Here is a 60,438-nt window from a genome sequence, read left to right as displayed (position 1 = left end):
AAGTCCAATTTTCCTCCCTTCCTTTTCTTTTTCCTTTTTCTTTTTCCTCTCCTCCTTCCCGAGCCGGCCCAGCCGAGTCGGCCCACCTCTCCCCGCCCGGCCGGCCCAGCCAAGCCGGCCTTCCGCTCCGGCCTCCCCGCGCACGCGCGCGCCTCCTCCCAGCCGGGCCGCCTCGGCCCATCTCGCCCGCTCGCGCATCCGCGCCCGCGCCGCCGCGAAGTCCGCCTCGCCTCCCTTGCGCCACTGACAGGCGGGCCCCACCTGTCAGCGACCAGGCTTGGCCCGCGCCCGCGCCGCGCCAGCCGACTCCGCCCCTCGCCGCACCGCCGCTGCAACCACCGCCGCAACCGCCGCCGTCGAGTTCGCCGCGTCGTCGACTCGGTCTCCACCGGCCGCTCCGCCCTAGCCGGCGCCACCACCTATAAAATCCTCGCGCCGCCGCCCCGCCGCCACTTTCCCCTCTCCGCCCGAAGCTCCCCTCCGTCGCTGTCAGCCGCCGATCTCCCCGTCGGCCGTTGGACGTCACCGCCCACCCGCATCACCACCGCCGCCTCGTCTTCGCCGACCTCCCGCCGGCCTTCGTCGCCACCGGTGGTCGCCGAGCTTCGTCGCCGCCCCTTCGTCCCTTCCGCCGCCGTGCCCCGTCGTCTCGACTCCATCGGCCGATCTCGCCCCCGAACGTCGCAAGCCGTCGCTCGTCCGCGTCTCCACCTCTGCCTCATCCTCGCCGACCTGCTACCGCTCCACGTCGCCACTGGTGAGCGCTCCGCTCCTCTCTCCCTCTTTCTTCCCTCTTCGCCGCCGCTGCCGACCTCCCCGTGCAATCGGTAAGTGCCGGTCGCCGTCCGCCGCGTCGCCCGCTTGTCGCCTTCTCGTCGTCGTCGTCACGCCGTTGTTGCCGTGCCGTTCGCCATCGCCGCCGTGCGCCACTGCTCCGGTTGCGCCGCCGCTCCGGTCGCGTCCGCCGCTCGGCCGCCAAGCTGCGTCGCTGCTTGGCCGACTCCACCTCACTCCTCCCTCGTGCTCCCGCCTAGCTCCTCTGGCCGCACCCGCTCGCGCCGCCGCTCCGCAGCGCCGTCGCGCCACCGTCGCCTGGCGCCGACCGATCTCGTCGCATCGGCCGTTGTCGCCGCGCCACCCCGGTGAGCCTGCCCTCCTCCCTTCCTCTGTTTCTTCGTGCGACCGCAAGTGCGCCCCGCCGCTCGCCGTCGGCCGACGTCCTCCGCTGCCACCCGATCCCGCGAGCCGTCGTTTGGTGTTGGGCGCTGCCGGCGCTCGCCGTTGCATCTCCGCCCTTCGCCACCATCGTCGCGCGGCCACCAAGCCTTCGCTGCCGGCGCCCGCCGTCGCCTCCACCTTCCGGCGCCATCGCCATCGCCCTTCCACCTGCCGTCTTCGTCGCCGCGCCGTCGCCGTGGTGGCCCCGCCGCCGCTAGAGCGCCGCCGAACCTGGCGCGTTGTCGCCGCCTCTTCCCCGTGCCGGCGTCCGTCGCCGTCTTTCCCTCCCGCCGCTCGTCGCCGCTCCGAGCCGCGCCACCCCATCGCTGTCTCCGCCTCCTCCGCGCCGACTCGTCATCGCCGTTCTCGTCACCACCTTCGCCATCGCCGCCTTCCCCGTCGCCTCGCGCCAGCGCTCGCCGACGCCGTCGTCGCCCTCCCGTCGCGCCGTCGTCGTCATCCTCCCCGAGCCGCCGCTGTTCTCCCTTCGGCGTCGCCGCTCCTAGCGCCGACGCCAGCTCTCGCGTGGCCACCCACTGGGTCGCCGCCGTCCGCCGCATACCCGCCGGTCCGCGCCGCCGTCCGCCGGTCGCCGCCCGCCGCGCCGTCACGCCGCGAGCCACGAGCCGCGCGCTCTGCTCCCTTCCTCTCTGTTCCTCTCTCGCTGACAAGCGGGACCCACTCGTCAGTCGCCACCCCGCCAGCCCCTTCCTCTCTCTCCTCCCCGGGCCCGCGTGTCAGCCGCCCATTTCCTCTCTCTCTCACCGACAGGTGGTCCCCACCTGTCAGCCGTCAGCCTCCTCTCTCCTTGTTGACGTCAGCAGCCCCATTAATTGCGCAATAATTGATTTAGGACTTTTCTGTTTAGCTAAAAAACCCAGAAAACTTCTAAAATTCATAAGTAATTCATCTAGTCTCCGTTTAGGTCCATTCAAGTTTCATTAAATCCAGAAAATTGCCAAGAATCCATTAAAAATAGTTTCTTTCCCTGTTTCAGTAGTTTTTTAGCCTGTTTTGTTTGTTTTGCCTTGTTTGTCGTAGGTTTTGACCTCGTCGCAGCGCCGTTCGTTCTCGAAGTCGTCGCCGAAGTTCCTCGTGGGTCTAAGCAAGGCAAGTGGCACCCTTCTTTGATCATATTGAACCTATCATTATAAAATCCCCCGCTTTTACATTCAAACATGCATTGTATTCAAAGGTATTTACTTTATTTATCTATTGGGCATTTACCAATATACCCGTTGATCCCCATTTATTATTATTGTCATCCCAGGGTTAATTTGACTAGATTTAGGGTTAGTCAATGCTTAGCCATGCTTAGTTCAACTAGCTCACCAATTATTATTTAATTATTGTTGCACTTTGGTACACCTTCAATGGTTGTTATCATTATTCATTTCCCGTTGAGGATTAATACAACTAAAATATTGCTTGTGGTGGGCTGTGGGTGCATGGTTTTGAGAGTCGTGCTCATGGCAATTAAGGACCGGTTCTCAGGAAACCCCGAAAGTCTTACACGTACTAACCACAAGCCAGAATGGGCAACGGTGAGACTCGTAATCTAGCTTGTCCCTATTCGACGTACCCAGGCAAGGGTAGGCGTGATGGAGTATGGACGGGCAATCGTGGTGTAACGAAAGCTTCTCCTGCTTCCGGATCTACCAAGGCACAAGAGGGGACTGCCCGACTTGGTGTAAAGGAGGGGGTGAAACCTGAAGTGTGGTGCGATTGTCTAGGGAGGGTTAGGTGAAAGGTCTTATCATGGTTTCCGTACTGAGGTATCGTGGTGATATGTTGGGGCATGGTAACATGCTTGGGAGCCATGTCTTGTGGGTAAAGTTATACACCTCTGCAGAGTAAAACTATTCGAATAGCCGTGCCCGCGGTTATTGGGCGAACTGACAGACTCACTGGGATTAGTTGAACCATTAATAACCTGATTAATCTTGGAATTGGTTTGACCCTGCGCAATGTGGTGTAACGTTGGCAGTGGTTTGGGCTTGTCGCAACGTGGTTTAACGTTGGGCAGAGGGTTGACACTGTCGCTACATGGTGTAACGTTCGACAGTGGTTTGGGCCTGTTGCAACGTGGTGTAACGTTGGACAGTGGATGATTATTTTAAATGTTTACTTTACTTTTATTTCAGTCTATTTTATTTACTGTTTTGCTAAATTACTGCAGCTTTTGTGCAATTTAACCTTAGCCTATCCTTGTTACCCTATTGCATTCATTATTCTCCCCCTCTTGGGTGTTACTTGTTGAGTACGGTGGTTTGTACTCAGCCTTGCTTACTTTTTCCCCCACCAGAGCAAGTGCCAGAGCCTGTGTCAGAAGAAGGTTGTTCCGAAGGTTGAAGTAAGGTTCAGTCCGCCGTCGAGAATGCCTGTGGTGTGGAGCCGTCTTCACCAGCTGAAGCTGAAGATTAGATGGTTTAGTTTGTTTTCCTTTTCCGCTGCATTTCGATAGATAATTGTTTTTATTTGTTTTTAAGTAGTGGAACTGTGTATTAATTTGTCATAGTGTGTACTCGGGCTGATGCCTGGACCGAGATTTAATACATGCTATTGTTCAGAAATTTGGTGTAAATTTCTGGGCGTGACACAGCAACAGCCTTGACCCATCTCTTGCTTACCACCACATCAATCCCTAATCACTTCAGTGTACAGGTCTGCGTACATAAAAAGAGAAAACCCATGACTAGGATAACTCATACAAACAACTCCACCCTCAACCACCAACTAAGAGCAACAAGGCGCAGCACAACGCAAAACACTAATACTGGCATTGTCGTAAGGTGGTACCAAGGACTTGAAAACGCCGAACCCATGTCATCGTTGCCAAGCTGTCGCCTCGCGACACCGCAACTCTGACTCCACAGCATGTCAAAGGTGCCTCCAAGACAAACAAAACCAATACCGATTTTCCATGAAGTGCTTTAGCCCAAGCTATCAAGCACCAACCCTATACAATAGACCAACACCCCTAGCAATAGACTAAAGAGCGTTATCGTTGCCTGGCTTCACCGCACACCCTAATAGTGAAGCACTCTAACTCCACCAAGCAGAACATCGAGGAAGTTGGTTGCCATTAAAATTTCATTAAATCCTAAAAATGACAAGAATCCATTAAAATAGTTTCTTTCTATGTTTCAATAGTTTTATAGCCTGTTTTGTTTGTTTGCCTTGTTCCTTTCTCTATTTCAGTAGATTTTTTGCCCGACGAAGCGCCAATCGTTCTCGAAGTCATCGCCGAAGTTCCTCGTGGTTTAGTGCAAGGCAAGTGGCACCCGTATTTGATCATGTTGACCCGATATTTATAAAATTTCCTGTTTTAAATTCAAAGATGTATTATTTTATGTGACTTTACTTTACTTTAATTTATCTATTGGACATTTACCTTTATATCCGTTGATTTCCACTTATTATTATTGTCATCTAAGGGTTAATTTGAATAGAAATAGGCTTAGGCAATGCTTAGTCATGCTTAGTTCAACTAGCTCACCTGTTATCATTTAATTACTGTTAGACTTGATAGACCTTTAATGGTTGTGATCATTATTAATTACCTGGTGTGGATTAAATACAACTAAAATATTGTTTATGGTGGGCTGTGGGTGCATGGTTTTGAGAGTCGTGTTCATCGCAATTAAGGACCAGGTTCTTAGGAAACCCTGGAAGTCTTACACGCACTAACCATAAGCTAGAGTAGGTAACGGTGAGACTTGTAGTCTAGCTTGTCCCTTTTTGACGTACCCAGGCAAGGATGGGCGTGATGAAGTATGAATGGGAATCGTGGTAGACAATGTCCTATGCTTCTTCCGGATTCACCTAGGCACAAGAGGGGGCTACCCAACTTGGTGTAAAGGAGGAGGCGAAAGCTGAAGTGTGGTGCGATTGTCTAGGGAGGGTTAGCTGAAAGGTCTTATCATGGTTTCCGTACGAAGATATCATGGTGATACGTTGGGGCATGGTAACATGCTGGGGAGCAATATCTTGTGGTTAAAGTTGTACACCTCTGATCAGAGTAAAACTATTCAAATAGCCGTGTTCGCGGTTATGAAGCGAACTAATAGATTCGTTGGGATTAGTTGAATCTTTAATAACCGAATTAATCTTGGAACTAGTTTGACCCTGCGAAATGTGGTGTAACGTTGGTAGCGGTTCAGGTCTATCGCGAATGCCTGTGGAGTGGAGCCGTGATCGCCAAGCTGAACATTAGTTGGAGTTTTAGTTTGTTTCTTTTTTCCACTGCATTTTGATAGATAATTGTTTTATTTGTTTTTAAGTCATGGAACTATGTATTAATTTGTCATAGTGTGTACTCCGGTTGATTCCTAGACCGAGACTAAGTACATGCTATTGTTCTAAAATTGGTGTAAATTCTGGGCGTGACACAGGACCATAGCCAGGGCCTGGGAATGAAGGTGGTAATGCACCGGCTGCTGAAAATCTATGGTAAATGGGTCAGCCGCAACAAGGATAGGGTGGATGGGATGCTCTGGTCCAGCAGCAGCATGAGGCAGAGGGTGGAGTAGAGGATGCTTGGGGTCAGGATAATCCAATGGGTCAGATAATGGAAGAACATATGGCTTCGGATGTTGATTTGGTGCATTGACCAACCTTTGTGCCCTTACCCGGTTTGAGTGACTTAATTGATAGAATCACTCTATCAAAGAACATTATGCTTAACTCCTTAATACAACAGTAATACCACCTTCTGTCAGGGAATCTGCACCTTTTTCTTTCCGCGGAATTTAAGTATTTGCCACTATTACAAATGACTACTCTTCGATTGCCACTTTTATAATTGCTCTTACGTATTTTCCACTAGAGAGAGATGATTCTCTAATTTTATACCACTTTTGTTGACGTGGCATGACACGTAAGCATGCCAATGTGAACTTTGCTCCTGTTCATCTTCCACCAGCCCCCTCTCCTCCTAGTACTCTTCCTTCTCACGCATTGACATCAACACGTTGGTGACGAGGACGACGAACCCAGTCGCGACACGTTTGGTGGCGCAACCGAGCACGTTGAACTGAATCTTCATGGCCCTAACCCTAGAAAGACGTAGCATTGTCCTGTCCAGAGCAAGTTCATCATGAAGAGCAGGTTCACTTTCATTGTCCTGTCCAGCATCGTAATATGTAACTGTGATGTCAACCACCTGTCGTTGCTTTGCTTCTCAAATATGGCATGTAAAACAAATATTGGATGTGCTAAATCGAGTTCTTGATGTTTTTATCTTTCAAGAGATTGATTTGTTGATCAATTGGAACGATGCAAGGTTCTGGACTTTATGTGCAGTAACATTCGGACAAAACACATCCACGGCGAAGAAAAAAGATTGTTATATTCAGTAATATTGGACAAGTGAAACAAGAAGAGGAGATAATGACTTACCTATGGCGTTGATGTGTGGAAAGGATTGGATTGGATACTTGATTAATTGCTGATGCTAGCAGTCCGGCAGATTGGGAGGAGAAGCTGGAGGAAGAAGATGACCCTAGGGGCATAATAGACTTTTCACATATTGTGTCATGCTGGCATACTTTATCTGTCATGCCATCTCAGCAAAAATGACATAAAATTAGAAAATTACCTCTCTCCGGTGGAAAATACGTAAGAGCAATTGTAAAAGTGGCAATTGAAGAGTAGCCACTTATAATAGTGGCAGATAGTTAAATTCCCCTTTCTTTGCTAGTCTTGCCAAAAGCTAGAAGTTTGGATGTTTCTGCTGTGAAGTCTGTTTTGGCCCCCTTGTTAGAGGCCCAATAGGATATGGAAATTCTGGATGTGCAGCCACTGGATATACAGCCCCCTACAAGCCCAATAGCAGCTGCACCTGCTCCTATTTTGTTGATGCCTAGGCCACCTGTCAAGAAGAGGGATGGGAAAAAGACTTTGTATAGTCCTTACAGAAGATAGAGCTCCAGGCTGATGTTGATCAAGGACAATTTGCAAGTTGAATGGGCATTGAAGCCAAGGGGAAAGGCAATCAAAAAGTTGAATGAGTTAGCAGGTATATCAAAACTTTTGGATTCTAGTTCTCTAAGAGAAATTGATTTTGCTGAAAGCACTTGTAGTAATACTGATTCTTCTCTGTCTGATTGCTCTATTTCACTTCTGCAAAGCTTGGGGGAAGAATGTGGGCTAGCTCCTGAGGAGGTGGCTGAGTCAAGTCTGGGAGGAGAAAGGAGGAAGAAGATACCTAGGACGCAAACAGATGAAGAATAATGATTAGTGCTTTTAAATATATTTTGGTTTGTAATGATGCAGTGATAGCTTGTTTTTGGTACAACTCTGTTATTTGGTGGTGTTGGAATTGTTGGATATGATTGCTTTGGAATGGTCAGGGCAATTTATTTGGTTATGCTTGTTTCTTTTGTTATCTTAGTTTCAAGCATGATTAATATGTTTAAATCCTAGAATGTGCTTTGTTGGAACATCAGAGGTATGACCTCTGAAGCCAAGCTGCTCTCTATAAGGGAAAACATTGAATCTAGTGCATGTCAAGTCATATGTATACAAGAGACCAAAAATGACCTGTTTCAGCTGGCTGACATCAAAAAATTTGCCCCTAAAAGTTTTGATGTGTTTGCTTACTCCCCTTCTGTTGGTGCCTCTGGTGGTATCTTAACTATTTGGGTGTCTAGAGTTTTTGATACTATGGTTCAAGAGGTTCCGCCTTTTGCCTTAACAGTCTAGTTTAGTTCTAAACAATCAGCTCAGACTTGGTATATTTCCTATATTTATGGGCCTTGTGCCGGACCAGCTAGGCTGACTTTGTGGCCTAGATGAAAAACTTGCAAATTGCTTCTATTCAGTTATGGCTGTTTTTGGGACTTTAATTTTTATAGGTCAGTGCAAGATAGAAATAAAACTGGGGCTGATATGAATGACATTTTATCTTCAATGATATTATTAGTTCTCTAGGACTATTAGAAATACCTTTGAAAGGTAAAAATATTCACTTGGACTAACATGCAATACTCACCTCTCTTAGAAAGGCTTGATTTGGTTTTCCCTAACACAACTGTAGTCCCTCTTACTCGTAACATTTCAGATCGCATGCCTTGTGTGGTGAAAATTGACAGTAAAATACCCAGATCACCTGTCTTCAGGTTTGAGAATTTCTAGGTTCAAGTTGAGGGATTTTTTGACATGGTAACTTAAATTTGGGCTTTGGATCCGGGCTTTGATGATCCGGCTTTATGCATCACCTACAAGCTTAAATTGCTTAGGAAGAAACTAGCACAATGGAGCAAGACTTTCTCAAAACTTTCTACTCTTGTTACAAGCAGTAATAGAGTTATTGATTTCTTGGATCTGATAGAGGAAATACGACATCTTACGGTTCAGGAATGGAATTTTAGGGAAGTTATCAAAGCTCATCTCCTAAAGCTTTTGGAGTATAGAAAACTCTATTGGAAGAAAAGATGCACAAAGAGATGGATGATGTTAGGAGAGGAGAATACTAAATTCTTTCAATCGATTGCAACTGAGTGATTCAAAATTAATTCTATCTCTCACATCCAAGATGGTGATGGCCAAGTTGTTTCCTTACATGAGCAGAAGGCTTCTCTCTTTTATCACAGCTTCAAGAATAGAATGGGAATCTCATCTTTTCCAACAATGGTTTTTGATCTGCATGAACTTTTCACAGCTTAGCACAATTTGGATAGCTTGGTAGATCAGTTATCCACCCAAGAGATTGATAGCCTGATTAAAATAATCCTAGCAGACAAGGCACCTCGGCCAGATGGATTTAATAGGTTTTTCTTGAAGAAATGTTGGCTAACCATTGCACAAGACTACTATAGATTAGTAGCTCATTTCCATGCTAAATGCACTGAGTTGCAAAGCCTGAACAACTCTTTTATCACTTTGGTGCCAAAGAAGACATCCCTAGAAACTATAAATGACTTCAAACCCATCTCACTAATGGGGTGCAGCTTAAAGATCTTAATCTTAACTAAGTTAATGGCTGATCGACTACAAGGGGTAATTCTGAATTTAATCAGTGAAAATCAGTATGGCTTTCTCAAGGGCAGACCAATATAGGATTGTTTAGCTTGGTCTTTTGAGTATATTCACCAATGTCAACAGTCAAAGAGAGAAATCATCATATTAAAGCTTGACTTTAAGAAAGCTTTTGATACAATTGAACATTCTGCTATATTATCAGTAATGCATCACAGGGAAATGGCTAAATAAGGTTTAGGCAATTTTCTCTTCAACCAACACAGCAGTTTTGTTAAATGGTGTCCCGGGGAAATCATTCAGCTGCAAAAGGGGTGTTAGACAGGGAGACCCTCTTTCCCCATTATTGTTTGTGCTAGGGGCTGAGCTGCTGTAGAGAGTTGTCAATAAAGCTTCACATATGGGCCTCATATCTAAACCAATTAATGAGCAAGACAGTGTAGGGTTCACAATTGTTCAATATGTTGACGATACTTTGGTTTTGTTAAAGGCTTCTCAAAAGGAGATCTTTTGCTTCAAAGCAGTGCTCAACTCTTTCACGCAAGCTATTGGGCTCAAAGTTAATTTTAGCAAATCCAACATGTACCATCTCAACCTTACCACTAAGAAAGTTGAGCTTATGGATGGAATTTTGGGCTGTACTATTGGCACACTGCCTTTCACATATCTGGGGTTGCCCATGGGAACTACAAGGCCTAGAGTAGTGGATTTTGCTCCTTTAGTGGATAGGGTGGAGAGAAGACTGGCTGCCAGTTCACTATTCCTTCCACAAGGTGGTCGCTTGAGTTTGATCAATTCAGTCATGTCTGCAATCCCAACATATTACATGTGCACTTTGTAGTTACCAAAGGCAGTTATCAAGGCAATTGATGTGGCAAGAAGGAACTGTCTCTGCGAAGGTAATAATCCAAATTCCTCGAGAAAGTCATTAGCCTCCTAGGATAAAGTATGCACACCAAAGGACAAAGGTGGACTGGGAATTGTTAACCTCAAGGTACGAAACACAACTCTTCTTCTCAAGCATTTAGTTAAAATTTACAATGGTGAAAGTTTGCCGTAGGTTAGGCTAATTTGGAGCTCTTACTTTCTAAACAAAGTGCCTCACATGGTAACAAATAAGGGTTCTTTTTGGCTAAAGCACATCTTACCCCACTCTGATTTGTGTTCAGGCTATTGCAAAATGCTTTGTTAAGTCTGGCAAGACAATACTTTTTTGGAATGATTTATATAAGGAAGATTCAGTTCATGCTCTATGTGGTAGAAATTTAGAGGATTGTTTCATGCTCCCTCTTTCAAGTCAAGGCTATGAGGAGTTTGTATGGCTCCAAAATTTAAAGGATACATTGGTACGGAATGATATGCAAGGTGATACATGGTGTTTTATTTGGAATTCAAACTTATACACCTCTAAAAGACTCTATAAGCTCAACTATATGTCTTTAAGCCCTCCAAGGCCTTTTGTTTGGATATGAAGACAAAATGTGTTATGAGAGCGTTGACGTCCAAAGTGGACTTGATGACGTGTCACACACGAAGGCCTAAGAGTCTTTCTTAGATCGCTCTAATGCAGGACTTAAATTCTTAGAATGCGCGGGCGTGTTAGTCAGTTTGATCCTGCATCTGACAAGATAAAAAATAAAACAAGCCGATCGACTATCAAGCTGATAGGTAATGAAAAATCTAGCCAATCGGATGTTGATGTAGTAGCGTTTAGCCAATAGGCTGAACGATCGGCCGTTGAAAGCGTGGATCGGCTAGAAACTCAATAGAAATATACTTGAATAATTAATAAACAATGAATCATGTGTTACGATTGGCCAAAATCAACAAGCATGTAATTCTCCTGAGCCGATGCAACATAAATAACTGCCGATCTAAATAAATTAAGCTGGTTGGTGTAAAAATAACGTAGTAAGACAATCAGCTATTATATTGGTATAAATATGATGAACATGTAGATAGGCAAAGATCATCGGCTATAATCAACTAACAACAAACCAAGATCTATAAAATATCTAGCCTAGCTTACTAGGAATAAAAATAGAAGATCGGACCAAACCGAGACAATTCAAGATTACGCCTAGCAATGTCAGGAAAGATACTAAACAGATCTATATTGCTATCAATCCGATAAGCCACTGATAACTTATTGGCTAGTACTCCGATAAAACAATGAGCAAGATACATTGATCTAATATAAACCATCTGATAAACACAATCTAATAGATTGGACCAAACCGATACAAAGTTAGATTGAATATGTCAAACAACAAATATCAAACCAACATAGATCACCCAAAGTGGTCGACCAGATCAACTCAAGATACGAAAGTAATCTAAGCTGAAACTGATACGATAACTAGCAACCGTACAAGTAGATCAGAAGATCGGACCGAACCGAGATACGGTTACCGTGGCCGGCGAAATATAGGACTTACCCCTCCGCCGGAGATCGAGACGATGTAGCCCCGCGTCAGGTGCCAAGTTCTGTCGGTGATGAAACTTCGGTGGAGAGGGTGGCGACGCGCCGAGAGTAATTGATCTATGTTATGTAGAACTAGATAATTTACAATAACCCCGGGTGTACATATTTATACCAATGGGTAAATACGAGTCCATATCGAACACGACACATGTTTTCTAATAGATAAAAGGAAATAACACAAATACTATTTGGACTTTATCTCTAATTCCTAATGAATACTACACTGTTTTCTAGTAGATAATAAGTCCCGATCGGACTCTAACTCTCTTAGAGATAAAGGAAAAATTCTAAACTAACTCTAATTAATAGATAAAATTACGCTGTCATGCCTTGGTCTTCATGGATTTTTGTTGAATTCGAACTCTTTCGGATAAAATTTCCATCGATGATTGCGTCTTTCCTTATCCAAATCCAATAAGGAATTTTATCAAATTTTGGTGTTAACAGAGAGTAAAAGTGTTTACACGGTTATTGTTTTCAGATAGACCTAATAATTGAGACATGCTGGACATAAGGAATTATTCAAATGAAAATGATGATCTTACATGCCCTTTATGTACTGGCAATCACATGGAAACTAGGATGCATCTTTTTTCACATGCTCATTTAGTAAGCAGTGTTGGCAACACCTTGGCATAACATGGAACCAAAAACTGGAATTCTTTCAGATGATTTCTTTGGCAAAATGGAGGTTTGGAAGAACTGGATGGAAAGGATTCTTGGAAATATTCTGTTTAGCGGCTTGTAGTATCTGGAAGCAGCAAAACAGACTGATTTTTTATGGCATCAACCCCTCCGTTCAGTCTTCGAAGTAATTGTTCACCAAAGAGCTTCTTCTACATATGTGTAGAATGAAGGATCCCCTAAAACAATATGTTTTTGATTGGTTACAAACTTTGTAATTTTTTGAGTTGTGGCCCCTCTGTAATTATCTTGTAACTTTTCCTTAATGAAAATTACTGCTGGGCAAAGCCCTGGCTGTCCTGGTCAAAAAAAAAATATTGACGAAAATATCAAAAAAAAATTGAAAAAGAGTACCATTTTATATCTGGCTCTTCCTCCTCTTCAGTGACCATGAAACAATATCAAAATACCCAGGAGAATATCTGAATCAGACATGAAGAAACATAGACTTTTATTTATTACAATATAATCATGTGAGATCTTGTTCTAACTGTTAATTATAATGAACATAATAGTAAAAATCCGATCATATATTGCATAAGAAATTGAGAAAATAATAAATTTTGAAGGTTCCTAAAAATTTACATGCATACAAAGACCACATATGTAAGTGTATGGTATATTGTGATGCACAATATAGAGATAGAACAGCTACTCAGCTATAGCCTATAGGAGAGAGGAGATAGAGAGGAGTGCATGTACGTTGACGTGCACAGTGACACTAGGGCTGTGTTCGGCAGTGAGGAAAATGGGTGTTAGTTATCCGGCACGGAAAACATACTAATAGATTAGTACATGATTAATTAATTATTAATTTTTCAAAAAATATAAAATAAATTAATATGATTATTTAAAACAACTTTCGTATAGAAAATTTTCGCAAAAAATATACCGTTTAGCAGTTTAGGAAGCGTGCGCGCGGAAAAATAGGAGGTTTAGATATCGTGTTGGCTGTATCGAACGCGGCCTAGGAGGGTGGGGTAGTTTGTAGGTGGTTTTCATATGTCGAGGTGTCCGATATTTCGCTTCGTATTGGGCGCTCGGACGAAAGCATTTTTCGTATATATGGGTCTACTCATGGAACACATTTGCCATTACGCACACATGGACACATGCGGACGTAAACCTCTCTAATTTTATGATTAGTAAAGATTAAAACCTTTTTATTTACATTATATAAAAACTAGTTATAATGTCCTAAACTTTTAATAAAATATACTTTATGTTATCTTGTATTGTGTGCAAAGCGAAAACCCATAAATTTTAAAACTTTTTGCACAAATATCTTTTAGCAATTAACTCCTATGGTTAAAATGGTTGACATTAAAACTTTTGAGTAAAAACCTTAGTAACGAGGCACCACAACCAATAATTATATATATGTATAAACTTTCCTAGAGGTAGTAGTAGTTGAAGCATCCTTATAGGTTAAATTTAACTACCTCTTAGATCAAAATCCTTGTGATGACTTAGAATAGATTGGATCAGCTCATGAGATCATCTAAAGTTGAACCAATGCACGTTGATGCTCTTATTAAAGTGAGAACAAATCTCGTAAATCACTAGGTTAACAACCATAACTATTTTGAAGTTTCATCCGATTTACAGAGAAGTCATTGTCACAAATCAAATGATCAGACACATTAGGTGAATAGCTTGACTGAATTCCGTGTCATATAAGCGAGTAGAATAGAGATGCAACACTAGATTATCCATGAAGCCCCGTGATGCATCATCTTATCTTACAAGCATAGTTAAATTTTATTTGCAATTAATTAAATTAAAATATGTAACTGGTTCATAGGCGTCGTAGTCGTTCGCTAACTGTTTCTCTTATTGGGTAGTTCACTCAATCATGATTATGTTTAAATTTTGCTTAGCAGATGTAGTAATCCATCTTTTGTATGTGTGCATACTAGGTTGTATTTAAGTTTGATTTATTGGCTTATCTGACTTTTTCAGGTTTTTTATCAACTCGTATATGTCAAATACAGCTAGAAGTTTATGCAATAAACCTAAGCAACATGAAATATATAAAAAATAAATCCTCACATCACCTATACAACCTAAGATGACTTCTATAAAGATTTTATAAAGACTTGCTTGTCGACTCCATCATATTTATGTCAAACACCTAAATGTTATACTTCAACTAATAGCCCACTAGGATCCTGCCAATTATACTCCGCTCATACTAGCGAATGGTTAGGCCAGGAAGAACTAACCACCCATGTTCATCTTAGCAAGCAATATATAAAACCAGAAAGTGTAACTGAACTAAATTCCGGGCGTGAAAATGTAGCTTGCAATAATTTGCATAGAAAAATATACCTCGTAAAAATTTAAAAAATATTATTTACCATGATGGAGAATATCTTATTTAGGGGCCACGATATTTGAGAGGGATGTTCATAAACCAAGGGTGTTATTAATGATGCATGCATTCATGGGTCTAGTTAAACTAACCTTCTATTGTAGAAATGGATAAGTTAGCATTATGTTCTTATGTTTCTAGACACAATGTGCACTTAAATCCCTTATTTGATTTCCTCACTAGGCGTGATTTTTTTAAAACACCTATGTATAGCTTCTTACACTTATTCATAACTAGTATTCTCACCTACTTTAAAACATAATAATTAGTGGTATAACATTCCTAGTATCTACTTACCTACATGTAGTGTTCCATCAATTCTAAATTTGAATAATATTTTGACATAACCTTTCTTGTTTTATGTACATCTACTACAAATAGGAATAACAAACCACATATGATCCATGAACATGACATCGCAAACAACCTAAAATGAATATCCAAAACGAACACAATAAGATTAACACAAGATAGCAATTGTATTGTCATGAAACTAGTTTTATTTAAATGTTTGAAGTGTGGTGACAATATAGTTCTTCTTCCCACCCTTGCATGTGGATGTCACTTGTACCTAGAAACCAAATAGAAGACAATCGTGAGCATAAACATACTCAAAAAATAAAATATGGAACTAGAAAATAGTCAAAAATTGGAAAATAAAGACTAAATAAAAATATTCTTTTCTAACACAAAAAGAAATATTTCTTTCATTGAAACAAAAACACGAGTTTATTGAATAATAATTTCCATCTTGAATAATCTTGAATTGAAATAAGAGTTTTCATCATAGACAATCATATATAAAACATCCTTAGTATTTACCATAAGGCTAAGTAAACATAACCTAGTGCTTAGCCATATAAACACCAAGCTGAACATCCATACTAAGCGTGCAACTGAAATTATTTAACGATAAAACCAAAGTGCACATCCATGACCAACATGGAGGTTTAATTATTTAACCAAAACAAGAATCAACAATCTTAAACATAGATTATCGATACGTCAATAATCATCTTAAAACATTAAGATTACTTGGAACATGAATATCATGAAACCACACACAACCAGCTAAATATGTGATACAAATAAAATAAGTGGAGCAAACAATCTTGTCATTATACACAATTAGTTCATCATGCACTTACCCCGATAGGGGTTATGCTGTTGGTAGGAAGTAATACAACATAAAGAACCAAATAACACTAAAAAATCTAGTTCCAAATAACACATGGATAGAACACAGATACCAACTCTAATAACTCGATACAATTCTAAAACTAAAAATCTAAGATTTTTTTATTAATGGCTAAAAGCCAATGATCTTACTGTTTTAAATATAAGATTTTGACCACTTAACAAAATATAGAAAATAAATACATTTAAAAATCGATATAAATCATATGCAACATTTTATTATGCAAAAATCAACATTACAAAACCAATTTTCCAACATTGTCAACAACACTAATTTGGTGATTATTGAACAAAATTGTAATCATTAGGAAGATAATGAAATACCTACAAGCTTTACTTGGACAACAAGACTTGAACAAAATTTCAAAGAAAAGTTTAAACCTGAATAGTAAAATTTTATTAAAACCACCCAAAAATAAATTATTTATTTTTAATATTTATGAAATTAGAGGATAATAATAAATTATACTAGCAGCGTGAACCACAAAATTGTGATAAAATCACAAAAATAGGAATTCTAAATTTTCCACCTCTTCATCTTGCCTTCTTCCGTCCTTTTCTACCTTTTCCTTTTAGTTCCTATAGTCTAGCAGCAACAAACAGAGAAGTAACTAACGTGGCAAGCAAGGATGACTACATACCAACAATCGAGCATTCCACTAGATCAACAGGAATCAACTAGCAACATACATGATTAAAAAATATTGAGTTGGCATGGCTAAACACACTAGTGGTGACCGCTGTTGAGACAATGATGACAACCAACAATTGTACTATCACATGAACAAACGGGCAGTGGCTAGGGAAAGACATCAATGTGGCTAGGGTTCAACACAGTCAATGTAGGTTCGGGGTCAACCATAAAAGATATTATGGCCGCCCTCTCACTCTCATTTATTTATTAACGTAGGAAACTATATTCCACATTGTTTATTTGAACAATTGAGTATGATAGATTGGGTGATGTTACATGTTATAGTGTATTGTAATACATAAACAAATATTTAAAATACATGTTTTGTGTTTGAGAAAGGAAAGCAAAGATCATGTACCTTGCCTCCAATACAAATCTAGATATTTGGACCAATCGCACTATTGATAGTTATCTTTATGCCATCCTGTAGTACAAGTTTACAAACTTTTTAACATTTAAAATAAAAATAATAAAGAGTTACAAAAATAATAATATTACATATTAAATATTTATACTTACCTTGAGTGACACAAGTGGCTTGTAGCCTAGTTGTTCAACAGCCTTTCTGCAACTAAATGTCCTATCTAGTGATATATACTTCAATCTTGCAGGTGTCAATAGTTTGGGTTGATGCATTCCATATACATGAAACACTTTGTTGTAGCTCCACTCTATTATATGTGCTATTGGTTTGATAATAGCTAAAGGAATTCTTATTTTAAATTTTCTGCAACAAAACATCATGACCAACAAAATATTTTACAAGCTAAAATTATACTTTGTATTATGTGGAGAATCCAAAGTATTCATCACCTTTTATATCCAAGTTCTTCCAAAAACATAAAAATAAAGTCCCAAAGATTCATAGGCTCCATATTAGTGATGAAGTAAGCCTGCGAAACGATAAATACACTATTAGTGATGAAGTAAGCCTAGAGAAAAGATAAATACACTATGAGAATTTATGTTTATTGAATCTGATGCCATTCAATAAGAGAAAATACCTTTCCTCCACAAATCCTTGAACCCTCTTGAGTGGAAAGAGTTTTCTCAGCACAAATGTGGCCGTGTACCACATTTTCGACATATACAAAATCATCACAATTCTTTCCATTGCCAATAATAACCTATAAGAAGACATAGTTCCAATGCCCTTCCGTTAGTTTATTGCAAAGAAGAAACATTAATAATTCAACAAGAAATATTAAATATTATTATATATGCATGTATTAGGTCATGTTCATCTGAAGAAGTATGTGATTTTTTATTCCAATTTGATGCAGAGGTGGATTCACTACTGGGTCAGTTGGATGATTGGAGAGATTAGGGATGAAAGATAATGCACACTAGTTTATTAATTCATGCATTTGCGCAACTATAACCTTTCTCTATTACATGATGTTTAATTAGCTTAAATAAGTGTTTGCAGAACATACTTTGTAGCAAGTGCAGCTATGAGACTCATTTTGATTTGTAACATAGATTGTTATTACAATTTACCAAAAAATTCTGAATGTGTCATTTGTAGCAATACTGTAAATAGGCTTATAATGTAAAATGCAAAATTGTCATTTGGCTTAAGAAAATGGTGAGGGTAATGGCAAGGACATTTATTTTCACCATTATCCCCTCTTCCTATATGTGTGATCTTAATCATCTTTTTTGTTGCTGTCTGAGCCACAACCTTGGCGCCATCTTCACTGCCGCAAGACCCATCCTCGTCCTATAGATTTCATATATCGTTTTGTTTTTGCTCATTTGAATTTATTTCACATATTTGAATATGTTTCTAGAGAAGTATTTGGCTGGAAATCTAGCTATGATAGAAATGAATTTTATTTTGATATGTATCATTAGATTCAATTATTTACTTGGATTATTTTAAAATTGTGAATTTTATCATATGTAACTATGTTGTGTTATGAAATTTTCTATATTATGTGCATGATGTGGTTGGAAAAAAATACTATAAAAATGCACAATTTACTATAAGAATATGTTCTAAATGTGTATGATGTGGTTGTACACTTATATCTCTTGCATGATGTGGTTGTAAACGTATATGCCTCATCAATTGATAGAAAATAAATTAGTAACATGAATATACATTTTGTATGGATACAAATTTTTGAGTACTATATAATTATCTAGAATAATCATTTTTAACTAATCTTGTAGAATTTATTATGTTTACAATAACCTTGTAATTATGTGAATTTGAAGAACTATTCCCAAACATAGCCGAGGGTCAATTTGTAATATAAAATTTATTCTAGGACTAAAGTGCTAAAAGCAAATCACATTCTCAGTTATGTTGTCATTGCGTTTCTTTATTCTTTGCTCTGTCCCTAATGACCTGACCAATGGAAGAGTCCCGAGAGGAAAATGTGCTGTGGGCTTGTCATGGAATCCCTTGATTTATTGATTGGTATTTTTTTCCCTTTCTTGTAATAGCCTTCGCTCTTTTGTATCAGACATATAACATTTATTTCAACTTTTACTAGCTTCCTAATCTAATGACTAGTAATCAAAGTATCAAGTGATTCTTTTTGGTGACATCTTTATGAAATGTGTTTGTGTGATGTTCTATATTAAATTTAGTTAAGTTTTCAATAACAATTAACAATATGAATACATATTTAAAACACATATTCAGGGTGTAGCAATAACATTATGTTAACAATGTTATCATTATTATTATTATACATGACCTTAGCCATTAATTACCTCTCTTGATTTCTAAATGTGTCATTTTAGTAATAATATAGTATGCACACCCATTATGTGTTTCAAGGTTATCAATACTTGTTTGAGAAATATTTATGCACTGTTTATTTAAATCTTATATTCATATGTTAAATCAATTATTGAAAATTTCTCTTGTCCATGCCACATGAAATGATTTTTTAGGTGTAACGAAGTAATGTTGGTAATGTGATATATATCATCAGGTTAATTTGGTATATATATATCTCATCAGGTGTAATGAAGTAATGTTGATAAAGAGAAAGAGCAACACTAATATGTGTACCCCTTAGTATAAGCTAATTTATACCCCCTCCCTTCTAAGGCCTTCCAAGGCCCATCCCACCTCCCAATCTCTTTTCAAGGCCCAAAACTCACCCCACCTTATTCAAAGGCTAGTCAAAGGGTTTCTCTCATGGATCAATCCCCTTATGGACTTCCTCCCATGTCTACCTAAGTCCATCCCTCGTGCTCACACGAATTGTGTAGTAACACGAAGAAAAAAATACGGTAACACGATAGCTAATTTACAGTAACGTCATCAAAACATATCCATGAGGGATCTACTTTTTAAAGAATTTTTTCTAACAGTATGATAAAAACGTTTTTAAAAGATAATATATAAGGTGAGAAATAAAGTTATTTAAAATTTGAAATCTTAAGAAAGCTCTATAGGATTTGTATTCATATTTACTAATGCTATGACAATAGCTACAGTAACACCAGCAAAACTAATATGTGCACCCGCTTAGAACAGCTTATTATAGCTATTGTCATAGCATTAGTATATACTAATACAAAACCTATAGACATTTCTTAAGATGTCAAATTTTAAATAACTTTATCTCTCACCTCATATATTATTTTTTAAAAACATATTGTCATAGCATTGTTAGAAAAAAGTGCTTTAAAAAGTAGATCCCTCATAGAATGTTTCGACATTGTTACTGCAAATTCCTGCGAACATGAGGGATGGACTTAGGTAGATATGGGAGGAAGCCCATAAGAGGGTTGACCCATGAGAAGAACCCTTTAACCAGCCTTTGAATGAGGTGAGGGTGAGTTTTAGGCCTTGGAAAGACGGTGTGAGGTGGGATGGCCTTGGGAAGCCTTACAAGGGAGGGGTATAGATTAGCTTATACTAATTAAGGGAGTGCACATATTAGTGCTACCCTCTCTCTATATATATAGTGATACTTGTTATTATTAATAAAATAGAACTACTCTTAACACTTGCCACTAATAGTTTATTAAATGATCAATATGTAAGGCATTCTCTCTTTTTTTTCATTCTTATCTATCTGTTTATTGCAATACCCTCTATAACTTGACAATACTCCTACTACTTGTTTTTTGACTTTCATTCTCCTCTATCTATTTATTGCATCCACCTATTAATATTTTTTAATGTTGTAGATCATTCAAGTGCCATATTGGTGTTTCCTTTTCATTAGTTCATGCTACACACTAAGAGCATCCCCAATAGCTTTTCTATCTCATCATCTATCCTAAAAATAGAGGATGGAGGATAAAAATAGTGCTCCAACAGAACATCTATTTCATCCTATATTTTTAGATGTCCTCTATATCAGGAGAGAGAACATCTATATTTAGATGTTCTCTCTCCATCATCTAAAACTCAAATGTCCCCACTTTGGTCACTATAAAGCATAAAACAAATGCATGATAGTTACATGTATCAATTAAATATAATAAACTAGAATATAGATGCTATAATATGGATGATCTGCTGAAGCACACAAATATATAGAGGATGAAACTGTTTTAGATGACCATCCAAACTAAGATATAGAGGACCAAATTTAGATGAGCTGTTGGGGATGCTCTAAGTAGGCTCACTTCCATTTAGTACTGCATCTATTCTTTCACCCTTAGTTCTTGGAGAAGCAATTAGCCCTAGGTACCATAGTTGAAGAGGCAAGACTCACAGCTAAACTTCAAAGGTGTATTAAACCACCCATTATTACACTTATAGACTAGTTAGGCCTAATTACACCACACTATAGGCTACAAATGAGATAGGGTGTTACACCTTATTTAGTCAATAATCTCACTGAAATCATGACCTATTTTTATATTTATCTATCTGGATAGTTAGGTTGAGCCCTTCAGGTGGAGGGAGGGGAGCCACCATCTCATACAAGACAATAATGCAAAGTACTGAACAACATGGACAATGAAGATGCATGAGTTGTTGTATGCAATCAGGTAGAATATTACCACCACACGAAGAATAGTTTGAGTGTTGGTAGCCCTTAAGCACAAGATTAAAAACCATCACCCTAATATGCGATTGAGGTTTGTAAGCACTATCGTACTGATAGCGCCTTGCCTACATTCTCATCCTAGATTTGGTGCTATATGCCAAATAACATTCTGCGATCTATTTTTAGATAAACATAAAGAAACAAAAGCAAGGTCGTCACTAGTTATCACTATATCGGTACTCATGTCTAACATGTTTTGATTAGTAGAACACCTTACCCTTGTGTATCATGCGAATTTACCTTATGAAACTAAGGTGATCATAGTTTATGATATAAGCATGCCTGACAAATTTGTCCTTAGCAAACTATCAAGATTCGTGCCATCTTATAACAACCTATACATAAAAAATCATTTTTGTATAAAGATATAATAAACTTTTCCTTTGCATTAGAAGTTTCTATATATCTATCTGTACTATATAGAGTTGGCCAATGGTGATAGCGATCCCACCTAATCTTCACTCTAGTTGGTTTCTGAAAAATATAGAATTCTTGAATTATATAGGGTAATGGTGATAGCGATCCCACTTAATCTTCACTCTAGTTGGTTTTCAGAAAATATATAATTCCTGAATTATATGAATTAAGTATTATAGGTTTATTTTTTTATATTTTTTGACATGCATTGCGGCACGTGGGTTGATTAGTCAATATGACAACCAGAAAACTATTATCATCACACAAGTTAAAACAATATTACCTACATGTGAGCCCTTCTACAGTAAGCGAAATTATTTATCACAAATGTGCACCTCTTTCCTTTGCATGTTGGTTCTCACGTCCTAAAAACTATTACCACGAGTCAATGTTTTGTATCATCAATACATAAAGGGGTAGAAACAAGATTGAAAGATACATGGTGCCTACAAAACAAGGAGTTTATATAAGTTTGGGCCTTCAAATACAAAGTAATACCCTACTCATGTTGGACTGTATTCCAACGTATGTGGTGTCCTCGAGGCATCTCATATCTCCTCTTATATATTGGGCAAAATTTACTACAGGACATCGAAAAAATGTGTAATTAGCTGGTGGACATCGTAAGATCACGAATTTGCTGCAGAGCACCACAAAATGTGGTAATTACTCTAGCCATTATTTTATTAATTTCAAAGTCAAAAAATTTAAAAATAACGAGATTGCCCTTGGTGGCCAACCCGTTATGCCGACTGGGTCCAGTCGAACCAGACCCAGTCGGTCTCGACGCCGCAACCTAGCCTACAGGGTGATTGAGTAGGCGGCGGCCGCAGAGACCCAACCGCGGTGAGGGTGGAGACGACCTGGCCACCAAGGGCAATCTCGTTTTTTTAAAAAAAATACTTCAAAATTAATAAAATAATGGCTGGAGTGTCTACCAGCTAATTACCATATTTTTATGGTGCCCTACAGCAAATTCGTGATCTTACGGTGTCCACCGGCTAATTATACGTTTTTTCGATGTCCTGTAGCAAATTTTGCCTATATATTGAGGGTATGGTTACAAGGGTCATATATCAAGACATATTCGACTTCCGCTTCCTTTTTAGCTATATATATTAACGCCCGACTAGGTTTACGTTCTTAGCCACAGGATACTTGGCTTTATTTACCCAAGTCGAACTATGTATGGTATTAACCTATCTGTGTATATAGCCCCTATTGTATATGAATAGTGAATCAATGCGATACTCATGAATTTGTAGTAGTTTAGTTGTCCTTTATTTGTGGAACTGGTGGTTATAGCAATATGTAATATATGGGCAAGTAGTAATAACCTTATCTGTAGTATGTTAATCCCTCTAGTACATTCTATAAGAAAAATTTAAGTAGGATTTTACCCTTTATATGTATAGGGAAAAGAAAACAAATAACCAATAAGGCAACCATGGAGACAATATTTAATTAGCATAATTTTAACCTGGCAAACACCGTATTATTTTTTAATTTCTTACAAAATAACTCTTCCCATATATTATAGTGTGTGTATGTGTATATAGGATCCTATCTTGTTATTTTCTGTAAATAAAGGCTATTAAAATGACAATCCATGATATGTTCACTCTCTTGTAATATCTCTTACTTTCTACTTGAGTTTTTATTTCACTAATTTGCAATAGACCCAAAGTTTACCGTGATTATTCCGTGGGTATATTTGTCTTCCATGGGTATATTTGTGGACAAAATGTGCATATATACTTATATTTTGAAGAATGCCACTTATTGTGTGGGTTTCCAAAGCTTTATATGCATGTGTAGATGACTCCTAGCATGATTCTGTATGGCTTGATATTTAATGGAACCTGAATTTTTTGGTATGCATGTTGGCTTCAATTTGTTGATTTACTGAACGTTTGATTATCACAACAATTATGTATATACAAAAACTATATAACTTTGTTTCAAACACTTTAATATTTATGTTACTCCCTCCATTCCATTGTGTAAGAATTTCCAACATTGGCTAAATAGACCCACTAATCAATGTATCTAAATTCATTGGCATCCATATTAATCTAAGCAATACTAAAAAATTTCATATCGTGGAATGGGGTGAATATAATTATTTTAACTATACATTAGTTGTAGTAGTAGTCATTTAGTTATTTTCTTACAAAGGATTGATTAACTAGTTTGTGATCATCATTCATATGCTTCATAGCTTAGTAGGAAACATTGTACAACAATTCTGGCATGTATGACTAAATAAATTGTGTGCATCTTAATTTAATTAAAGTGCTTACGTCTCCTGGATTGCCTACACATGTGCAATTTTCTATCAAACCGAACATTGATGCACAAGTTGAATTCATGTGCTTTGAGGACTTGCAAAAATCAGTATTTCAAATGATGTATATGCAATCATTTGAATATCACAACATTATGTTGAGTGACAAGTAGTATTATAAACCTATTGTCAGTACCATAATCTTTAGTGTTTTGACCTATAGTAGTAGATATGTACTAGACAACTTACCATCATTCTCCCATAGGAACGTAAATATGGTACCATGACACCGCCAGGCCCAAAAATGGAACCAGGACGTATGGAACAAGTCATCAGCTCATATTTTCCATTGGCTTTTGTAACTAACTTCTCTGCTTCTGCCTTACTTTGTGCATATGCATCAGGAAACTAAAATTAAGAAAAAAACAAATGGTTAGATGCACCAACATTCCGTTATGCCTTTTTTTCTATAGAGTGAATGATAAAAGTATAGCTTAAATAATTAATCATCTAGAAAATTAAGGCTTATAGTTAAAAGTAAAAATATCTATATATATGCTCATGTAAATATATGGAAAAAAATACAAGTTTCATTCATTATACTTCTGGCAATTATATTATGGTAATGAAATAGTCATTGATTTGTTCTATGCAGTGGTCATCATCTTACTATTTTCTTTTGCCATCATATAACATTATCACACCTTTCTTTGTTGCTTGGCATAAATATTCTCATACAAAATTTTGGAACTTTTACAAATTAGCTAATGAAAAATAAGCTAAACGATAGAGAGGTAATAAGGCATACACAACCACATATTTTTTTACATTTATTTAATTAAGAAATTGAGCAAGCATTTCACAATGTGGGGGTGTCAACCATTTTCATTTTGTGTACCAATGGCTACAATAAAGAAATGTGATTTCTAATTGCACAAGAAACTATGACTACATGAGTGTGTAGCTTGAGCAACCAAAATAAACACAATATGTATTCGATCATAAGGTAATACCGTGTCCGGGTATGGCACTGATTCATCTATATCAAAAAGGCCATGAATTCCATCAAATACAACACCACTGGAACTAGTGTGTATCAACCTTTTAACATTGCACTTCACACAAGCATTAATAACATTCTTTGTCCCTGTGTACTAACACAAAAAAACTCTTTTAAGAAATATAAAAGATAACATCTGTCCCTAAATCAAAACCAAACAAGGTGTATGCGTATTAACTAAAAATAATCATGTTCTACCTTGGACACCTTGACTACGTGATGTAGGTGACTTTGTTATCTTCATAAAATTTTTACTTGATTCAAAAGATGTTAAATATCAAAAACTAACTCACAGGAATGTTTCTTATTTAAAAATATCTTATTTGGGTTTATCTCATGTTTTGTGAACTTGGATCACTTTCTATCCATTATGAGTCAAATCTTGGTTAATTATTCCATATTTTTGTATATATAGTATCCATGAAACCATATATAGTTATGGGTTGGTTAGGTTATCCAAGCCCACTATACCAAAAATATTGGTAACCAAAATATGATTAAAGGCTTATTTAATTGGTTCAGTGTAAATTTTTTTAATGCCAATATTGTGGGAATGGTTAAATAAAATGGTTGAGTAACTTTTCCAAAATTTTGGCATCAAACCATATAGTGTACCTACTAAATTTTAAGAACACCTAAATATTAGCTTTCGAGATTGTACATCTCAACTGCTCCCAACATCATTGTAATGCACCTCTATCTCCGCAAGAATTTATGCCACCTTTCACTCACCCCTTAGTATGTGTAATTACTCAATATAAAAGCTTGCCACATTTGAGGTAGTCAAGTTGTCCCTCTATTATAATACTTCATTGCATTCATAGTCTTCTACTATCTCTATTTCATAATGTAAGATGTTTGACTTTTTTTATTGCAACGTTTGACCATTCGTCTTATTCAAAAATTTAGTACAAATATAAAAAATGACAAGTTGTGCTTAAAGTTCTTTTGATAATAAAGTAAGCCACAAGCAAAATAAATGATATTTCCATAATATTTTGAATAAGACAAATGATCAAACATTGCAATACATTATAAAACAGAGGGAGTAGTTCCAATTTAGGTGTATTAGTCCCAAGGGCTTGTTTGGTCAGAACAGTACCCTAGGGAAAGTCTATATAGGGTTAGGCTAGCTTATATATCCAGTGTATTTCAATCACAACACCTCTTATTTAACCCTTTTATGTAGAGCGAGAACAAAAGTGTTTGTGTGGTGGCATGTGAACCTGGGCCCATTCAGTGATGTAGAGTGGGTCGTGCAAATTTGGGGCTAAGGTAGTACACACATATATACATGGCCAAAGCCTTAAGTATGTTCATTTCACAACCATATGGTATTGGTGACAATTGCGAGGCAGAGACCTCTGTGTAACATCCTGTCTTCAAAATCCGCATTAGTCCGCTCTACACGTTGAGCGGACCCACGTTCACAAGGTATCCCGCTTACACTTTCATCCTCGCTTCGTGTAAAAGGGTTAACCCGGGGATACCATGGTTGGAGCACCAAGGCTTATAAGCAGGCCCTCAACCACCTAAACTTCCAAGGTTTTACTAAACCACTACTTCACTTCTACTTCTGGGCCACATGGGCCACACACACTACTAACAGGCTTTAAACGGGCTGAGGTGTTACACTCTGCCTCATAGATATGATAACAATGACCTGATGAACCTTATTGTTGGCAACTTTATAGTATTAATTATCATCAACATTGGCCATACCACTCAAGCTTTTCTAAAGGATATGGCACACAATGTCGATATTGACAACATGCCCATTCTATTCATACTATTCCAAGTCCACACGCCTTAATGTTCTTTCAACATTCCCCCACACAAACTTCCTCTAACATATATAGGGGGTTATAATAACTTTGTTATCATATTATTGCATGCCAAAAGGATTTTTCAATCTTCAAGGTGACACACTCATATACCAATTGTTTGTTGCATTCTTTACAAGCACTATTTGGATGCATGCAAAAAATGAGATCATATGCTCTTCTTGTCCAAGATATATGAATGATTTCTCGTACCTTCGACATTGACCTTGTAATGTAGTTGGAAGTTGTTGATGTCTGGGTTTGCAGCCGCTGTGTGAAAAACGGCATCTACCCCTTGAAAAACTACATGGAATAAAAGATAGATTTTCAATACTAAACTTGTAGTTATAATATAAGTTATAAATAATATATATGCCCCTATAAAGTATATCATAGTATAAAATTGAACATAGGCCATCATTATATTACAAAGAAACCCTTGTATAGAATATAAATAGACACATACAACTTTCAACATACTGTTGTTGATTACGGTGGAGAATAAATTGCCACTTAGTACTAGTTATTGTCCATTGATATGGTCGATGTGGCACACGGTTTGAGGGGAGTGGGCTAGTAGTATTGGAAATTTAGTCTAGGTTCAAGACCCAACTTGGGGTCGCCTTGGCTCAAATGCCTAATGAAGCAAGCCTTAGCCCATCTATAGGTCATAAGCAAAACGAGTCAAGCTCTTGTAATGTATAGGTATCTACGTAAATTGGAGTCTCTATCAAAATTTCCAATAAATTTCAAATTTATCAGGTTATTCTGTATAGTGTGGTAGCCATCTAGATATGTGGATACCTGGATAATTATTGTTTGCTCATGAGATGCTCTTGGCTTTCTTGACTCAGATACCTAACTATAATAATAAAAATTATGTCTCCACCCAACTATCCCACGCACAATCACACCCGGCACGTGCACCCATTGTGCATTTGCTATTCCCCTGCCTCATCCCATCTACCTATTATCTTGAGTCACTGTAACTACCATGCTAAATGTCAATCTCAATCCAGTCTTGTACATTAGCCTGGACCAAGCTCCACCAACATCAAAGCCACTAGAGACGAGAGCTCTTGCAGTTTTGCCATTTGGGACAACTGTCATACTCCAGCTAGAGGAAGTTGGAGCTCCCTTACATCCTTGCCAGGGGAGGTCGAACTTAAGGTGAGATAGGACAGGAAATTTAGTGGGTTTAGTGCATGAACGCATGGTCTTTATCTTCAATATCAGGGATGAATCTAGCCTGTTAAAGCCATTGGAGTCCTCATAAAAACCCATCTAAAATTTTATATCAAAGATAAATAGAAAGTGAGCCTAAAACTCTATCTAACTTATTCTGCTCCTTGTAACCTCATCTCTCTTAATATTTGTTCTTTTTTGCTCTAGAAATTGGCAGCTGTTATGATCTGTACCTTGCTCTTCATTTTCCCCTTACATTGCTCTTATGTATCTGTAAACATGACAATAATAAGAATAATTTTACTTTGTACTTCATCTAGATTTTTCTTGTGTACCTGCATAAAAAAAATCTACGTAGGATTTCGGTTTTGTCCCACGATGAGTGATGGAGTGCATCAGCGACGGACCATCTGGATGCTCGATGCACATTGTTTTGCTATTTTTTGGGGGTCTAATCCTTTGAACCAGTGATGGCTCATAACGGTGAACCGTGTTACAGATCAGGAATATCAGTATCGGTCGTTCAGCTGCTGTAGGCTGAGTTCTTTCACCCCTTTACTATCATAGATTCTCTCATTTTTCATGCACACGTTTTCCGAACTGCTAAGCGACGCATTTTTAAAAAAAAATTTCTATAGTAAAGTTGATTTAAAAAAATCATATTAATCTATTTTTAATTTTTTATAACTAATAATTAATTAATCATGTACTAACCTATTACTCCCCCCGGTTTCAAATAATTGACACTTGTTACCGTTCATCTGGGAACTTTTACCATTTGTCTTTCTTTGAAAAAATATTATATATATCGAAAAATATGTTATATTTGTGATGTATGACACATAAATATACAACAGTACAACCTCCACTAATCATCAACTGATCGTCTAATTTTTATTAATGGTCAGAGTTAAAATAGTAATGGTCAACAATGACAAGCAAATGAAGACGGATGAAGTACTATATTTTCGGCTCCGGATAACCTATATCCACTGCCGAACGTGCCCACACCATTACCAAATTTAGCAACAGTTCATTAGGACCGTTATAAATGATTGTTTACACCCATTGGTGATAGCGGGTTCTCTAGTAATACTAGTAATAGCAGACGATCCACTGAGCTGTCCACTTAAGCAAGTTCAGTAGTATAGCTAACTATTAGCTTCAATTTATCTCTAGTCAATTAGTCAATTCATACAAGAGCTAGCTACAAAACATGTACTATCCCATATCCCACTTGTCATACACACATTGAGTCAGCTTGTGTTACAGCTAACTACAAATCTATAGTTCACTGTCCTTCTCCCTTCTCTCTTATCTCCTTAAAATATGTTTATAGCTAGCTTATAGTCTGCTATTGTACCTGCTCTTATAACTTGTGTTCACATTTATATCGTCATTCCAGCCTGACCACTTATTTCCCAACCTGACATTTCTCCATCTTTTGACTTTGGGCTGTGCATATAACCCAAAATTTGAATTTTTAACCTTAATTTTAGAGTTAATTTTGAGGGTTTTTTTAATCAAAGTTCATTTTATAGATTTGAATTTTAGATTGCTAAGAACATATATAAAAGTTTTATTCATAATTATTTTCTGTTTGCAAATAATATAGGGAGAAGTTTTGAAGTCAAGTTTGTTCGTGGATTTGACTACCTAAGGTTATAACCATGTTTTCCTACATCTATTATGAAGTTCTATTTCAACTTTATGGCTTGGATGGTGTATGTGAATTTGGCTAGGAAATGATGCTGTTTTTGAATTAGATGTAACAATATTTTATTTGTATTGTATCATGAAATTGAACCAAAATTTCAATGTAATATTAATGCAATGGTATGGCTTAGTCTATATATATATATATGCAATTTGAGTGTCTTTCAAAGCAGAAAAAATGATGATTTGAAAGTGTACGTGAACTCCTAGACCTCCAGCGTTTTATTTAAACTGCTTGACATGTAGTGAACCCCGTTTGTATTACTACAGATTATTTTGTATATAATACATTTTTTCAATCAATAAATTTGAAAGTGAATTCATAATTAAGCCAGCAAACTACTACAGTACCATATTTGATATATATATATAACACCAGACAGGCAATTGTACTTTCAAGCATAATTGTTAATACCTGACCCGTTACTTTATAGATAGCACCAGAAACTACATATTCAGATTTTTAATTTTGGCTACTCGTCTTTTTTTAAGAAAATCATATATACTTCAAATGGTGTTACATACCTTCTAAGTATAAGTATAAGTACTACTCCCTCCGTTTCATAATGTAAGATGTTTGACTTTTTTCTTATAATGTTTGATAATTCATTTTATTTAAAGAATTATAGAAATATCATTTATTTTGCTTGTGACTTACTTTATTATCAAACGTTGTCATTTTTTATATTTATATTAAATTTTTGAATAAGTTGAATGGTCAAACGTTGCAATTAAAAAAGTCAAACATGTTATATTATGAAATGGAGGTAGTAGTATTTTATGCCATCTGTCCAAAATTAATAACTTCTGCAAATGTCTCTGGTTGCGTTATTTTTTCTTGTTATTCTTGTATTTTTCCTCAATTTTTAGGTACACGCTTCTAGAACTATTAGCGATGAAATTTTTAAAGTTTCTAAGTGAAAGCATCATCTTACCTTTCTAAAAATATATTAACTTTAGAGTCACTAATTCTTTCATGTACACCATTAAAAAACTACTAGAAAAATTAGATAATCCTTTCATCTTTAGCTAAAAAAGAACAGAACCAAGATGTCTAGATTTATCATGGTTCATGGGATAAGGGAGCACTTAAGTAAACTATATATTATAATAGCAATTAAAGTTTAAATAATATTGGTCAAGTACCATCTATAAAAAACCGAACACGAAGGAAATATGATTTGTACGTCATATCTGTATGTGCAACCTATTACTTTTTTGCACATGAATCTATATATGCCATCTTAAAATTCGTTTACAATAGTAAACTATTTTTATGCATGTGTAGATTCATATAAAACAAGTGAGATAATTTTAGTACGATGCTTTGTCTAGGTCAAATTGCCATTGGGCGTGTTGTTCCTAGATGTTAGAACTAGGCGACTAACCTCACTTAAAATGAGAAATATGACTAGCATACGATTATTTGAAAATTAAATATTTTAAAATTCATAATGAATTCATCTGATATTTTTGACAAACAGACCATATAGAAAAGTTTCACATGAAACACACCATTTAGCAATTTAAAAATCATGCTAATGGATATTGAGGGAGAAGATAATATTATCTATAAAATTAACACAATTATAAAATAATGAAACAATACTACTTTGTGATGTTAAACATATATTCGATTCCAAAACGGAAGAACTTATATGGTTCAATTATTGTCCTATAATATAAAGATGTTAATTAATTAGTACTATTCAAAATAAAACTTAATTATCACATGAATTATTTCTATTCAATTGTTTTCCCATGGTATCACCAAATATCCCTCGACTGATTTTTTTTCTTATTTTTTGAGGGAGAACAAGTTCTTTTATTTTATCCTTAATATGTACTCCCTCTATCCTAAATTATTCATCATATAAGAGAAAAAGAAAAAATCTCAAATTAATCATTATATAAGGGAATTAATCATCATATAAGGAAAGAGAGCTATTAGTTAGAATGCGAACTAATCCTTTGGTTCACACGCACATTAAATGCTTACATGCATCCATCCAATCAGATTTGATGTGATTTGTAAATTTTAGCTTTGTATGCATTCATGTATCTTGGGAGGATTTGTAACTCTAGCTTTTAAATGCTGATTAAATAGATTTTTTGTCTTTATACATAGACCTTATGTGACAATTAATTTGGGATTGAGGGAATACTAAACAACTTATAAATGTTTATATTTTAGGACACGGAAACACCGCTACAGAAACAATTTTTCCAGGTGCACCCGCCCTAACATCTAGGATGGACAATAGCAGTCACCGCTTAAGATGGACTGGGGTCAGGTGGGCGGTATACACCCTCCCACGAATAAGGTTCATCATAGGCCGTCGTACCACTTACGAGCGATGATCCGTTGCTAGCTCGCGGTCCAATTAAGAGGCCCGACCGTGCCACTTAATCAACGTAGTCGGTTAGGTCTACACGCGTGTGATTACGCCTATCATCCCAAATAAATTAAGGAGCTAGGTGGACTGAGCAACCACCTGCATAGAGCCTTTTTGATAGTTTGCATAGGCCCATCGTGCTGCAGTGAGAGTAGTACACCCATGGCTTATTAGTCAAAATGCATGATGTTAGCTGTTGAAATATAATATTATGTTTAATCGAAGAAATATGTACTCTCCAGACAAATCTAAAAGTAATCAGGTACAACGATCGATCGACATGGAAATTAATTAATGTCGCATTTTTTTCACATGCACTATCTGTCCTAATTTAAACAAGTAACACATGTATAGAAACGTACTGCCGGTGAACTTTTTTAAGAATTGATATTACTTTAATGGAAAATCTCAAAAACAGAAGTCATTCGGAGGAAATCGTGAACTTAGAGGTCTATCGAACGGTGGGCGTTCGACTGGGTCATGTCGAACGGAGGGAGTCCGACAACCCATCACCCGTTTGACTGCTAATCCAGCCGGCAGTTTGACATGGGGCTGTCAAACCGGGGCAGTTCGACGGGCCCCCTATCGAACTACAGCAATTCGACGAGCCCTGTCGAAGTCCGTTTTCAGTCGTGTGTTGGCCGTTTGATAGGGCCCTATCAAACTACACCTGTTCGACAGATACATATATTCACGATTTTTCCTGGCTGACGATTTTCTATTAAGATAATATTAATTCTCAAAAAATTCTTGGGTGACCGTAGGTAACCTTGGGTGAGTTGGCCGATGTCGCAGACGTCGGCGGCGGCGTAGACGGCGCGGCCGTCGCGGAGCGCGGCGCCGAGGATCCCATCCTCCTCGGCGGCGTCCATGGCGACGGCGGGCGCCAGGTCGGTGACCCGCACCCGCCACTCGCCGGAGCGGAGCAGCGCCGCCACCAGGTGCCTCGCCATGAACCCGCGCCCGCCGGTCACCGCGCACCACCTAGCGCCGCCACTGCCTCCGTTCTCGGCCGGCGTTCCCATCGTTTCTCTCTCTCTCTCTCGCCCACACAAAACCAAATAGAAGCTAGCTAGAACGTCTGGCCGGCGGCGGCTATACTCCAGCACTGTTCGTGTTGTGTATAGCTAGCCAGCGGTGTGTGGTCGAGCGATCGTCTCCATTTATATATATATAGGGCGTAGCGCGCGTGCGGTCGTAGCAAATTCCATAATCTAAATATTTCTTTCTGTTTTATATTATAATAATTTTTGATCATATGTAACTGATTAATCTAGTTAAGTCTAAAAATATTATAATATAAAACGGATGGAGTACTTTTTTATTAGATTGGTTTAACGGAGTCGATTCATGCTGAGCTTATGAGACGGATAAACTATGATACTACATTAGTAATACACAGAGTCAATAAGTCATGGATACATCATTCTATAATGAGGAAAAAGAAACACATCAATAAACATCTCGACAAGCGAGATGAACGGAGTTGGAGGCGAAGTAGGCTGAAGGTGTCATGAGCTCCTGGCCTCCACATCACCGCGGAGGGTATTAAGTAATATGTAACCGTACGTACTCAATTTTATCCGTAGCTATAAAGTAATTACCTATAGTCAAACTAGATAGATAGGTATTATTCAATGTATATGGATAACTCAGTCGGTAAGAAAAGAGACGATATATGTAGGTTCGACATATATAAATTAAAAATTTATATAATATTTTCTTCTATGTAATAAATCATATCACCACATTTCTATCAAATTTGATAATTTTTTATAGTGTGAGCACGAGTTAAACTTTATAGGTCCCGGTTTATATATATACAGTAAACAAAGCGGTTAGGTTCGAAAAACAGAATAAAACCCATAAATCCTAGGTTCTTCATGTTTGAACCATTTGGTACATTTAAATTCTAAGACACTTTTATAAATTCATTGGAAAAATATAGATAGGTTCAAGACAAACCGGTTGAACGACTATATATTCCCACACTGATATATCTGTATTAATTATCCTCTACTCCCTGCACGTATACCTATATGGCTATATACGCTTCCACGTACGTACGTATACGTCCGTGTGCTGTCCGAGCGACATACATGTCATAAGTTATATAATATTCTTAGAGCATGTTAATTAGTATTGTTTACGGCAATGTGACCCCACGGCCGGGCTAGCTTTAGAATTAAGTAGTACTCTAGTTGACATTAATTGCGGATGTATGATATGATATGCATGCTTGCGTGTGGAATTAACCAAATCTCTTACACATGGCTATATCTTTAGTACAATATAGTGGTATGAATATATGATAAAAAAAAGAAAAATTGCACTTATATAGGAGTACTTTAATTTCTAGTTTTCAATAGAGAGTAGGGCCGGCCAGTAACACGTGCGTGCAGCTTGTCATTGTACGTTCATGCCTAACTAATTACCAATTTATAGTATATATACTGGTCTTCAACCCGTGCATGCACCAGACGTGCAAACAATTACAGTATATTTCTATTTCTATGTGTAAGCAACATTAGAATTATTGTAATTTATTTATTCTTACTTCACTATTGTGTTTATATTCTCTTTGTTAAAGAAATTGATCTCTTGCCATGTCTATTTCTTGCAAGAAACTTGTATGAATTAATATTGCATATATTTTTTTAATAAAGGAACCATTATTAATCTTGGCCTATTGACACATCAATAGGATACAATAATTAGCTTATGACCACTTTTAGCCTTTGTATAGCTACGATATATATATATATATATATATATATATATATATATATATATATATATATATATATATATATATATATATATATATATATATATATATAATTATTAAAACATAAAAGGAAGAATGACATGACAATAAATATCATGTTGCAACGAGCTACAACCACAAGTGAAGCACTTAAACCCCGATAAATCCTCTTCTAAAGCAACCCACGTGCAAGGAATGACCATAACAATTTCACATTTTATTCTTTTTTTCTTTTTTATTAGTCCTCTCAGGCCTTTTCATTGTTTAAGGAACTCATTTGTATTAATCTTAATTCTGAAGCTTTTTCCAGTGTTTAAGGAATTCTTTTTTCCAACCTATGTACGTCGGGTTGCATTAACAATATATTTTAAACAATTACTGATTCATAAGTGTAAGTTCTCATGTAATTAACGTGCATCAAAATTAAAAAGGGAAATTTCCATTTTGTATATCATATAATTAAGACCCAAAAATCCTATAGTATTTTTCACTAAAAAAGTTAATACCCTAAAAAAACATAAATAGATTTGTAATTTCAACTAGCTCACGAAGGTCTCACCAAGGTCCGCAATGGAGGCTGCCCTCCACATGGTCACTGACACCCGGGAGCACATGGAGGGTGTGGCCTGCATGAGGGAGTCCCTGGCCAACTGTGAGGCCCAAGTGACGGAGGAGGAGGCCGGCATGGTGCGGCAGAGGGAGCAGCTCAAGCTCTAGGAGTCCCACACTAGTACTATGAAACCGGTTATTTGTGACGAGCTTAAATCTATATTTATGACGAACAATGGTCTGATAAGTGATGAGTGGTAACTGACGAGAAAGACCGATCATTGACGGGCCAAAGTCCGTCACCGATGATCTTTAACGGGCTAAAAGTAAAATCCGTCACCGACGATGTTAATAGCCCGTCACAGATAACTTATCGATGACAGTTAGATATTATGGCCCGTCTAAGATAACTATCGAGCCTCTGATGACTCATCCATGACGGACACACGTTATGACCCTTCATGGATGATCAAATACATTTTAAAAAAAATATGACTAAAGCTCATCTTTGACGAGCTAAAGTTACGGCCCATCACGGATGAGTCATCCGTGATGGATCTTGAGTTATGGTCCATCATGGATGACTCATCCATAACGGGTGCTTTTTACAGCCCTTCACAGATGGTGAAATACACAATAAAAAAATAATTCGATTTATTGGCTAGCCTCACAATGTTGCAAGCTATTCTCTCTTAAAATATAAATGAACGAAACAATATATATTCTCAGAACCTCGACACACACACACACACACACACACACACACACACACACACACACACATATATATATATATATATATATATATATATATATATATATATATATATATATATATATATATATATATATATATATATATATAATTACACACATATATATGAAACCACTCACGCCACAACACTGCACATATATCCACTGCACTACGCATATAGTCTTTTTACAAGAATTGATATCTAAGGAAAAAGATTAATAATATTCCTTATGCAGCACTGCAATTATAAAATTATAGTAAGATGTTCAAGTAGCCTAAATAAATTAAATCTTGGAACAAGTACTAAAACAAAAGGACTCATACTATATGGAAAAGAACTCGAGTAGCAGGATCAGATCTAGGTCGCTCACCAGAAATATCCATGTTGAATTCAGCAGTTTGCACTCCATATGAGACAATTTTATTTCCAATACACAGAAGATGCACATAATCGCACTCTATTGTACTAGCCCTGTTCATTTGTTGTTTCCACATATTAGCAGAAAAACAAAAGCAGCCTGGCCATAAAAGCTAGTTCTAGATGGTTTTGGTCAGCTAAATTTTTTTTACGAGTTCAATATCATAATGCAGTGTGTTAGTGGTGTAATTTGACTAATTATTAATTTTATTTGGTACAGCCAAATTATTTGAGAGATTAGTTGAGTTGGTTGGTTAATGTGCCTGGGAAATTGTACTTGTTTGGTGTTGGAGCAAAGTACATATGGCAGCAGGTCGATCAGGCCATCGATCTTCCTTTGAAACCTGCAAGTTATACTCCCTTCCTTTTTATACATTCAGTTTTTATTCTGGAACAGAGAATATAGAATGATATTTTTTATGTTGCTACTAACAGCGTTTCTTTTCTTAATACTCTGTTTGATTAGGCTGAAATAAAATGGGACAGGCAGGCACCGAAGGGAAGTTCGGGTGTTTTCTGATGCTGGTCGAATCCTCAGGCCCCTTCTTTTCTTTGCATATTAGTTGCAGTAAAATATGTACTATGGGAGAAATCATCCCCGAATATCTCATTTGCACCTTTTAATTATGTAGTATCTGCAGTAAGATCTTTACTGTTACACTCAATTTGTGTCTAGATCAATATTTTTTTATGTATAAATCAGTATCTCATGAGTTATTTATTTAGTATGAGAAGACAGAAAGGGAGAGAAATCACATGTGTGGGAGGAAGGCGGAGGGAATGGAAAAACCAGGGTAGAACGCACTTGTGCGGTACGTGCTCTATTAGGAACATGCACAGGATGAGTAGTTATTATAACTAGTTAAGGTGAATAGGATATTAACAAGTAGCAATATTTTTGGGAAAAACAAAACTATAGTAAATTGTAATTTAGGCTATATTTTATTACCTAATTTTCACTTTGGACCACCATTGCTCTTAGGTTTTTACCTTGGATCGGATAAATTTATCCATTGTTGTAGTTTGGCACCCCACTGAAATAATTTTTCAAGTACGTCAACTACCTTAAATACATCGGCTCCAATACACCGATGAACTCTCATCTAGGTGAAATCCATATACTTATCAAAAGGGAGATTACAGATGGCTAGAAAAGCTGTTCGGGTGATCCAAATAGTAAAAATGCAAATTTTACCTGGTCCAAATTAAAAAGATAGCTTAAAAACCAGTCTAAAGTGAAACTCGGATAATAAATGATGACCTACAGTGCAATTTGTGCATAAGTTAATTGGAGAGCTAGTAATACTATGGAATAGAGGGTGTAGAATTTTATTTTATTCACTTAAGATTTTGTTTGGTTGGAGGTATCAACTTGAGTTTGATGTGATGATTCATGGTAAATATGATCTAGGATGGGGTCATACAAATTGGATGGTGTGGAGTACTGCATACACTTGTTTGGTCTATGCCTTGATGGATGATAAGTGCCTACATATAACGATATGATAATACTATCTCTGGCTCATAATGTATGTTTGAATTTTTTGTTATAATGACCATTCGTCTTATTTAAAAATTTAGTATAAATATAAAAAATGACAAGTTATGCTTAAAATTCTTTTGATAATAAAGTAAGTCACTAGCAAAATAAATGATAATTTCATAATTTTTTGAATAAGACAAATGGTCAAACATTAAAAGTAAAAAAGTCAACCATCTTACATCACGAAACAGAGGGAGTATTTGGTTGGCCCATTAGATGGTATTTACTATTTTTCCGTTCTATTTTCCATCTTTCTATTTTCTTCGTTGTGTCTTCCTGCCGACACTTCTTTTTTCTCAGATTTAGATTATCCTTTTTCTTCATGAAATTAAGATTAGTTTGGCTGAGTTTAATTTGACTGAATATATAGAGACAAATAATAAGCGTTCGCGCAAATAGAGATGGCTATGGGGACCCGCGACCCGAGACCCGATGGGTATTTACTCCATTAGGGTATAGGTATGGGCTAAATGCATTACCCTGGGTAAGTAAAAGGGTAAATACCTTCACCCAACGGATACGCGGATATGAGAACGTTCCTATGATACCTATACCCATTTACCCACGGGTAATAAATACCCGGAAGCCCGAATGAACATTCTTGCCTATATATGAAATTAGGTTAGCCCAATATGAAACCCTAGGTATTTAAGCCTTAACCCATATATGAAATTACGCGGATTTATATATTGTCTACTACTTAAGTACTACTTGATGGGATTTATGGTATTGTGTGACTGATGCGGATGCCTTGTCGTTGCTACAATTGGATCAAAACATTTTGTGTTATTTTTATTATCATGTCAAATTTGGCGGGTAAATGGGTGACCCGCGGGTGGGGCTTACCCAGGCGGGTACGGATATAGGAAATTTTTTATACCCGTGGCGGGTATAGGGATTTTGGTGGGTCTAAATTTCAATGGTGGGTATGGGTATGGGGTACTAATACCCGAGGGATATTTACCCATTGCCATCTCTAGGCGCAAACAACAACGCGACACCGTGGTTATTCGGCCATTATTTTCACAGAACGGAATTAATGATACAATAATATCCTTCAAACTAATATTCTCAAATTTATAACCCAATATCCCAAATCATTTCATACCGTTCTTTCATTCTACCAAATTAAACGCAGGGATCATCGAAATTCACGATTGGATCATCAACCATTAAGACTCGCTCGTACACATAATTAAGATATTCATCGATAATTTTCAGAACAATGATTGCTACACATGCAATATCCCTGTTGTCACATTTATCATAGAGATAAAACTAGCTTTAATTATTTTGGGATGGGAGTTGATGCCAACCCTAAGGCGAAGCCAACAAATTAGGATAGACCCTTTTTTGCTCGACGTTTTTCAAACTTTCTGGTTTACAATGGATAATTTGTTCTACGGGTTTATAAGGAGAAAGTAAAGGGGATTTAATTTGCTTGAATAATATTTTCGTCCAACTTCTTGTATGAAATGTTTTGACCACAATTTCTGAATTCAGGAGAATTTGTTCATAGCTCAACTGAAATTTAGAACCGTGGCACAATGTGGTAGCTATCATGAATAAATTGAGCTGGTGGAAGCTGCCCTCAACCATAATGAGTACAGGAAGAATTTATGGGCGCATGAAAGCATCCTTGTACAAATAACTATTAGTTAGTATAGACATTTATGGGTTATGAAAAAGAATGTTGTGCTGTGATATATCTCAAAACTATATGATAGCATATATAATTATGTAAACCAAATACCCCTTACATATGGTGAAATTATAATGGCCTCATCCACCATATTGCTACTCCCTCAATCTAGAACTATACACGTTTCTAGGAGTTTACCTTATTGAAAAGAGTAAGGGGGTTGTTTGGATTGTGCCTAACACTAGCAAATGACAGCTTAGGTAAGGTTCCGAAGAAGACGTGTCTTTGATATATGGGGCCATGTTGTTTCAAAGCATGAGTAGTCAATGTTGTGGTACCAACCAAATAATTAAGTCTAATAAAGTGTGATGTGTGGCTTATGTTCAGCATGGCAATTTAAGTAAATGAACCAATCATCCCATAAAATTTACAAAATTGTAGCTATTTTGTCAAACTCATAAACTTCGTATAACTTTAGATTGATATTTAAAAGAGAAACTGCAACAATATCAAACGATTTTATCATGAAACTGTAATTTTACCCATTATGACTTATATATGGGTGCATGTCATGTGGGCTGGACTTATACTGGCCGGCATAAGTATTGCATATTTATAACAAGTAGGCCCGAAATTTATCACATAACTAAAGTTTCAGCTTTTTGTGAAAACCATACTCCATTGTTACAAATTTATGAAATGTGTAGCTAAAGTTACATTGAACTCATTACTTTGTCAAAATAGTTACGGTCAAACCTAGGTATTTAATCCTATAGCTAAGGAACCATAGCTCGATGAACACCACTTGAACAACACAATTGGACAATAGCGACCCGAGACCCAATGGGTATTTACTCTGTTAGGATATAGATATCGACTAAACGTATCACCCATGGGTATCTAATCGGGCAAATACCTTCTTCCAATGGATACATGGATATGAGAATGTTTCTATGATCCCTATACCCATCTACCCATGGATAATAAATACTCGAAAGTTCAAATGCACATCACGGCCCAATATCAAATTAGTCTAGCCCAATTAAGCAAAACCCTAGATATTTAAACCTATGCCTCCACCCATCCATCAGTTTTCCACCCATCCACATCTCCTCCTAGCGGTTGGGCATTAGCGACCTCACTCATCGCCGCGGTTCTGTGCGTCTCGCATGCGTCGATCATCGCATGGGCGAGGCAAATGCACGACCACGTTATATGGGTAACCTAGCGGGTGGGGTTTACCCAGACAGGTATGGGTCTAGGAAAATGTCTTACCCATGACGGGTATAGGGATTTGATGGTACTAAATTTCACATGTTGGTATGGGTCTACAGTAACAATACCCGATAGGGATTTACCTATTGCTATCTCTAAACGCAATACCTCCTATGGTAATGTTGAGACACTACACTGGTTCGCGTCATCTCTGACGGACTCATACTCTTACCTGTGATGGGTAAAGTATTTGGTCATAGATCAGTGAGCACTGATGACATTGAGTCACCTGTGACGGGTAAAAACCCGTCAAAGGTAAAAGTCACCTTTGACGGAGTTCAACTAAAATCCGTCACTGATGACCTTCACCTATGATGGGTAAATATATTAACTCATTGATGGTGATCCTTATCTGTGAGGGGTCTCAATTGAGACCCATCACAGGCCTAAAGAATGTGGCAAAAAATTGTAAGCATAGCTAGTCGCAAGCTTTTATTAGGCATTCACAAATCCCAAAAATAATCACATTCACAATCATTTGGACACAAAATAGAATCACAAGAAACATCACAATCACGTTCATCTGGCCAAAGAACAAAATCACTTCACATTCACAATCATTTGGGCACAAAACAAAATCAAAAAAAATCATCACCACTGCCAAATCTGGCGATTGGGACCCGGATCCACCCAAGAGCTCCAGATCCGGCTGGCGCCTGCAAGCTTGGGCCGGTGGAGGTGTAGGCGGAGGCGCGGGCGGTAGTATAGGCGGCGAAGCCCGTGGTCGGAGGCGGAGTCGGTGGAGCCCGTAGTGGTGGCGTAGGTGGCGGTCGGAGCTCGAGCCAGCGCAGGTGGAGGGCGCCGCCATCAGGCCGCCACCGCCTCCCCTCCCGCCGTTGGCTGCCACCGTGCGACGGCTCCAAATCTGTCCGGTGCCACCACGCCTCCCCTCCCGCTCCCTGCCGGATCTAGCGGAGGGGAGGGCGTCGCCGCCCCTGCATGGCCACCGCTCGCGCACAGAGACAGAGGGAGAGATAGAGAAATGGGGAATGGCAGAGAGAACCAAGAGAAATGGGGGAGAGAACCGAGAGATCGGCCGGCCTAATCTCCTCCTGTTGTGGGCCCCGTTGGGAGAAAATAAAATCTCCTCCCTCACCTCAAACGGGTGAGAGCTTAAATCCGTTTGAGGTGAGTAAACCTCACTTCTGACGGGTCCCACTAGGAGAAAATAAAATCTCCTCCCTCACTGCTTATGACCTCATCTGGGACAGGCCGGAAAACAAATCCATCACAGGTGGCGGCCCATCACCTGTGACGGCTTATAATGCCACGACCTGTCACAGGTGAGGGGATACCAGTGACAGGTTGGTCGGGAAATCCGTCACTAAGTCATCTCTCATGGTTTTTTCTTTAGGACCGTCATAGGTGAGGGGATACCTGTGATGGGCCGTGGCAGGATGGCTCACTGATGATGGCAAACCAAATGACCCGTCAAAGTTGACGGGCATCTCTGACCAATTCTTAGGCTCGTCACTGTTATCCTGTCATAGATGTAGGGTTCTAGTGTAGTGAGAGCAAGCTAATAGGTCCATGCCTATAATATGTAGGATCCATCTAAAGAGCAGATGGGATATCAAGGTTAGCAATACCGCGAGCAAATGCCTATGCACGCCGCTCCCAATCTCCAAGCTCGGTCGCTGCCTCTCCATGCCTCTGCATGCGGCCACCTCCTCTCCCCACATCGGCACGCCACTCCTAGCCTCCACACGTGGCCACCTCTTCCTGTCGCTACCTCCGCACACCTCTCCCCTCGTCCGTGTGCCACCGCATCCTCTCCCTGCCTCCGTGTGCCGCTCCTCGTCTCTGCACGCCGCCGCCTCACCTTCCTACCTCATCACATTTCCTCCCCGCCATGGCTCCATCGCCAAGATACGGTTTCGTCGGGTTATGGGTCTGTGGGTGGTAAGGCTTCTAGATTGGGTTCATGTGTGCTCTGGGAGTCACAGGTATTTTGGTCACTTCGTGAAGATAGCAACATTTTTTCTCTTTACTTAGAATTGGGTCAAATGGCATGGAACTTTAAATTTCAAAAAGCGAGGTCAAATAAGCAAACAAAACAGAGTTAGATTGATATCATGCCTTTAAATAAGAGTCAAATGAGGGATTGTCCCTAAAATTTATTATAGGCCTATTTTTCAGCTAGCAGTAGACAATTTCTAGGCTCATTTAATGCATATGTAGGGAGATTCTTTCGGTCCATTAAGAGCATCTACAATGACGATTATTAGCTGACTTTCTCTATCGCCACGTAAGCAAATTTGATGGCATGGAGGAAAGAGAAGTGGGAAAAGAGAAAATTGGGTGTAATGCATGACAACGGCTTAGAGTCGACTCTTATCGTTTATTTAAGGAAATTTTATTGCATAAGGTAGATTAAAAGAAATGAAGAGTGATAAAATTTTTTTGCTGTATTAATGAAGAGACCAGACCCGACTCTATCTTTGTAAGAACGTTTATAAAATATAATAGTGTTGCTGACGTGAACAAGAAAAGAGTCAATACCAAACCTTACCTTTGAACATACCCTAATGATCATATCATCAGATTTGCAAGCTTCCTGCCTCTACCAAAATGTTCCGGTGCCATTGTCAGCATGAACTGCAGACCTGCCACAGCCTTGCTACGGATCTTTTATGGGGTTGTTTGGTTGCTCGCATCCACCTAGCCTGGTTCATCTCCCTCATCCAGGTGGACTTGGGTCTGACTAAGGACATACAGATGCAACTATTTGGTTGTCTGCATGGAATCAATCTAGCTATGGTCAGATGTTGTTTGGTTGGTTGTATTATAAATACCGTTTATTGAAGATTTTGTTTAGTTGGTTGTATGAATCTTGAGTATAATAACCTCCCCACTACATAGGGTGAAGTTACCCATACATACATATATAAACACGGTGGCGCTACACCATAGAGACGATGCACGTTACAAAACAACATAGCGCATCACAGAGCGATCAACCAACCGCCCTCCACGTCAGCTCACCCTCTCCCACCACCACCACCCCATCAAAGCTAGTGGAGTTAAAAAAAATAACGGACAAATACGCGTGTTTGAGTTAAAAAAAATAACTTATATATGCATCATGGTGTTTACTACAATACACTGTGGAATTAAATTTTAACTGATGACAACGTAAAAAGAATGTGTGTGTTTATTGGTTGACGAGTTAAAAATTAACTGATGAGCCCCACAGAATTTAGTCCCCATGAAAGTTTACGGAGTTAAAAATTAACTAATAATAGCGTGGAAGGAAAGTGTCCGTTTACTGGTTCATTCGTAGTCGTTCGATACCTGGGAAAATGACCTAGTTATTGCGATGTTGTACTTGTTGAGATAAAAAAAAATAACTTATCGATGGTCATGACAAAAATACTTTCATCCACACTTAACATCTGTTTAGTTAAAAAAACTAACACACGCCCATCGGCACCAAATCAGCAATTACATGGCTCGGTAGGTCATAAAAATCAACTTTTGTGTAAGATAATTATTTGTTAATTATAGTCAATAATGACCAAAAGCTTGGCAGCATGTTTGAGTTAAAAAATAACTCGTACTAGCCATGTGTCGTGTTTGTTTATAAACAAAGCTAAAAAACATCAAGTAAGCAGAAAACCTCATCAGCGATAGTAAAAATATATGATAGATCATCCACTTATCACATTGTAGAATATAAAGTTTGTCACCCCCGTCAGTAATAGTAAAAATATATACATTCATCCTAATTGTTACTGGCACACGTGCGGTATGTTGTTGGGTCTAGATATTACTTCCAGATGTTGATGACACATTAGACATTCCAAAAAACACACAGCATAGTGTTGCGTGATGGGTGATAGAATTAAAAAATAACTAATTCAAACAAGCATGTCGTATACCTAATCGTGTTGTGCTATATCTAGTATGAGTTAAAAAATAACTAGCTTTGTAGGTAGCATAGTGTTGTGTGTTGAGTCAAGAATTAACTCAAAAGTCACTTTCCTTATTGAACAATGCATTGGTTGTTTAGTTAAAAATTAACTTGTATTCATAGCTTATATTCGTGCTTCAGTAAGTTAAAATTTGACTGAAAAGAGTCAAAACTTAACTCACTTTATTCGAGGCACCCCGTAAGTAATTCAAATAACTAAAATTTAACTGCATCTTGTATAAGCAAGGTAGTTGCTCTATTGATGGGTGGTCTAGGGCCTGGGTTGAGTGGGGTGTGTCACGCATTGTATATTATATATATATAAGTGTTTATGCTTTCTGTTGGGTGGGAGTAGAAACAGTTAAGAAAGTGTTTTTCATCGTGGACGTGAAGGAAGTAGAGTAGGATCTAATTTTTGCGCGCGCGCGCATATATATATATATATATATATATATATATATGACATATTTTTACTACATAAAAACGTCAATTCCAATATGCAAAATCATTGTTGCATGATAAATATGTCTCTGATTCAACCTACTATTGTCTTGTTGATACACGAATTGGTGAGAAAAGAAAAGGATAATGGAAAAAAAAAAAGGGACGGCAGCTTCGATGAGCCTCTCCACCGACAGCGCGTGCATTGCAGCCCATCCTTGCGAAGCTTGCAGCCCATCCCGCCGCTGCTCCACCGAAGCTTGCTCGCTGCTCTGGCCGTCCTAGCACCGGATCTGGTGGGAGGAGCTCGGTGGAGGAGTGCCGCGGAGGAGGACGACGGTGGGGACGGAGGACGACGACCGACGCGGAGGACGATGGCGGAGACGGAGGACGGCGGCCGACGCGGAGGATGACCGCGGGGCGGAGGACGGCGACCGACGCGGAGGATAACCGCGGCGAAGGCGAAGGACGGCGACTAGCTGAGGACGACCGCGGCGAAGGCGAAGGACGACAACCAGCTGAGGACGAGCGCGGCGGAGGACGATGATCGGCGGCGAACGGGCACGACTATCGGCAGCGGACTGACCCATCAAACCCTAGTTTTTTTGGGTGTGGGAAGGAAAATGAGGGTGTCCGCGATAGTCCTAGCTAGCTGCTAGCAAAGAATGCCTACATCATGAATAAAATAGCTAGCAGCACAAAAAGTTATATATATTACTGGCTATTTGTACTTCTATACACAAAGAAAAGAGAGAAAACAGATTTAGTGCATCGTGTTGTGTGCGAGATAAGCTAGGAGAGAGTCGTTGGCTCGATTTTTTATGCACCTTCTCTTTCCTTCACGTACGATACATGCTGACGTATAGAACTAAATAGCTATCTGACTCAGTCTTGTTGAGGACGCCCTGAGAGGGAGGGAAGGTGAGGAACGATTCGAGGTGGGGTGAGTCATGCACGGGTGGGTGCATGCCTACACGAGCGGGTGCAGTGAGCAAGCATGCATTTGGCCAGGCAGAGGACATATGCTCGATTCCACTGTTTCTGCAAAGCCTAGCTACAAGACCTTTTTTGCATGTGCTAGGCCTAGCTCACACTCTCGTCCAGTCAACCAAACAAACTTGTCTAGCAGATGCGAGCTAAGCATAATATAAACAACCAAACAACCCCTATGTCATCGAGAAAAGGTGCATTACAAAATAGAACTACCTACATCAAATTCGATAGAAAGCTAAGGCCAAAACTGTTAGATTTTGGCACATAGAAATATAGAATCAAGATCGAACTGCTCATATTTTTCTGCACAAAAGAATAATAAATAAACCCCAAAAACATAAACAGGTCCTAAAACTGTCATACGAGGGCCGGTAACACGCCCAATTTTCATTTCTGTACCCGTTTACAGCCCGTAAACCAGCCCACACATGATAAATCGATGTTCAGCTATAAAGCCGATTAGAAAATCAAACAAAAGCCCACATAAAATAAACCTGAGACACAAGAAGACGGTTGTGAGAAAACATTTCCTAATTAAAAATGGTCCCTTTTATTAACCCTTGAGGGCTCTCATCTATAAAGACTAATATTTTCGGTGAAGTACGGATCGAGCCGTCGTCAACTGCCACGCGTCTGTTTACTGTTGCACTGTTCATCAGGCACGTCCACTGTTGTTTGTATACGTATGTCATCATCCTACGTCAGCATGCTGCATATGTAAACAGACGTGTAGTCTTTATAGATTTGGGTTGCTGTGCTGTGTCTTGTCACGTGAGATTTCGTTTTATCCGTTAAAATTATTATATCAAATCTTTAAACACCTAAACGAAGCATTAAATATATATAAACATCGAAACTAATTATACAGTTATGGAAAAATTGTGAGACGAATCTTTTAAGTCTAATTAGTATATGATTAGCCATAAGTGGTACATTGACCAATATGTGCTAATGACGAATTAATTAGACTCGAAACATTTATCTCGTGGTTTCCAGGCAAAACCTAAAATTTATTTTGTAATTAGACTACGTTTAATACATTAAATATGTGACCGTACGCGCTGATGTGACCCCTCTCCCAAAAATTTTTGGAACTAAACAGGGCGTAGATTTAATTTTATTTTTTCTACACACGAGTACGTAACGTATGTGAGGTGTCCACCATGAAAGCTCCGTCTGGCCCAGTGGCATACGTGTCCCTCTCCCACGTCACACGTGCGTGACTACGTCCGTGCCTTTTTTGTCCCTCCTCTCCTGACAGGTGGGGACACCGCGTGGTGTTGGGCCCGCCTGTCGGCAACAACATGCACAAGAAAGAAATAGGAGCCCGTGTTTTCCTCTTTTTTGGGGTTAAAAGAGAAACGACTTATTTATATACATTAAATGATTTATAAATTAAAGGTTTATATATATGTTGTATCTATCAGAGAGCAAATGATAAAAAAATTTAGACTCAATTTTAATTTAATAAAAAATTAAATTTTAGTTATAAATATGAACGAAAAAATGATGTGACCTTTCTATATCTGTTTCCTGCGGCGACACGCGGGGTCATCGGCCTGTATACTCTGGTTTCTAATGCGTGTCGTCAGTTAAGTTTTAGGTATAAGTTTGACTATTTTTCTTATCTAAAACAATTATATAAATACACAAAAATATAAATCATACTTAAAGTAACTATCATAATAAAAAAATCACAAGAAATTATGTAACATTTATGTAATTGTTTTAAATAAGACGTATATCCAATAGTTAATAGTGTTAAATATAAAAAACTCTATGGAGTCATGTTATATCTAGTAGATTATTGCAAAGTTTATTTGCTAGATTGTTATATGACATAATTTACATTTTCTAATTTAAAATAAAAGATTGTAATTTATCTAAAAGTTACACTGTAATTGCTCGCATGTAATTTCTCTGTTTCAAATTTCACACTCTTCTCATTCCTTCCTATCTTCTTCGTAAGTGTGTGACAGTAAAGAAAAACTAGACCAGACCAGACCAGTGGATCGAACACCTCGGCGGCTCGGTTCTGCTCAAAAGACTGTCCTGCAATCAGACCGATAAACCAATTGTTAATTGTACTAGCTTTTTAATGTGTCCTACGACAGTATTACATTATGAATTTATTAGGTTATCGTACTATAATTATTTTTTTATTTTGTGACCATGTAATAATAGATATATTATTTTATTTATATATATTTTACCAATTTATAAACATTATATATTAAAAATAATACAAATAAAATAAAATATTAATCAGTAAAAACCAGTGGTTCCACGGGTGAAATGGGTTGATCTCCGATCCAGGTTTTTTACTATGGTGACAAGACTTCTCTCTTTGCAGTGAATAAGGAGGTGGATGAAAAAAAAAATGCAAAGAAAGGATCAACCGTCGCATAAATCAGGACAACAGAAGGCGGTGGTCGATTGGCTTTCTAGGGAGAAATCAAACCAAGATTACTTACGAATAAATTTATTACTTACTTTTACCAACTCTAGTGCCATGATTACTTAGGAATATATTTATAGGGACAAAAATGAGCAGAACTGATCTTATTTTGGACGTAGGCAGTAGCATCTTATCCATCTATCACTATTTAAGTTCTAGCTAGATAACTATCTTAAATTCTTATTTCTTAGAGGTTAGTAAGTTACAACTCATGTGGAACGCATTATCCTATGGTTAGCATATCTAATCGAGGAATTTAACTATTTACCACTTTTAGATTTGGCAATTAGCCAAATACCTCTTCGGATTGCACTTATTATTTTACCATTAGAGAGAAGTTTTTTCTATTCTTTTGCCACTTTCTGCACTATATGCTGTCACATGTGCATGCCAACGTGGGATGCACGCGTAAAATTGCCAATCTACCTTTTATTAAAATAGTATGCAAGCTCGGTTATTAGCCCTGTTTAGTGGAGATAAAATTAGAAAATAAATTGAAATATAGAAAGTAACTGGTAAGATAAATAATAATATGATAGTGTTAAAATTAAATAATTAGATGATAATGATAGTGTTAAAATTGAATAATATTAAATAATAAAATATAGTGCTTAAATTAAACAATTAATTAGATGATATTAAAAGTGGCAAATAGTTAAATTCCTCTTCATAGTATGTACACACGGTGTGTTGCTGAGATGATACTGAAGAGTTTTGCAATAATTCCGTCGAGTGCCAGGCTGCTGTTACCAAAGGACGTTGTCTTCGAATTTTTTGAATTTTGAATTTTATTTATTAAATATTTTATAAATTTAATTTTGTATTTCAAAAATTCACGGAACTAACCTTCTGCCGCCCTCTAGGAGGACGGAATGCTGACGTGGCAAACAGCCACCCCGGCAACGGCACGTCGGGCCATTTTACATTTAGCCCTTTTTCGCCCTCTGTAAGGGCGGCAAGGGGGTAAATGCCAAACGGCCATGCCGTGTCAGGAACTTTTTGCAATCGAATCACGTTTTGATCGATATATGTATAACATATGTATTTGTTTGATCACAAGTGCTCTGTCTTAGTGGTCATCATCCACTTCTAACTAGAAGAATAGAGGTTGAATCCTGACTGAAGCATAATTATTCCTATTTTTACCAACTAAAATGTCCAAGCAAAAATCAAAGAGAAATATGCTACTATGAAGATTTGCCCTTTGGTCTCGAAGATAGAGGTGAGTAACAGTGACCACTGAGCCAAGATAATATTTATGATTAAATAATTACATATATTATACATATATGTATCAAACCGCGGTTCGATCGTCAAAAATTCCCGGGGCACGTATGTACATTTTGCATTTAGCCCCTTTCCGTCCTCTGTATGCCCGGTGTGCCGTTGTCGGCTGTCCCTCCGAACCGGGTGGCCGTTTGCCACGTCGGCATTCCACCCTCCCAGAGGGCGGCAAGAGGTTAGGTAAGTGAATTTTTAAAATACAAAATTAAATTTGTAAAATATTTAATAAATAAAATTCAAAATTCAAAATATTCCGTTGTCTTCCCGTCGCTGGAGCAACGAGAGGCCAGCCCAGGTCTATATACGGACTGCCAATTAATGTGGGTCGGACTGGGCTTGATGTTTCTGTTTGCAATTTGGGCTGGTTTTGCAGCACAGCTAAATGGGCTGGGGCGATTCAGCTTTGGTCAGATTTTTTAGACACGCAATATAGTTTTAGCCCATAGGCTTCAGAGGTGGTCTTTTCCCCCTTGAGGCCTCGTCCGGCCGGCTAGAAAATCGCAGGTATTGAGGCCTATTTCGTCATGTATATTATACCTTTTAAATACAACAATAAAAATAGCCATGAAAAAATAGATTATGTTTTCTTATTATTTCGAGAGTTTCGAAATGGAAAAGGCATAACACAATGTTTTCATGGCTACTTTGGATTAGTTTTGAGGATCTGGGCTGCCACACTGCGTTTAGGCCATCCACACGAGCCCTTCTCATCCTGCACCCAATACATTTTTTTTTGGAAATACGCACAAGATTTGCATATATTTGCAATAAGCCACAAGATATACATTTTTTTGGCAAGAAAAAAAATAACCAAAAACTAAAACATTGAAGGGGCCTAATCTCATAGGGCATGTTTGGTTGCTCGCATCAGTCTAGCATGGTCCGTACGAGCCAAAGGCTGACTGTAGCCTAGATAGATGGATGCAAAGTAAGTTATTTGGTTGACGTATCTGTTAAGCCTATAAATCTAGAGATGTTGTTTGGTTAGTTGCATGTATATATGTTATACACAAGAGATTTTATTAGTTTAAATGCATGAGATATATATATAAAAAAAGTATACCCGAGATTTTGTTTGCTTGAAATAGTTTATAGTTAAAAGATCACATGTATTAATAGTTTATTTTTTTGTCATATCACATATATACATACAATGGTATGGAAGAAAATCAAAAAAAGAAAAAAAAAATCTCCAACTCTCCTCCTTCACCGCGGTCGGTGCCGCACTCCTCTCCGGCGGGCCACCAACGGAGGCGGTGGCATGCCGTGCGGCGGATCTGGCGAGGGGGGCACAGCGACTAATCTGGCGAGACAACAAGGCGACGATGACAAAGGCGCAGACGACGCGGCAACAGCGACAACGGCGGAGACGACGCGACGACAGCGACAACGGCGGAGACGATGCGGCGACGGCGACTACAGGTGAGACGACACGACGGCGGATCTGGCGAGAAGGCACGGCGGGGGATCTAGCTGCTCGACGAGGCGACGACGACAACAGTGGAGACGACGTGGCGCTAGCGACCACGGGTGAGACGATGGCGGCGGATCTGGTTGCTGCTCGTCCCTCCGACAGGGTGGCACGAAGAGAGTTCCTCCGGCAGGTGCGGCGGGGCGTTGATAACACCACAATTTGGTAAATTTTCTTGGTGGATTCGGTTAAGTAAAGACACAATTAGCAGATAAAAATCTTATCCAGAATAGACCGGATTCGAGAAGTAATCATGAAGACCAAGGCTTAGCAGCGTAAATTTATCTATTAATTAGAATTAGTTAAGATTTTTATTTTATATCTAAGGTTGTTAGAGTCTGATCGGGACTTGTGTGTTACGGATAGAATCTAAATAGGAGTTTGTTATTTCTTTTTATCTATTATGACTGGTATGTCATGTCCAACACGGATTAGCCTCCACCCGAGGATATAAATATGTATGCCCGGGGTCATTGTAAACTATCTACATTCAGATCAATCAAATTTCGGCGCATCGCCATCCTCTTGTCCGAGGTTTTCAACTCCGGCGGAACTTGGCACCTGACGTGGAGCTGTATCGCTTCAATCTCCGGTGGAGGGGTAAGTCTTACGTTCCGTCGGGCCACGGTAATCGTATCAGCTAGATTAGGACTGTCTTGGTTAGGTCCGATCTTCTAATCTAGTCGTGCGATTGCTAGTTATCTTATTAGTTTCAGTTTACCACTTTCGTGCTTTGAGTTGATCTGGTCGACCACATTGGGCGATCTATGTTGGCTTGATGTTTGCTATTTGACATATTCAATCTAGTATTGTCTCGGTTCGATCCAATCTAATAGATTACGTTTATCAGATAGTTTATATTAGATCAATGTATTTTGCTTATTTTGCTCACTGTTTTATCGGAGTACCAGCCAAAAAATTATCAGTCATCGGCTCATTGGCTTGATGGCAATCTAGATCTGCTTAGTATCTAGTCTGACATTGCTAGGCGTAATCTTGAACTGTCTCGGTTGGTCCGATCTTCTATGATTATTCTTAGCAATCTGGGCTAGATATTTTATGGATCTCGATTGTTTGTCCGTCATCTATAGCCGATGATATGTGCCGATCTTCATGTTCATTATATTTACATCAATAGAATAGCCGATTGCCTTATTGCATTCTTTTTATACCAATCGGCTTGATTTAGTTAGATCGGCAAGTTATTTATGTTGCATCGGCTTATAAGAATTACATGCAAATTGGTTTTGGCCGATCGCAACACATGATTCATTGTTTATTCTAAGTAATTCGTCGGTTTATTTATTAGCCTTATCGATCTTCATGTTTCCTATAACTCTATCATGCTCGACTGCATACTGTCTTGGTTAAGCCCGATCTATGTATGTTTGGTTCGATCTGGTTACAGGGGCTCGTCCGATCGACTAAAATTAATAAGTAACTTTGCGGATTACGTTGGTCTAATATTTAATTCTAGTCTATTTCTATCGAGTTTCTAGCCGATTCAAGCTTTTTACAGCCGATCGTTCATCTTATTAGCTGACCGTTGCAGCATCAACATCTGATCGGCTGGATATTTTGTTACCTATCGGCTCGATAGCCGATCGGGTTATTTTATTCTTTATCTCGTTAGTTGCAGGATCAAACTGACTGGCACGCTCACGCATTCTGAGATTTAGATCCTGCACTGGAGCTGTCTAAGATTGATTCCCAGGTCTTCGTGTATGACACGTCAGATCACATTTTGACATCAACAGGCGTGTTCGTCCCTCCGGTGCAGCGGCGCGCTGCTCGTTCCTCCAGCGCAGCGGCGCGAAGAGAGTTTCTCCGGTGGTGCGGCGGCGCCGTCCCTCCGGCACGGCGGCGCTGCTCGGTCCCCCCTCACCCGCTGCACGAACAGGGCCAGGCTGAGGAGCGACCTCATCCTGGCTGGGTGATGCTTTTTGCACCCGTGGGTGTAGGCTTTGGCACATGACCAGGCAACCAAACATGCATCTCTCTGCATCCACCATGCGAGCCACCCTAGATCCGGGTAACCAAACACGCCCATAGTGTATGTTGGGCGACCAAGGACTGCAAGCATAGGTGAGGTATAGTTCCTCTTGCTAGCCGCTGCGGTCATTGCCAACACGATCTCAGACCAGGTCCATTGCTTCTGGAAGAACATTCTAGTGTTGTGCTCCTTCCTATTTATCTATGCCCACAGGGTGGGTGGAAATGGTGTCAACAAGCAACCCCCCCTGGCGCGATTTTGCTTAGGACCATCATTTGGTTATCACAAAGCTAGAGGTGGACCGAAAACTCATTTACGGGAACAAACCCCGGTAGACCAATTACCTAGAGGACTATCCTCTAGATTCAGGGATGGGTGACCAAGATGTGATCAATAGATTCATCTCGTTGATCATAGAGCACACATATTTCCGGGTGTGGCAATCCCCTCTTGTTGAGACGATCAGCTGTCCAACTACGTCGAAGAGTGACCAGCCATTGAAAATAGTAACATCGAGGTTGTGCCAGTGTCTTCCAAATCGGAGCCGATTGGAAGGCAGATCTTCCTATGAACATTGCTTGATAAGTAGATTGTGTGCTATATTGTCCGGAGGCGTCCCGCTTCCAAATTAGAGTCTGGCTAATTGATCGGAGAGGTACATAGCGAGATATGTCCAGCAACCATAGATCGAAGTACTCAATGATGATTTGAATCCCTAGCGTGGCATGGATGTCTCTGATCCATTGGTTGCCTTGCAGTGCATGGGAATTTGTCCTTTTGTGACAATTGCACACGGCGATATTATTGTAAATTGCAAGAGCTATGACCTGTATGCGTAGCGATCGAGTCAGTTGGCTTCCCAAAATAGAATCTTTTCTTCGTTCTTATGTGATAGCATGTTGACGCAACAACTATATCACACTTTTTCTGGTCGGAGGGCATTGGTAGCCCCTGCCAAGGCTTTTCTTGAGAAGTCCTTTGCAGTCAGGTCCACCTGGCTCATAGGGCAATGCCCATTAGGTCTAGGTTGAAAATAAGTAAAAAGAAAAAAAAATGAAGGAGCGGTCTAGATTGCCACCGATAGGGTCGAGTGGTAGCAACCACCGACGGGTCTGGCATCAAGCATCAATGGTGGATCAAGCGAGCACCGTGGTGGCGACATCCAACGACGGGGCTGGCATCGAGCGACGGCAACGGATCTGGCGAGTGTTGTTGTGGCCGCGTCCACCGACGAGGTCAGCGTCGAGCGACAGCGGCAGATTTGGCGACCACCGATGAGGGTGGCCTCAAACGACGGTGGTGGATCTCGCAAGTGATGTGGCTGCAACATCAACGAGCGGTGGCAGCGTAGATGACGTGACAATGAGGGAGATGACGTCCACCGACGCGCTGGCGTAGACCTATCCATGTAGCGCCCACATCCGCGCGTGCAAAGCCTGCACCCACGCCCACACGAGATGGGCCTGGTTGACGGGTGAAGCTAGAGTTAAGTGTTCCTACTCAGCCTGGCTCCGAGCCTAATTTTACACCCACCCTATCAAGCACGTGCAGACAACCAAACACTCATGACTCATCTTATTGCTCCTCTATTGTAAGTCAACCTATCTAAAGGTAACCAAAGACCCCCTCGATGCATCGATCGAATTAATTCAAAGAACAAAACTTTTAAGAACGTAGACACGTTGTATACCACCGTGATCACTTTTTTTAATACTTTTTTCCATAACTGTTTACTTATAATCTGAGAAGAATAATCAGATGTACGCCATTGAAAATTTAAAGGGAAAAAAAAAACACTTCCCATCAAATTGGACCAGTCCACTCCGCCAAATAGCGGAAATGCCAAATCCTCTTTCTTGAACCTGTCTGCCACGTTCGGTTGTTGTGGTTGGTTTGCGTCTGGTGGTACTACCGCCTCACCGAGTCACCGTCGTCCCTCTTCGTGATCGACAGGTGTGACCCCGTGCCAACACACCTCCTCCCTTCATCTCGTTAGACGGCCATCGTCACACACCCAACCTATCATTCCTGCACTAGCAGCTGCTATGGTGCATTTCGTACAAACGTTCTGAAGGTTTATTTGCACCCCTCCAAAGATAGGATATTTTGTTAAAAAAAATCCTATACGATCTTTAAAATATACTTTCTTCGTCTCATAAAAAGTCAGATGTGACACATGCAACAAATCTGGATTTTTAGATTTGTTGTACTATTACGTATCACATCTAATACTAGATTTAATTTTTTTTTGATAGAGGGAGTATCTTTCTACAGCAAATTTTTAATTTTGTATGAGTTAGTTTATTCATTTATACCCTTAATATCATAAAACCAAAGACCTAGTTTTGGTATTGATTTTAGAGGGTTGCATGGTAGCCTATTTCAGTGTTGGTTTTTAAGAGACTATAAACACATGTAAAAAAATATCAATGTTATTTTTTTATGTTTGATAAGCCGCGCGCGTACACTGTCGGCCTGCAGAAAGCTTTATCATAAACCTAATATGTCATTGTTATACCATAAAATTGGGTATTCTTGCTTCACTAGTTTGACCAAGTTGCCAGAGTATAAAATCGTCGTTGGAGACACAGCCCGTTCTTTTAGCTTAATTCACTAATATTAAACATGTTATTTACTCTGCAATTAAATAATCATTTGTAAGAAACTTTCAGCTAATTATATCGCTTATGCTTTTAGCTATGTACTCTATGTTTACACTATTTATATTTTTTTACCGTCCCTCTTATTTAAAAAAGTTCTATGATTAATATTTTTGTTATTATTAAATGATAAAACAGGAATATGCTGTGACTATTTTTCTAAAAGAAAGTTGATAAAATTTTTAAATACAACGAACGGACACGGAAGTATGAAGTCACTGTTACTTAAAAATGTTTAATTTATCTCCATACACTACTGCCGCATTCGACTGCCCTATTAAATTAACTAATCTCATTTTTCATGTCACACTTTTCGAACGGTTAAACGTATATATTTTGTAAAAAAAATTATATAAAAGTTATTTTAAAAATCATATAAATCTATTTTATAATTTTTCAATAATAAATAAATAAATAATTATATACTATTGTTACGTTTTCGCTAAATATGCCACCACTCGAAAGAACGCAGATAATAATCGGTTTTGCGGTTTTTGCTATTTAATTATTTTTTAATTCAAATTTATCATAGTTTTTACGGTTTTTATAATTATCGTACGGTACACACGGGTGGTTTTGGCGGCTTGCACGGTAAAGAAAACCCTGATCTAACTTAGTAATAATAATTTAGATTATAATAATCTTCGGCTCAAATAAACGGTGTGTAAATTAACTTGCCACCAACGCGGCCTACGATAATAATAAGCCCCAGTAACGGGGCTATTTATCTCTTAAAAAAAGAAACGGGGCTATTTACTGTCGATTGTATCCTGATGTGACGGGTCTTTGCAGATCAGGTGCGGCGGCCAAACTGCACACAGCCGCTTGCCCTGCTCCTTCATCCGCCACCTTGCATCATCCAAACCTAACGTGCACGGCGCACACCCGCCCACAGAAAACGGGGAAAAGGAAATGAGACAGAGAGAGAGTTGGAATCTGCACTTTGCCAATCTCCACAATAATCACGTGCTCTAACAAACCCAAGCAAAATTTCTTTTCTTTTCTCCCCTCCACCTCCACATCTCTAAAAAAAGGCGCAACTGGCGACTACAAAAATCGATTTTTTATTATAAAGATAATCCAACTGTTAAGTCTCCTCCCTTATATAGAAGCGCGACAGGAGGACGAGGAGGAAGAAGAAGAAGAGAAGAGAGGAGCAAATCGAAGCAGATTCTGTGATCCGATCGAAAGTCTGTCCGGGAGGCGGGATTCTCTGGTTCTGTGGAGTGATTTGGGAGGAAGAAGAAGAAGAAGAAGAAGAAGAAGAAGAGATGGCTTCCGCGAAATCCCTGGAGAGGGCGAGCAGCTTCGCCATGGCGTGCAGCCTCCTCAGCCGCTACGTCAGGCAGAACGGCGCGGCAGCCGGCGAGCTCGGCCTCGGCGTCAGAGGTGAGCTCTCTCTCTCTCTCTCTCCTCTTTCTTCGCCAAAGGTTGGATCTTTCTCACGGGTTTGGGTCAAAAAACTCTAGCCTTGGGGCAGTTTGGTTCTTGCAAAAATTGCGAGAGATTTAGGAGGCTTCCGTGTGAGATCTGGTATGATTCGTGGAGCTTTCCCAGCGAAATTCCACATGCAGAATTCGGCTTCAGCCAGTCTCCACCCTTCCCAAATTTGTCGAATCTGAAACCTTGTTGCCCCATTTCTGCACATCAAGCTGTAACATTTGCAACTTCTTTTAATCTGATGATGTTAATCTGGGCTAAAAATAGGCATATGATTTTCAGATGAAGCCGATGCGCAGAAGGGGAAAGAGACCATGGAGTTGTTCCCCCAGAACGCGGGGTTCGGCTCTGAAGCTGCCGTGAAGGAAGCCCCTGATGCGAGGTAGTGGGCCAAACTGAACGCATCTTCGTTCGATAATTGCTTTTACGTTTCTTCTCAGAGCAGTTCATACTGTTCCTTTAGTTAGTGGCATGATTATGATAGGAGAAACCTATGGCAACAATACAACCAAACGAAGTATAGTGGTAGTGTGGACAAGATCGTGGCTTTGCACTCGGCACGGCGAAAGAAATCTTTGCCTTGCCCCGGCTAGATCTTGCTGCAAGGAGCTGATGCTCTCGGGACATGATCTGAAATCTAGTTAGTGTGTGAAATTGATAATTGGTTTGTAGTTCTAGGAATGGATTTCGGTAATGAAGAAAGGTCGAATGTTTGATCCAACATTCTGCAATATGTCCTGTGAGTTCAACACTGCACGTGTTGTTAATTTGGAACCACAATTTTCAGACTTAGTGGGCTCGCACGATCTTAAAGTGAAGGGTATGACTATGAGTTATGCTCTGACCTGAACAGAACTAATTGAATCGTTTCTGTTATGTATAATATTTTAAATCCGTTGATACTTGCAGTTGTCTTAGCACTAAGCTTTGTTGTATCACCATTGTCAGAGAGCAAGAGAAGCAGCAGTTGACCATCTTCTACGGTGGGAAGGTCCTTGTGTTCAATGACTTCCCAGCTGAGAAGGCTAAGGACCTGATGCAGATGGCCAGCAAGAGTGCCTCCACAACTCAGAATTCTGCCCTCCTTCCATCTTCCACCACGGCGGCAACTGTTACCGACAGCACTAAGGTCTCAGCTGTACCAGCCCAAGCAAACCCACTGCCTGTTGCTCAGGCCAATGCGCAAAAACCTGTTCGTCCAAACGCAGCAGGTAACTAATCCAACCTCTGCTATCTTTTTTTTCTTCGAATGATGGAATATATGTAGCATGTGGAATTGTAAATGCCTTTTATTGTATTAACTGTTCTTCAAATCGTGCAGATCTGCCTCAGGCTAGGAAGGCATCGCTTCACCGGTTCCTCGAGAAAAGAAAGGATCGGTAGGTTACTCTTGCTAGTTTACCATCATGGTAGCACCAGTATAGTCAAATTCTACAACTCTCATGCTTGGATCTAACTCATGCTGTTCTCTTTCTCCAGCCTTCAGGCAAAAGCTCCGTATCAGGGTTCCCCTTCGGATGCTTCCCTGGTCAAGAAGGAGGTTCAGGAGAGTCAGCCATGGCTCGGGTTAGGGCCTCAAGTTGGCGCTCCCGACCTGAGCTTGCGGCAGGAATCGAGCCAGTGATTCTATGTTCAATTCTGAGATACCCCTGATTCAGTCATAGAAGCTATCACGACTCTTTATATGGAGTGTTTTGTGTTAGGACACGATCCGATGACAATGCGATGCTTTCCGCCTGATAATATAGGTTAAAGTAGCTGATGATTATGACCAGTAATCTGAATCAAATTGCCATGGTAGAAAGCTGAGGGCTTCTGTAATCAGTATTCAGTACCTTCCCCAAACAAACAGAACCTCATCTGTACCCTCAGAAACTCCATATCGTTTTGCTTTGGCGTTCCCCTGTAAAGCCAAAGCAAATGTGCTAATAATGTTGTATACCTGATGACAAGATTGATTGATTACTATTCACTTATTACGACTGTTTTCCGTCCTTCCAGTTGCCAATTTTTTTCTCCAGATTTACGAAAACACTTGGAACTAAAGACAGCATGCATTTGTTTGAACTCGAGGTTCTTTTCAGAGACTAGAAATGAATTTACACGATAACCGTGCAGTAACTGCAGTTTACCCCATAATCAAGAGACGGTTGGGCAGCGGTAGTCCCTACCAAAACGGTAATGGAAACGACAAATCTTTTGCTTGGCCTCTACAGAAACAAGAAGGTAGGCGAAGCAAAAGCATGATCGTATATTCGTATTGGCAGCTGGGTTGGCGTGTGGGAATA

At 39.2% G+C, this 60,438-nt stretch overlaps 2 protein-coding genes across 2 annotated transcripts; one reads left to right on the top strand and one right to left on the bottom strand.

Moving 5' to 3' along the window:
- Positions 1-14,475: 14,475 nt before the first annotated feature.
- LOC102711055 (3beta-hydroxysteroid-dehydrogenase/decarboxylase-like) lies at positions 14,476-33,649 on the bottom strand. Its single transcript, XM_006651420.3, has 9 exons — positions 33,319-33,649; positions 27,466-27,555; positions 25,383-25,516; positions 24,619-24,777; positions 17,637-17,759; positions 17,446-17,525; positions 17,152-17,359; positions 16,991-17,056; positions 14,476-15,312 (listed from the first exon to the last, which is right to left on the bottom strand). Exons 1-8 carry the CDS (start codon positions 33,572-33,574, stop codon positions 17,009-17,011), a joined length of 1,098 nt encoding a protein of 365 aa, XP_006651483.2. The 5' UTR covers positions 33,575-33,649; the 3' UTR covers positions 14,476-15,312; positions 16,991-17,008.
- Positions 33,650-57,740: 24,091 nt separating this feature from the next.
- Positions 57,741-60,015, top strand: LOC102716944 (protein TIFY 10a). Its single transcript, XM_006650116.3, has 5 exons — positions 57,741-58,099; positions 58,433-58,532; positions 59,099-59,361; positions 59,472-59,529; positions 59,630-60,015. Exons 1-5 carry the CDS (start codon positions 57,982-57,984, stop codon positions 59,772-59,774), a joined length of 684 nt encoding a protein of 227 aa, XP_006650179.1. The 5' UTR covers positions 57,741-57,981; the 3' UTR covers positions 59,775-60,015.
- Positions 60,016-60,438: the final 423 nt, after the last annotated feature.

Source organism: Oryza brachyantha, chromosome 3 (assembly GCF_000231095.2).
Source record: "Oryza brachyantha chromosome 3, ObraRS2, whole genome shotgun sequence".
Classification (NCBI taxonomy): domain Eukaryota; kingdom Viridiplantae; phylum Streptophyta; class Magnoliopsida; order Poales; family Poaceae; genus Oryza; species Oryza brachyantha.
The sequence above is the reverse complement of the archived record's forward strand: the minus strand, read 5'-3'. Positions and strand labels throughout refer to the sequence as shown.

What these genes read in the sequence shown, in the direction of transcription:
- LOC102711055 (XM_006651420.3), bottom strand. Translation starts at nt 33,574, where the DNA reads ATGGGAACGCCGGCCGAGAACGGAGGCAGTGGCGGCGCTAGGTGGTGC. An exon ending in GTTCCTATGGGAGAATGATG is followed by an intron (nt 17,760 to 24,618) that starts GTAAGTTGTCTA and finishes GTCTTCTTATAG; the next exon opens with GTTATTATTGGCAATGGAAA. An exon ending in CAAGGATTTGTGGAGGAAAG is followed by an intron (nt 17,526 to 17,636) that starts GTATTTTCTCTT and finishes ATCGTTTCGCAG; the next exon opens with GCTTACTTCATCACTAATAT.
- LOC102716944 (XM_006650116.3), top strand. Translation starts at nt 57,982, where the DNA reads ATGGCTTCCGCGAAATCCCTGGAGAGGGCGAGCAGCTTCGCCATGGCG. An exon ending in GCTCGGCCTCGGCGTCAGAG is followed by an intron (nt 58,100 to 58,432) that starts GTGAGCTCTCTC and finishes TATGATTTTCAG; the next exon opens with ATGAAGCCGATGCGCAGAAG. An exon ending in TGTTCGTCCAAACGCAGCAG is followed by an intron (nt 59,362 to 59,471) that starts GTAACTAATCCA and finishes CAAATCGTGCAG; the next exon opens with ATCTGCCTCAGGCTAGGAAG.